The sequence below is a fragment of the Cinclus cinclus genome, unplaced genomic scaffold (assembly GCF_963662255.1).
Source record: "Cinclus cinclus unplaced genomic scaffold, bCinCin1.1 SCAFFOLD_32, whole genome shotgun sequence".
Lineage (NCBI taxonomy): Eukaryota > Metazoa > Chordata > Aves > Passeriformes > Cinclidae > Cinclus > Cinclus cinclus.
Window position 1 is genome coordinate 686,041 of NW_026912098.1, and position 70,655 is coordinate 756,695.

Consider the following 70,655-nt stretch of genomic DNA (forward strand, 5'->3'; position numbering starts at 1 on the left):
CTCTGGGATGTCTCTGTATCCATGGACAGAAAGGTCTGTCTGTACCAGGGGCTCTGGGATGTCTCTGTATCCATGGACAGAAGGGTCTGTCTGTGCCAGGGGCTCTGGGATGTCTCTGTATCCATGGACAGAAAGGTCTGTCTGTGCCAGGGGCTCTGGGATGTCTCTGTATCCCTGGACAGAAGGGTTACTCTGTGCCTGGGGTTCTGGGATGTCTCTGTATCCATGGACAGAAGGGTCTGTCTGTGCCAGGGGCTCTGGGATGTCTCTGTACCCATGGACAGAAGGGTCTGTCTGTGCCAGGGTCTCTGGGATGTCTCTGTATCCATGGACAGAAGGGTCTGTCTGTGCCAGGGGCTCTGGGATGTCTCTGTACCCATGGACAGAAGGGTCTGACTGTTGCAGGGTTTCCATAATGCCTTTTTACCCATGGGTATGGAGTAAACACGGAGAGGGAAAAAGTCAGTCACGTTGCTTGCACACCCCTTCCTTTCTATACCAGACACATCCATGCACACCCCCTTGTATGGATATATTTAAAGGATAGGGATGGGCAGAGATTTCCCACAGAGCTCTTACTTTGGCACAGCTCACCTTGTAAATCAGTGGCCAGGGGATTTTTTTCCCAGCTCTGCTTTGGGGACACAAGGTCCAAGGATCTGCAGTGTCAGAGGGTGACTGTGGATGGTGGCAGGTGAAGCCCCATTTCATGACATCCCAGAGTGGCACAGGACAAAGATAAAAGCACCCACAACCTCACTGATGAAGTCTTTCTGATGCTGCACATCCTATAGGAAAAGCTGCTGTCACCCAATCCATTTGGAGTTATAACTTTAATTTTCAATACTTTAGGGTGAAGTTTCAAACTGCAAGGTTTTTTTACCCTCAAGACACAATCATACACAATCCATTTTTCAATTTCCTCTTTCTTCAACCACAATTTAAGATGTCTTAATATTACAATCAAATCCCAAAATCATTTAAAAAATTATGTGAGGTCAGTAAGATGGATCCATGTCATCAGAACTTTCACAAAGCAAATAATTTAGTTGTCTTTTAAAATGATCAGTTACCAATTAATCCAAAGTTACAGAAGATTTTTTTACTACACATTGTGGTTTTTTCTCCTCTTCTTCACTATTTGTTTGTTCATTTTTTCCCTTTATTCTTTTTTTAAACAGAGAACACATCCTAAGAAAGGAATGTACAGCAAAATGAGATGCATTTCGGATAAACAATGAAAATGTAGGCTCCTCCTCTGTTTACTTTTGTCTGGATACTCTGAAGAAAAAATGTAGCAGAGAGCAGCAGAGGTGTAAAGTGGTTGCTTTGGACTAAACTGGCGTTTAGCACTGGTGACATCCTGATCCAGTCACGAGTTGCAGAATCCTTGTGCAGATCTCAAGCCCTGTGTTTGCAGGCACAGCACCTGCAGCTCTGACACAGCAGTGCATGAGAACAGCTCTGCTATTCCCCCAGAGAATCGGGGCTCTGCCCAAGAACGAGGTGCTGCAGTCCTTTGCTCCTGGTTCCCGTGTGGAGCAGCTCCTTCCCGCTGGCTGAGCTGCTCAGGCAGAGCCCGGCAGCTCCTGGCCCTGCAGGGCTGAGGCTTTTCCCCCTTGCTGGGCACAGACTGATGGAGCAGCACTGCTGAGCACGGGGACACAGCGAGGGACCAGGAGCAGCTGCCTTTGTCCACCTGCAGCTCCAAGGCCCAAGCTCTGAGCAGACAGGGCTGGAAGGGACTCGCAGGCTCCCTGTTTGCTGGGCTGCCCCCCTTGTGCCCGGCCCAGCTCTGTGTGGGGCAGAGGGAGAACAAGGGGCAGCTCCCTCCCAGCTCCCAGCCCCAGCCCAGGGACCCCTCTGGCCCCGGGGCTTGGGGCACTGTCAGCACCCTCTGCTCCAGCCACCGCTTCTGCTGGCACTGACAGCAACACCCAAACTGTGGCTGATCCCGAGGGAGCAGCAGCAGTGCCTGCATCTGATCCCTGACTCTGGGGCACGGCTGGACAAACGACACCCACAGCAGCAGCAGCAGCAGCAGCGCATGGACCTGACTTTGAGCACAGCCCCTGGCACTGTTCCCTCCCGTGTGCAGTGGTGTCACAGCAGCCTGGGGCACCTGGGAGCCCTCAGTGCCAGCAGGGACTGGAGATGGCAGCCCTGGGCTCCTGGAGGTTGTGCAGGGAACAGAGGTGGGGACTCCCTCTCCATGTGGAGCTTCCAGATGGAAAAGGCTGCTGTGACCAGGCAGCTGCAAGGGCAGAGAAAGGAGGGGCTGGAGCCCTTGATTTGTGCCAGTTCCACAGTCCTGGGGAGCAGCCACTGAGCACAGGGGGAACAGAGGGCACAGCAAGAGGGACAAAACCAGTCAAGGTCAGAGACAGGAAAGAGCCAGAGCTGGGAGCAGGAACAGCTGCTTCATTGCACCCTTGGACAAAGCGCTTGGCTGAGCTTCCCAAGTGCTGAAGGGCATGAAGGGCAGAGAGGTGACAGCAAACCATGCTCCTGTTTGCACAGCCTCCCCTCTCAGTGTCCCAGAAGGATTTGGATGAACGGTATTCTTCTCTCTGAGTTGTCACATTCAGCATGAGCAGCTTAGCACCAGGAGCTAAAGCAGCTGAAGCTTTAGGCCACAAGGTCTGACCAAGAGGGAACTTTTGGACTCCCAGGTTTAGGATGGCCAGCAGTTGGGATGTGTCCCAAGGAGGCTGTGCCAGCTTCTCTGGAAGGCCCCGTGCCCTTCCAGCTACGGCTGTGTCAGCAGCCCTGGGGGCTCCTTCTGCTGCCCTGAGCCCGCAGAGCAGGGCAGTGTTTGCTGGTGGTTAGAGCTGCTCATAAACATCCTGTCAGGCTGCCTTAAACACTTGGGGCGAGGGATTTCTTCCAACCTGGGCCACTTTGGGTGGGCTGAGGGTGTCCCCAGGGCAGGTGGCAGTGTGTGCAAGGGCCTTTATGACACAGAGCAGCACGGTCACCATGGCATGGAATGGGACACGGTGTCAAAGGACCCTTTGTGACCTGTGCTGACATAGGAGCTGGCAGTGACACAGCCACACCACAGTGCTCGGAGCAGGCGACGGGACAGGACGCGCCGGAGCGGTGCTGTGAGGAGCCCCCACACAGCGCACTCGTTCGTGTCTGACCCGGAGCTTTTCTGAGGCGTTATTCCTGCAGGTGACCTCGTGGCAAGGCCGTGGGACTTGGTGGCCCGTGGCCTTCCCGAGGCTTCTCTTTTGCAGGTGCACTCGCGGCCGGACCGCGGGACTTGGTGACCAGAATTGCTTACGAGGAGTCTCCTGTCCTTGTGGCAGGAGCCCTCAAGAGCAGAGTGCAGGACTTGCTGTCCTGCAGCCTTCCTGAGGCAACTCTGTCGTGGGTGTCTTCAAGGCACAACTGCACGACTTGTTGCCTCACAGCTTTCCCAAGGCATCTCTCTAGAAGGTGCCCTTGAGGCCAGACTCTGACATGGCGGGCAGATTTCTCAGCCTGTTCAATGTTTGCAGAGGGAAAAAAGAGGAAGGCCCTGGAGTATCCCCAGCACAACCACCTGAGGAGCTGGAGCAGTTCCAGCCAATGCAGGATGGTGAGTGGCACAGCTGGGCCACAGGGCTAATGGCTGCTGCAAGCTGGGCTCCATCCCATCCCATCCCATCCCATCCCATCCCATCCCATCCCATCCCATCCCATCCCATCCCATCCCATCCCATCCCATCCCATCCCACCCACTGTGGACATGGCCAGGGACAGGACAGAAGAGGGGCTGGGCAGACACCCCGCAGCAGCCGTGCTCCATCCCCTGGGGCATCCCGGGGTTGTCCCTGCCTGGGGAGCGCAGGGCTGGGCTGTGTTCTCTGGCCTCTCCCGCCGCCCCTCAGCTCTGGCTGCACTCGCTCTTACCCAGGAGCAGCCACGGACCGGACACAAGAGCAGGAACCCAGCCACGGACCGGACACAAGAGCAGGAACCCACCCACGGCCGCTTCCGCACAACACTGAAGGTACCTGCAGCCATCCCTACCTGGGCTGGGCCTGCTGTCACTGCTCAGCCCAGCACAGCGCTTGGAGCATTGCATGGAACTTGCCTCTCTTCCCTGTCCTTTGTTCTCCTGCAGAGGTTCCAGAAGTTCCTACGCATTCGACGTAGGAAGACCAGAACCACAGCTACAGAGGGCACAGCTGAGCCTGACTCCAGGCTGACCGAGCTCCAGGCAGAGCCAGATGTCAGCCCAAATTCACCTGAGTGCTCAGAGGGCTCTGACACTGCAAGGAATGATGGCAGGGCAAAGGCTGACATGGCAGAGACTGAGGACATGGCCGGCACTGCAGAGACTGAGGGCATCACAAATACTGACACCACTGCCACTCTGAGTCAGGAACTCATTGGGGACTATTTCAAGGAGCCCTGTGTTTCTTCCCAGCCAAATGTAAGCAGCCTGAGACCAGGGCTTGAGGCCTCACAGGAGTGCATGCCCACTCACGCCATGGTCACTGGGCCCCCTCAGTCTTTGAGGCCAGCACAGTGTGGCGGGGAGGGAAGCACTTCTTAGGGGAAGCTGGGGAGTGTCTCCCATGGACAGTGCTCCAAGTCTTCCCCACCCCCTCCAGGTGCCAGCCATGGTGAAAAGCATTCACCAGAATCTCGTGTCCCATGCCACTGTGGGTGTCAGGCTGCGCACTGACATTTGGAGGCTGGCTGGAGAACACCCTGCTGACGTGGTGCTGACCCTCCTGCGCTGTGCCCCAACGTGTGACAGGTACGGGGTCCACGTGCCTTGAGAGCTCAGGGCTCAACAGCCTTTAGGGCCCATGGCCCTGTACAGCCTGTCCAGTGGGGTCTGCCAGACAGGCACAGAGCTCCAGGAGCCTCAGGCCCCTCTGTTTCCTCAGCCTGCTGCCATGCTCCCTCCCTCCCCCTCAGGGCATTGGGGCTCTGTCACCTGGGCCCCACAGCTGTACAGGGCATGGTCCTGTGACTGAGACCCCCTGACACAGAGCTGTGATCCCACAGAGCTGCTGCAAGGATGTGGAGAGCCATAGGCTCGTCAGGACCAACAGTGGAGAAGGTGCTGCCCACACTGCTCTGTGTGATGGAGGATTGGCCTCTGCACAGCATGAGCACCTCTGATGGAGACAACAAAGACGTGTTTGCCCTGGCTGTGAGTTTCTGGAACTGGCCTCTGCTCGCTCTCCAGTCGCCTCTCCAGCAGCTCTCCATCCTCTCCGTGCCTCAGGCACTGGGCTGAAACCTGGGCTAGGGACAGGCTCAGGGGGCACTGGGCCCGCTGCTCCCCCTGCGTCTCCCCTCGGGCCCTGCCCCATGGACAGCTCAGCCCTGAGCGCTGTCTCGGGCTGCTTCTTTTGCAGGCTACTCTGGTGATCTGGCTAATTGTGCCTCAGTGCCAGAAGGCAATGATCCTTTATTCCTCCCGCCTGTTTGTGGCTCTGCTCTTCCACGTTGTCATCACCACACAGCAGATGCCAGAGGAAGTTGATAACTTCTGGACAGCGTGCCAGGAGGAACATCGCCTTCCCAGCCAGCCCAACAGGTCCCAGTCCCCCTGTCCTTCCCATGCCCTTGTGGCCAGCACCAGTGCTCCCAGGGTGACCTGGACTTTGCCCTGCACACAGGTTTGCGGTGCAGGCCATGAAGGCTCTGCTCTTCTGTCTGCACTATGACCCTGAGGTGATGGCCATGGAGCGCAAGCGTGGCTGGAACACGCTGCTCTGCGCTGACACCCAGCACTATGCCGTGGGTCTGCTGGCCAGGTGAGACCCCCATTTCCCCTCTGTCCCCGACATTTGTGCTCTGTGCCCGGGGAGCCCCACACAGTCCCTGTGCTCATGGGCCAGAGGGATTTGTCACCAAGGGACAGCCAAGCAGACTGGAAAAGGCTGGGAGAGGAGGTGCCCAGAAGGAGCAGCCTCCCAAAATGCCCACATCCGCTCCAGGGATGCCTGGGAAAGACAGGACCTCTGTGACTCAGTCCTGAGAGAGGTTTGCCTGCTCACCTCAGTGTCTTGGTGCCTTTTCCCCCATCAGGCAGATGCGCCGTGCCTCCCTCTCCGTGTGTTCTGGGGTTGCACGCCGCCTGCTTGGCTGGCTCAGCAGGGAAGAGCCACGCTGGGATCTGCCTCTCCTTGCATTCCTTGTGGAGGTGAGCCCGATGGCCAGCGCTGCCTCTCTGAGCTGCCTCCCAGCTCTCTGTGGTCATCGCCACAGCTGCCTGGGACGGTGCCCGTGCCCTGTGCTGCTGTCTGGGCCCAGCCCTGTGCGGATCTGGGCTCCTGCTGGCTGGGTCCCCTGTCACTGCCCTGTGCCTTCCAGGTCCTGGACTGCTTGGATTTGACTCACTGTGCTGACAGCATCCTTGAGATCATGTCAAGGCATGTGCAGAGCAAGTGCAGGGAGAGGCGTCGCCTGGCGCTCCGAGGCCTTGTGGTGCTCAGCAAGGATCCCTCGATGGTGAGAAGGGGACAGCGGCTGAAGCAGCGCTGGGGAAAGCACCCCCTTGGGCTGGCTGGGCTTCAGGAGCTGAGGCAGATGCTCCCAGCTCTCCTGCCTCACCTCCCTGAGTTCTTTGGGACAGGCCTTTGGCCTCTGGGCCCTGCAGTTGGGGTTGCAGTGCCAGGGCAGTGTTGGTGGTGCTGTCGTTCGTGGCTTCACAGCACAACCTTGTGTTCCACACAGGCCCTAAAAATGTGTAGCCTGTCTCAAAGCCTTTTGGAGCTGCTGGCTGATGCAGATGGAGAGGTGGTTGGCATGAGCCTCCACGTGTTCACCAATGTGCTCCAGGACAAAGACATCCTGATATCCAGCACCACCGCCCTGAAGCTGGCCCAGGCACTCCTGGCCCTGTTTGACAACGTAAGGCTCAGTGTCCTCAGCCACGGGCACTGGCTGCTGCCCAGAAACTTGGTGCCCTGTGGATTATTTGGGCTGTTGTTCAGGGGCTGCAGTAGTTGGTGCTGAGGTTTTTTCCTTTCCTCCAGGACAACAGCCACGTGCAGCTGCTCTCCCTTGACCTCTTCTGCAAGGTGATGGAATTGGTTGTAGACGAGGGAAAAAAGCCCCTTAAATCAACTGTGTGCCAGAGCCTACTCCCACTTTTATTCCACTGTCATGATGAAAATCGGCGTGTGGCCGAGGTGAGGACTCGTGGGCTTCTGGTGCATCCCTGGGAGGGGGCTCGGCTGCCTCCTGCCCTGGCACCTCCCGGGCTGCAGCCTCCTCCAGGCCTTGGCACAGGGACACGGGTCCTGTGCCCTGAACTGCGCTGCCATCTCCACATCTTTGCTGCTCTCCAGGCCTCTCGGGCAACGCTGCATTGTGCAAACAAATTCCTGAAGAAGAGGAATCTGGAGCAGCTGCTGAAGAAGGAGCAGCTGTGGAAGTTGGCCGAGTGCCTGGTAAGGACGGCCTGGAAGCCCCAGGCTCAGGCTGGAGAAGCCCCCTGAGCGCGGTGCTCGCTGTGTGGGGCTGGCAGCTGTGGCCGTGCCCAGTGCTGCACCCAGGGGCCGCACGGGCTCTGCTCCAGGCTCCCGCGGCCCCGAGCCGGGTGCCGACGGAGCCCCGGCCCAGCGGGGCCGCGGGGCGGGTGGGCACCGCGGCTCCCCGGGCAGCACCCGGCCCTCTGCCCCTGCAGAGCCCGGCGCCAGCGGCTGCCGGCCGCGCCTCAGGGCTGGGCGGGCAGGGGAGGCCGGGGCCGGGCGCCTCAGGGCAGCGCCTGCCAAAGGGGCAGAGCCCGCCCCGACCCTTCCCTGCCTGCCGCCGCTCTCCCCAGCTGGCAGAGGACAGGAGCCGAGCGGCCCAGCACCTGCGCCAGGCCCTGCCGTACCTGCAGAGCCCCCAGGAGCCCCTGCGAGAGGCGGCCATCAGGTTCATCGGTGAGCCCGGGGTCCCTCCCCACCCACCACGGCTCGGCCCCGGCCCCGGCTGCTGCCCCGGCGGCGCCATCTGGGCCCGGCGCCGTGGAGCCCCGGCTGCCCTCGGGGCTGCTGCCGCCCTCTCCCAGCCGTGCCCTTCCTTGGGTGTCAGGAGGTGGCGAGGGCCCGGGCTGAGCCCTGCCGGGCCAGGAGGGCCAGTGGCCACAGGGCTGGCAGCGCCGCTGGCAGGGAGCTGTGCCGCTGGGGCAGTGACAGGCTCTGTGTTCACAGGGCTCGCCGGGCAGAGCTTGAGGGGGCAGAAGGAAGAGCCCCAGGTGCTCAGGGAGGGTGAGTGAGGGCAGCGGGCTCTCAGCGGGGCTGGTGGGGGGAGCTGCAATCCCTGGGCAGGGACCTGCAATCCCTGGCCCGGTTCTGGAGGGTTTCACTCCCTGTGTGGATGAACGGTGGCGTGGATGGAGCACACAGAGATTTCAGGGACATGGGTGGGGGTATTTGTGGCCAACACCTTGCAGCTGATCCCCTTGGCCCCTCCTCTGTATTGGCCATGGAATAAGCTAGGTGGGATGGCCCTAGCAGGAAGGTCACCTTGGATTCCCACAGATCCGGGCTCTGACCATGGCTCCTTTCCTCTCTCTTCCAGTCTTTCAAGCCCTGATGACAGACGACAGCCCTTCCCAGACAAACGTAGGAATTCAAGATACACTCAATTGAAGAGCTGCAGAACCATGCTCATCTGCTGGCTCAGAAGAACCAGCATCCCTTTAAGCTCTCCAGATGCCATGGAAGATGAGGCAACCTTGAGACCAGAAGAGACCACCTGGAGCTCCAGGCACAGCTGAGCCTGTTGAAGTTCATGTGGCTTCAGCCCTCTCCCTGCTTGTACATAGCTCTCTCCCTCCAGCCTTCAGACACTGCCCATCCTCTCATCTTCCCTCCACTATCTCTCCCTTTTCACTGCTCCCTCCCTCCAGCCCTCACACTGTGCCCATCCCTTTTTTCTCTTATGCCTCATTCCACCATTTTCACTGCCCCCTCCCTCCAGCCCTCACACTGTACCCATCCCTTTTGTCCCCTCCATCTCTTCCCTTTGCTTTGACCCCCATCAATAAAGAGTTTGGCTTCTTCACTTTGCCTGCATCTCTGTGGAGCTCAAGCGCCGCAAATCCGGAGCCCTGGGACACATGGGCTCTTCCTGCCGTTCTCTTCCATGCTGTGTTTTGTGCAGAGATGCAGAGGAACAAGGGCAGATGAGGCTGGAAATATCTCTGTGCTAAAGGTCCAGTTCCACAACACTGTGGAGTTAAAGGTCTTGCTGAGCACTCTTGGAGGCCCTGGGTTTCAGAAGAGCCACTCCACCTGAGTATGCTCTGAACCCAACTGGGACGGATTCCATGGCAAGCATCCACAGAGGGCAAAGGAGACTGGAATGCTGCAAGGTTTCAACACCAGCTTCCTGAAAGCACAGCAATGCTCCATCCCTGCCCAGGTCAGGAAGAGGGCAGAACCAGAGACCATCAGGGCTTCACAAGGAGCGTTGGGTGTGCCAAAGGACAAATGAAGCAGCAGCACAGTGCCCGAGACTCGGACGTGTGACCGTGCCAGTGTCCAGAGCGCTGTCAGGCAATGCTGGGATCCTGAGTGCGGTTCTGGTCCCCACAAATGAGGAATCACAGCCCCTGCCCCAGACCCAGTCAGAAAGCCAAGCAAGTGAGACCAGAGGGAGGGCACCCTTCCAGTCTCTCTTGGGCATGGCTGCAAAACAGCCCCTGCTTCTTCTTCCTCCACCTGTGACTGGGGTGTGCTGATGGCAGAGCCAGCCAGGTTGTGCTCTGTGTGCCAAAGCCTGTTGAGAGCGGGAAGGAAAAGTGCTGGGTGCAGAGCAGAATCCTGTAAAGTGCTGGCAAGAGCATCCTGCAGGAGCAGAGCTCTGGTGTATGGCCAGGAACAGCCTGGTTTTGCTGCCATGAACGCAGGCAGGACTCCAGGCAGGTGAAGAGGCAGCGGGCAGCTTGTGTTTGTAGAGGGCCTGGGGCTGCATATCTGAACCTCCACCTGGAAACACACTTGGGAGAATATGACCTAGAGCTGGAGTGCCTGTTCTGCAGCCCTCAGGGCTCTTGGCCAGCCCAGGGCATGTGCCACCTGCCAGGGACAGCTCTCAGCCTGCCTGGCAGCTCCCCATGGACTGTGGGCAGAAGTTGGAGGTGGAAGGAGCCACCCCCATCAGGGCAGATTCCTCCTGCTCTGGAGATGCTGCTGCATGGCCAGGGCTGCTCTCAGCTCTCTCCTCAAGGCAAGGCAAAGGGGCTGTCAGGTGTGTCTGTGCCACTGAGACTCCTGCACTGTCCCACGGTGTGGGAATCAAGCTGGCTGACATCCAAAGCCAGACCAATGTTTTTGGTGAGTTGCCCCTTGGCCCCAGACCTTGGAGGGCATTTGTTTAAGTTTATAACAGTTCCTAAGAAAGTTGTCAAAGGTTTTAAAACTGTTCATGGCAAAGCTTTATAACCCTCATTTCCCATTGGTTGCCTCTATTCCCAGTTATGTCATCCCTTTTCTCCTCCCGGTTCTGGAAAGTTCTTGTATCCTTGTACCCCCATTGGTTTATGTTCACCGCATTGTCCCACCCATCCTACCTTACTGGTTACTGCCCCATATTACTCCTCCCTTGCACCACTTTTCCCTTTACCCATTGGATTCTCACCCTGGACCCACCTCTCATCATCCCTTATAAATACCCGGGATTTTCCCTCAGCCTTGTCTTCTGCCCTTAGCTCTTATAGTGTGTGCACGAGTTTTGGGCCTCGTCCCGCATTTTCTTTTGTGATTATTAAAGTATTTAGTTGCAGAGTTGTGGTGTGGACCCGTTCCTCATTTCGCCACCTTAGCCCTGATATCAGGGGACCTTTAGAGGTTGGTCGGGGAGACTGCCCTCGAGTCTCGCGCCTTAAGTATCGGAAAACAAAAAACCCCGACAGGTGGCACCCGAACAGGGACCCTGATATTCAGGGCACCTTGTTGCGGAGGTAGGACTGTGTCCCCGGGAGTGTGGCCGCGCCGGGGCCCGGCGGAGTTGTCGGCGCAGAGGGACCTCGTCTGGACACCCGGGAAGCCAGCGAGGGACGTCGACAGAAGCACCTGCAGAATACAGGTGTGTTTGGGGACACCCGACATAATATAGCCCACTTCGCTGCCGTGTTTTAAAATACGGATCCTAGTCTAGGCTAGGGGCGTCCCGGCAGCTAGATCCCCTAAGGAGGATTCGAAGGAAGATGGGTGGGCAAATGTCGAGCGTAGAGGGGAACGTATATGGACATTTTAAGTTAATTCTTTTAAGTACCACTAAGGACTTTTCAAAAAAAGAACTGAAAATATTTGTAAAGTGGGTTTGTAAAAACTTCCCCAACACCCCGAGTGAAGAAATGATGAATACTGCCTTTTGGGACTCGGTGGGGACCAAAATTTATCACTTGTCTGTAAAAAGGAACCCTGAGGCACCCTGCATGCTCCCTATTTTCCACCTTATCCTGGAAACCCTGCACCAATCCCAGCGTTGATTACCCGGCTCGTCGGTTCCTCCTAACCCTGCACCTAACCCTGCTCCAAAGCAGCCTGTTCTCTCCCTGTCTCCTGTGAGTGACCCTCCAGCTGAGATCCCCGATGGCAGCACGCGGGCCGTCGTGGATCTCCCCCCTTCCATCCCTCTGGTGTCCTCATGTGTTCGTCCCGCTCACCCTCCTAACGACAGCTCTTGCCCCATCGGCTGCCCTGCCACAAACGGGGGCCATTTTGGAATTACCACTAACACCTTCTGTCAAAGTCTGGGTTCCTCGGCTATTCCCGCCTCTCGCTCCGCCTTCCAGCCCGCCCTGGCTCCCTCACGGCCCGCCCACCACCCTCCGGGGCCGCCCACTCCTGCCCCTGCCGGAACTGGCGCTGAGTGCTCCTCCTCCCGGAAGGAGACCGGAACTGCCCTTCAGGCACTTCCGGAAGAGCCTGCCTCCAAAATGGCTGCGCCCATAGCTGAAGCTTGCAAACCTTACCGGCAGCTTAACGTTGATGTAAATGTTATTGCTCCAGTTTGTTCATGTTCCTCCGGAGAGAACTCGAGCTCTAGTGAGTCTGAGGAGTCTTCACCTTGCCCTCTAACCCCTAAAAACCTTTGGCAGTGGATCCGGAAAGCTGCTATAAAAGAAGGAAACTGGCAGATAGCAGCTAAGTTCAATGCATTCCCAGTGAGGTACCACAGGGGGAGGGGAGGTGCACCAAGATGGGAGCCTATGACATATGGGGAAATAAAAGAACTGTGTCGGGCAGCCAAGGACCATGGGAGGGGATCTCCATATTTTAATAATCTTGTTCGGGCCACCTTCACAGCACATGTACTGACCCCCCATGACTTAAAATATATAATGACTATGTTGTTGTCTCCCACTGAGTATACCTTGTGGGAAGGGGGATGGAAACGCATGCTCCAAGGATTCCTGACTGACTGCGTGAACAATCCAGCCAGAGCAGCATTAACAATGGACCACCTAGCCAGGGAAGGACAATTTACCCAACCTGAGGAGTAAGCTGCAGCAGTCCCCAGGCAAGTACTTGATGAAATTAAAAATTTTGCTAGGAAGGCACTAGTCCAGGTGCCAGATGGCAGCACACCTAACTTGGAGTACACTAATATTAAGCAAGAGCCCAGAGAAACATACATGAAATTTATTGACAGGTTAAAACAAGCATTGGAAAAACAGGTTCCTGATGACAAAACCAGGAATAAATTGTTAGAGACATTGGCGGTAGCTAATGCTGACTCTGAATGTCGGAAGGTACTGCGCGCTCTGCCACGAGAACCCCCACCGATGCTCCTCCAGATGATCGAGGCATGTAACCGTCTCGGGACGGTGGAGCATGTGGCAGCAGTACAAGCCCAGGCCATCGGACAGGGAGTTGCAAGAGCACTGGTTGCTGCACATTTTCCTTTTAAGTCGCCCCAGACGCAGTGCCAGTCTACATGTTTTCAGTGTGGCCAGCAAGGACACTTGCGAAAAGACTGTCCACAAAGGAAAGGGAGGTACCCAGTTGTTAGTAAAAATCAACCTCAGGCTAAACAGTTTTCCTTTAAAAGTAATTTTCCTAGGCAGCCGTCAAAAAACTTCCATCAGAGCGCAAGTTGGCCTTGCACTATGACAGAAATCCACAAGCTGAAGATACTGATGGCTGCGGAGAATCAGAACATTCTAACCACCACTACAGGCCCTGTGGCTCCGAACTCCAGCAGCACATCTCAGGACTACCAGCAACAATTCCACCAGGTGCCCGGCTGGAGTTGGTGAGTGCTAAACCTGTAGTGCTGACTGACTGTTCCACACATTCAATTTCAACAGGACAACTTGGGCTTGAAGATCGGCCCCACCAAGTGTTAATTTTAGGCAATTGTAGATCAAAACGGAGGGATTTTTTGTCCTTCCTTCCGTATTGTCTGTTACATCTTCCCAGGAAATGACTGTTTTAGCCCTAAGCCCTGACCCTCCTTGCTTTATTCCCGAAGGACTGCCTATAGCCCAAGCGATTATGTTGCCAGATGAAACGGAGGAAGAGGATTCAGAATCCTTTGTTATGTGGACCCAGATTATAAGTAAGGACAGGCCTAAAATAACCTGTATCCTAGAGGCTAATGGACAGAGGGTAACTCTTAAGGGAACTGTTGACACTGGATCGGACGTTACTGTAATTTCTACCTCAAGATGGCCCTCAGGGTGGGCACTTACACCAGCTTCTGGAGTCCTTATGGGGATTGGAGGGGAAAGCACTAGTCTGAAAAGCATGAATTTGATCAAGATAGAGGGACCTAAGGGTCGTGTTGCCACCACCAGACCCTTCATAGTGAAAACACGAATGCATGTCGTCCTGTGGGGAAGGGATATTTTAACTCAATGGGGAGTGTGTTTGGAAATGGATTTTTAATTGGGGTCATTGAACAGTGTGGCACCTTGAAAATAACTTGGAAATATAATACCCCTATCTGGGTAGATCATTGGCCCCTAAATGAGAAAAAATTAGCCGCGCTGCAATCCCTGATATCAGAACAACTTCAAAAAGGACACATAACATTCACCACCAGCCCCTGGAACACCCCCATTTTTGTCATCCAAAAACCACGCAGTGACAAATGGCGACTCCTCCATGATCTCCGGAAAATAAATGAGGCCATAGAGGACATGGGTGCACTTCAAACAGGTCTTCCTTCTCCGGCTATGATCCCTAAAGACTGGTACCTAACAATTATTGACCTTAAAGACTGTTTCTTTGACATTGCATTACACCCTGATGATGCTCCACGTTTTGCCTTTTCCATCCCATCAATCAACAGGGAAGCACCCCTTCAGCGATTCCATTGGGTGGTCTTACCTCAAGGAATGAAAAACAGTCCAACAATATGTCAGTGGTTTGTGGCTAAGATACTAACCCCTGTTCGTAAAGTTCATCCACAGGTGTTGATACTTCACTATATGGATGATATCCTGTTAGCTGCCAAAGATACTGTCACACTGGACACTGCAGTGAAGGATACCATCTCAGCAGTCCAAAAAGCTGGATTAAGTGTTTCAGAAGAAAAGGTGCAGCAAATGCAGCCTTGGAGGTATTTGGGTTATAAAATTTCATCACGAACTATAAAGCCACAACTGCTCCAACTGGAAGAGAACCCACAAACGTTACATGACATGCAGATGTTACTTGGTGCTATCACTTGGGTGAGACCCTTATTGGGGATTACAAATCAAGACTTGCAGCCATTATTTGACCTCCTGAAGGGAGATTCGGCCCCAAACTCCACGAGACACTTGACAGAGGAAGCAAGACACGCCTTGAATAAAGTGTCTTTTGCAATACAAACCCGGCAAGCACACCGGATGGACCCTATGTTGCCTTTCCTATTAGTGGTTCTGGGGAGGGGTCCTCAACTTCATGCCTTAATTTTTCAGTGGGATCCTGAGTTACCTGATCCTTTGTTGATTTTAGAATGGATTTTCCTTTCCCACCAACCCAAAAAGACCATCACTACAAAGCCAGAAATAATAGCTCAGTTAATTATTAAGGCTAGAACACGTTTGCTGTCTTTATCTGGGAGAGACTTTTCGATTATATTTCTGCCTTTGACTTCTTCCTATTTAGATTGGCTCCTGCAACAATCTGAACACCTTCAAATCGCTCTAATAAATTTCCCCGGACAACTTTCTATCCATTGCCCTAAGCATAGACTTCTAAGTTCTGATTTCAATTTATCTCCTAAACCCTTAAGGAGTGATAAGCCCCTCAAAGCCCTCACTTTGTTTACAGACGGGTCAGGAAAATCTCATAAATCTGTAATTACATGGGAAAACCCTATGACAGGTGAGTGGCTGTCAGATATTGAAATTGTTGAAGGCTCACCACAGATTGTTGAACTGGCTGCAGCAGTAAGGGCATTTTGCAAATTCACCGGCCCCGTTAATATTGTTACTGACTCAGCATATGTTGCAGGGATCGTGGAAAGGGCGGAAAATTCGTTGCTGAAGGACATTGCAAATGAACGGTTATATTCTTTACTGAAAAATAGAGTTTTTCTTCTTTCCCAAAGGCAGCACCCTTACTTCATTATGCATATCCGTTCCCACACTACCCTTCCTGGACCCTTGACACAAGGTAACAATCGAGCTGACACACTTGCCATGACAGCACAAGTAACATTACCTAACATACCTGAGCAGGCAAAGCTTAGCCATACATTCTTCCATCAAAATGCTCCAGCTTTGCATAGAATGTTTGATATTACCAAGGACCAAGCCAAGGCCATTGTAAACACATGCCCTAGTTGCCAAAAACTTTCCCTACCAGCTATTGGAGCAGGAGTCAACCCTAGGGGACTCCATAGTTTACAATTGTGGCAAGCAGATATAACACACTACCCTTCATTTGGTCGTTTCAAATACATCCATCTTTCTATAGATACCTTTTCAGGTGCTATCTTTGCCTCCGCTCACACCAAAGAAACAGCAGCAGATGCTATTAAACATTTTCTCCAAGCATTTGCAATCCTAGGTATCCCCCAAGAAATAAAAACTGATAATGGTCCAGCTTATATTTCACACAAAATAAAACAATTTTTCAATCAGTGGGGAGTCATCCACACCACTGGCATCCCTCACTCCCCCACGGGTCAGTCAATAGTTGAAAGAGCCCATGGTTCCCTCAAAAATCTTTTAGATAAACAAAAAGGGGGAATAGAGATCTTGTCAAACACAGAAGGTTAAGTACAGCATTATATGTCTTTAATTTTTTGAACAATTCGTTTATGGAACCAAACCCTCCAATTATCCGTCATTTTTCTAATACAACACAGGCTCAACTGAAAGAAAGACCACCAGTCTTGGTAAAAGATCCTGAAACAAATCAAATCTTAGGGGGACCATTCCAACTAATAACTTGGGGGAAGGGATATGGTTGTGTCTCCACAGATAGGGCACCTCGGTGGATGCCAGCCAAGAACATCAAACCTTACCTACAGCCTTTAAAAGAAGACCTACCAGAGAGTCCCAGTAGTCCAACTCCTAACAACAAGCCTGCAACTACTACTCCTTATGACTGACTATTTCACAGCTCCTCATCGCAAGTCATCGTTGGGACCATGACCTCTGAAAGACTCTCAATCATTGCACTTGTTCTCTTTAATGTCCTACCCTTTGCCAGCAGCAGAATTGTTCAACAGCCAAAACAGAACATTTGGATTACCCTGGCCAACATAACGCACCAAGAGACGTTATGTCTATCTGTTGCCACCCCAGATAACCCCTTTTCAACATGCCTGGTAGGTCTACCAGCAGACGAATGGCCAGTAAATAAAAAGACCATCAATGCCATGCGAGGTAACAGTCCCAAAAGTAAGTTAAAATACAACCCTGTAGACTTTTGGGACTCGTGGGCTCTTGATCTTCCACATGCGCCATTAGAGCCTCAAGAACTGGAACTATTTGGCTCAGTTAAAATGGACTACTGCATCACCTTTCGCTATAAAAAGAGAGTTCAGATGATAAGGGCTAACGGAGGTAAGCCCCAAATCGTGAAAACAGATGAACCAGTGTTGTGGGATGTTTCCCCCCACCATCCAGGGTATAAAAATGAGAGCCTATGGTGTAATTATACCTCACGACATCCATCTAAATCAAGTGATACTCCTCTGCAGTTACCTCCAGGTACATTTCTTGTTTGTGGGGACAGAGCATGGCCTGCCATTCCGTCTCATATTAAAGGTGGACCATGTAGCCTTGGTAGGCTTACTTTACTAACTCCCAATGTCACAGCACTAATTGGTAATAGCAAAAACAGGAAAAAGTGTTTTGCACATCAATTCCAATCTGACTGTAACAGTAAATTAGAGTTTTGGAATAGGGGACAAAGGATAATCGCCTCTGCTCTTGTACCTTGGGTAGCTGCTTGCACAAGCAGTCACCCAGTTGGGAAGATTGGGATGTTGGTTAAGTAAACAAACCAACGCTACTTCCGTTGCTCTAAGTGATCTTCTGACAGATGTTGACAGTATAAGGCATGCAACATTGCAAAACAGAGCTGCCATAGATTGTTTGCTGTTGGCACAAGGACATGGATGCCAGGACTTCGAAGGCATGTGCTGCATGAACCTTTCTGATCATAGCGAATCTATACACAAAAGTATTCAATCTCTCAAAGATGGAGTCAAAGAGTTACAAATCAATGATGACACGGACTGCTTTAATGGACTCTTGAAAAGTTGGGGAATCAAAGGGTGGGTGTTATCTATAATGAAAACTGGGTTACTTATCTTCATAATTGTTGTTGTTGTACTGTTAATTGTTCCTTGCTTGTTACAATGTTTTTACAAAGTTCTACAAAATCATTTAGCTCTATTTTTATAGTTAAGCAGAAAGGGGGAGATGTGGGAATCGAGCTGGCTGACATCCAAAGCCAGACCAGTGTTTTTGGTGAGTTGCCCCTTGGCCCCAGACCTTGGAGGGCATTTGTTTAAGTTTATAACAGTTCCTAAGAAAGTTGTCAAAGGTTTTAAAACTGTTCATGGCAAAGCTTTATAACCCTCATTTCCCATTGGTTGCCTCTATTCCCAGTTATGTCATCCCTTTTCTCCTCCCAGTTCTGGAAAGTTCTTGTATCCTTGTACCCCCATTGGTTTATGTTCACCGCATTGTCCCACCCATCCTACCTTACTGGTTACTGCCCCATATTACTCCTCCCTTGCACCACTTTTCCCTTTACCCATTGGATTCTCACCCTGGACCCACCTCTCATCATCCCTTATAAATACCCGGGATTTTCCCTCAGCCTTGTCTTCTGCCCTTAGCTCTTATAGTGTGTGCACGAGTTTTGGGCCTCGTCCCGCATTTTCTTTTATGATTATTAAAGTATTTAGTTGCAGAATTGTGGTGTGGACCCGTTCCTCATTTCGCCACCTTAGCCCTGATATCAGGGGACCTTTAGAGGTTGGTCGGGGAGACTGCCCTCGAGTCTCGCGCCTTAGGTATCGGAAAACAAAAAACCCCGACAGGAGATGGCTTCTAGATAGGAGTGATGAAGTTCAAATCACGAGTGTATAATGAAATAGAAGTGTGTGCTTTCCAATGGTGATGGGTTTTAAATTGGAGGGTTTTATAATACAGCAATAGGTATGAGACAAAATGGAGGATCTTTGGTGTTGTCTCTTCCAGTTTCCATCTTCCTTCTTCCTCCTCCTTCTTCATGGGTTTCAGGTAGCAGTTTCTGGTTGGTCAGGCAGTGTCACCCTAAGGGACATGGGAATTTAGTTATTGGGTTGAAAGCATCAATGATACAGGTGTTAATTCTCTATTGGACTCTTTAGCTCTAAAAGACCTTGTAGCTACATGTGTCTTCCTTTCCTACAGGGAAAAAGCAACTTTCACTTCCAGGCACCCATGGCCAAAATTTGGGAATCCACCTCCAGAATTCCCTATCTCCAAGAACAGCTCCCAGACAAAAGCTGCCATGACTGACAAGTCTGGCTGGCCTTGGCTTCCTGAGGGCTGGCTCTCATCTGCCTTTTGAAACACTGGGCCTCCATTTTTTCTTTCCTAATGAAAAGAACTCTTCTTCCATTCAGGCACAACCAAAATTGAGATTCAATCTCCAAAAATCCCTGTGGCCAAGGATTTCCCCCAGATGAAAGGTTCCAGGAGAGACAGGTCTGGCTGGCTTGGCCTAAGGGTGGCCACCTCTCATCTTCTTCCAAAGCACTTGGGCTTTGCAATTTTCTCTCCTATGGATGAAAACATCCATCTCGACCACACGCCCATGGCCAAAATTGGGATTCCAGCTCCAAAACTTCATACATTCAAGGATTTCTCCCAAGTGAAAGCTGCCAGAACAGAGAGCTCTGGCTGCCCTTGGTCTCTGGTGGCTGCCTTTCATCTGCTCCTGAAACACTGGTGTTCTGTGCTTTCCTTCCTACAGAAAAGAACTGTCCTTGTCCTCCAGATTTCCATGTCTGAAATTGGTATTCCACCTCTAAAATTCCGTATATCTCGGGATTACTCCCAGACAGAATCTGCAAATAGCAACAGGTCTGGCTGTGCTTGGCCTCTGGTGACTGCCCCACATCTGCCCCTGCAACACGGGGGGTCAGCTGTTTCCTTCCTATGGAGATGGTGGTGACACCTTTGGGACCCCGTGGCACCAAGGACATCACTGTGGCACTGCTGGGCTGCATGGTGCCAAGGGGCCGGTGTGCAGCAGCAGGGCTGTGTGGAACCAAGAGGCCATTGTTGCATTACAGGGCCTCGTGCAGCCAAAGGGGCACTGTGATCCTGCAGGGCACCGTGGATCCATGGAGAACATTGTGGCATTGCAAGGCCCCATGGAATCAGGGAGACCATTGTGACACTGTGGGCTCCACTTAACCAAAGGGACATTGTGATCCTGCAGAAGCAAGGAGAACGTTCTGACACTGCGGGGCCTCGTGGAACCAAAGGGACATGGAACATTTCTGGCTGGCTGGGAATCCCACAGACCACCTGGCACGTCCAGCTGAATTTAGCATGTCAAGGGCTGCTTCTCATCTGCCCCTGGAGCACTTGGGCTTTTGCCTTTCCTTCCTATGGAAAAGAACCATCTGTCTTTGCTGTTACCCATCGCTGAAATTGGAGCTCCCCCTAAAATATTCCACATATAAAAGGGTTTCTCCAAGGCAAAAGATACAAGACCAGACAGCTCGAGCTGGCCTTGTCCTCAGGTGGTGACCTCTCATCCACCCAAAAAACACTGGTGCAGTCTTCCTTTCTTTCTATGGGAAAGAATCTTGCTTCTTGTTCAGGGGCCATGGCCAAAACAGGCATGTGGACGCCAAAATTCCATATACCTGAGAATTGCTCCCAGATGGAATTATGCAGAACAGAGGGGTCTGGCAGCCTTGGTCTTCTAGTAATTTTCGTACATTATGAGCAGAATGTTTTCAAGTGCGTACACTTTGGAGAGGGCCCATTTATCACCCAAGGTGTGGTTTGGTGGCTTTGGGCACATGACCACAATACAGAGACAAAGGAGTTCTGTGCTCAGTGGACTTGAAACTCAAGTTGAGAGGAGAGCCTAGACTGGACCCAAGGAGAAAGGAATTTCTCTCCCAGGGCAGGGCTGTGGTGTAACACGTCCCCCAGAAGGAATCTGGAGCAGCCCAAGGCTTTGTGTGTGCAGGCAGAGGCAGGCAGGACGCAGAGCTGTCAGCAAAGGAAGGGGCCAGCCAGGTGGGGCAGCCGGGGGATGAGGACAGCCTGCAGGGACAGAGGGGCAGGGCATGGACACCGTAGGACAGCCTGGGCTGCAGAGGGCACAGGGATGGGCAGCAGCTGAAAGGCCCTGCCAGAGCCAAGTGCTGCAGCACTTTGGCCATGGCTGCTGGCCCTGGGCCCTTGGCCAGCAGGGGACAAGTGAGCCTTGCTGTGCTGGGGCCTCATTGCCTCCTTGTCCCTGCTCAGCAGCCTGGCAGGGGCCGCCCCATGGTGCTGCCCTTGGCATTGCACATCCCCAGAGCCCAGTGCCCCGGGAAGAGCCCTGAGCAAGGAGGGAGGGACAGGATCTGCCTTGCCAGGGGCTGGGGCTCAGCCCTTGGCCCTTGGCATTGCTGAGACACATCCAGGTTTGCTCAGCATCACAGACACCTTTCCCTTGTTTGTCCCCACCTGTCATCAGTGCCTTCATTGTTCTGCTCTAACTGGAATGTGGGGAGACTTTCTCATTCCTGTCCCTCAGTGGGATCTATTAAAAGTTTAAGATATTTTGAAGTTTCAATCTGAGATTGAGTTAATCACAAGTTTTTTGAACACACTCTCTGAGGGACTGAGTCTGATGTAAACAGCACCAAATCCACTAGAGGGTCATTAAAGTCCTTGTGCTGTGTCTGTGCTGCTGAGCTGGGCTGGGATCCTGGCATAGAGGACAATCCTGGCAACCAAGAAGAGATTCAAAAACCCATTTCTCTTGCTGAGCAGCTCTTCTCCCAGCCCAGCAGGGCTGAGGGCACTGCCTGCAGCCACTCCAGGCACAGCACAGAGGCACAGAGAGCTTCAATCAGTCAGGGCTGGGAAGATGCTCACAAGTGCCTGGGGCAGAATCACTCCCAGCCCTGGACACAGGAAGCCTCTGGCTGCAGGACAATGCAGCTGCAGCTCCTGCAGGGATCTCCTAAAGCTGGAACATCCCAATGCCCACAGACTCTGTGAGTACATTCTCTGATTCTCTCTCCTGTAGAGCAGCCAGGGGTGCCCAGGGCTGTCCTGCAGAGCAGGGTCCTGCAGCCCAGGGTGCTGTGCTGGGCAGGGACTCTGCTGCCTGCCAGGGACAGCTCTCAGCCAGCCCTGGGAGCTGCTGACAGCACAGGGGGACAAGGTCTGGGTGGAGGGAGACAGCTGGTGAGACTTGGAAGTGTTCTCCTTGTGTAGTGAGGATGGTGCATTGATCAGGACTGCTCCCAGCATGACATTTAACTGCACAACATTTCCAATAGATTATAAAGGGAGCACAGCAAGTCAGGGGCTGCATAAAAGGGAAAATCCTGATTTTATAATCTACTGCTCAGGGTTGCCTAGATGGAAAATTGAACATTGATATTCATATCTCTATTCAGGTTGAGAACCATAAAAACAATTTCTCTCATTTCTGAATAAACCAGGCAAAGAAAGAAATCAGCAGAGGGCCCCTTACAGGCACCATCAGTGTTGCTTTTCCAGTCTCCTCAGGGTTGCTCTGCCATTGCCATCAGAGCCTGCAGAGGCAGAGCTGGCCCTGGCAGTGCCCTGTGCTGGGAGGGGTCTGCAGGGCAGAGCTGAGCCCCCAGGGCTGGGCTGGGCTCTGGCAGCACTGGCAGGGCCCAGCCCTGGGCACAGGGAAGCAGCAGCTGGCAGGGAGAGCTCCAGGCAGCAGAGCCCTGGGCAGGCAGTGGGGGGAAAGTGACACCAAGCTGGGCTGGGATATTTCAAGTCATCTCCAAACCAAACTATTCCATTATTACTGTTCTTACAGATCCCCATGCCAAGACACAGCCAATGTCCAACAGCAGCTCCATCAGGCACTTCCTCCTGCTGGCATTGGCAGACACGCGGCAGCTGCAGCTCCTGCACTTCTGCCTCTTCCTGGGCATCTCCCTGGCTGCCCTCCTGGCCAACGGCCTCATCATCAGCGCCGTAGCCTGCGGCCACCACCTGCACACCCCCATGTTCTTCTTCCTGCTCAACCTGGCCCTCACTGACCTGGGCTCCATCTGCACCACTGTCCCCAAAGCCATGCACAATTCCCTCTGGCACACCAAAAACATCTCCTACTCTGCATGTGCTGCTCAGGTGTTTTTCTTTTTGTTCTTCATGTCAGCAGAGCTGTCCCTCCTGACCATCATGTGCTACGACCGCTACGTGTCCATCTGCAAACCCCTGCACTACGGGACCCTCCTGGGCAGCAGAGCTTGTGCCCACATGGCAGCAGCTGCCTGGGCCAGTGCCTTTCTCTATTCCCTGCTGCACACAGCCAATACATTTTCCCTGCCCCTGTGCCATGGCAATGCCCTGGGCCACTTCTTCTGTGAAATCCCACAGATCCTCAAACTCTCCTGCTCACACTCCTACCTCAGGGAACTTGGGCTTCTTTCTGTTAGTGCCTGTTTAGGTTCTGGATGTTTTGTGTTCATTGTTTTCTCCTATGTGCAGATCTTCAGGGCTGTGCTGAGGATCCCCTCTGAGCAGGGAAGGCACAAAGCCTTTTCCACCTGCCTCCCTCACCTGGCTGTGATCTCCCTGTTCCTCAGCACTGCCTTTTTTGCCTACCTGAAGCCCCCCTCCATCTCCTCCCCATCCCTGGATCTGTCCCTGTCAGTTCTGTACTCAGTGGTGCCTCCAGCCCTGAACCCCCTCATCTACAGCCTGAGGAACCAGGAGCTCAAGGCTGCACTGTGGACACTGATGATTGCATGGTTTCAGAAACAGTGAACCTTTCCAATTTGTGCAAGTTGCCAATATCTCCTAGTCAGTTGTAATATGAGTAATTTTTTGAGAATTCTTTTTTTTCCCCTTCATTGCTGGAAGATTTTACATTTGTTTTAGTCTAATAATTTGTGCACAAAATCATGCCCATATTTGTGATATTATTTTGTCTCTCCTCCTTTGCTCTGGCCCCTGACTCTGTCCAGGACGGGCTCTGTTCTCTGTAGCTTTAAATGAACTAAAGGATCTCCCAAAACTGTTTTTACTGGAGATGTCCTTTCCTTGGAGCTTCCTTCTGCTCCCTTCTCTAGAGCTGCAGCAGCAATATCTGTGTGCAGAGGTGGGGGCAGGTCAGGGGTGGCACAGCAGCTCGGCTCCTGATGGCCACACCATTCCTCATCCATTAATATTTTTACAGCAAAAAAAACTTTACAATACTCTTAAAAAAAAACCAACTATATATATACAAATCATACCAAAATTACACAAAATACCATATCAAAACTACAAAAAAATAAAAAAATCAAAACACAAAAACCCCCCAACAAAATTAATATAAATCATAGTTTAACCATTCCCCATAACCATACCCCACCCTCTTATCATCTCTTACCAAACTAATAAAATTACTAATTTTAAATTATCATTTAAACCATATATTCTTAACAAAATAATTACTATTATAAAAATCCACCTAAAAATTACCCATTTCATATTCATCCAAACTAAATATAAACCAACAAAAACCCCTCAATCTTAACTAAAACTCGAATTCTAAATCATCAAAAATTACAACAGTTCAATAAAAAAATAAAAATAAAACAAAATGCAATCAATATTTATTCACCAAACCTAATTAACAACAAAAAAACCCCAAAATATATATTTCCCAAAATCTAACTACAAATATAAAACCTAATTACAAACATGAAATCTAACTACAACCATCCAATATAATAAAAAAAAATTAAAAATCCTAAAAATTATATAAGAAATATATAAAAATTCATCAAAACAAACAAACAAAAAAACCTTCATCCTCACAACGACTAGAAAACAAAAAAAACCCCTTACAACACACCACATATACACAAAACACAACAAAAAAGATGCATGACACAAAAAATTAAAAATATATAAATCAAAACTATCAAATAAAAAATCATGAACCATTAATAAAACAAAAGTCCCCAACCACCCAACACTATTTTACTTATTATCACTTATTAAATAAATTATACTAAATCTAATCAAATTTATTTCTATCAATTCCTGTAACTCACTTATAACACAGGCCAGGTGCCATTGCCCACCTGGGCACACTGCTGGCTCATGTCCACCCTGCTGTCCATCACTGCCCCCAGGTCCCTTTCTGCCTGGCCCCTCTCCAGCCACTCTGTCCCCAGCCTGGAGCACTGCAGGGGTTGTTGTGGTCAAGGTGCAGGACCCAGCTCTTGGTCTTGTTAAACCTCACCCTGTTGGATTTGGGCCCTGGATCCAGCCTGTCCAGGTCCCTCTGCAGAGCTCTCCTGCCCTCCAGCACATCCACACTCACACCCAGCTTGGTGCCATCTGCACATTTGCTGATGGTGCACTGTGCTCCCTTCTCCACATCATCAATAAAGATGTTAAACAGGACTGGGCCCACACTGATCCCTGCAGGACACCACTGCACACACGCTGCATGTGGCACCATTCCCCACCACTCTCTGGGCCCCGATGTCCATCCAGTTCTTAGCCCAGGGAGGGGTGAACCGCTCCAAGCCACAGGCTTCAGCTTTTCCAGGGAATGCTGTGGGATATGCTGTCAAAGGCTAAAGTTCAAGTAGACAACATCCCCAGCCCTCCCTGTATCCACCAGGCCCTGTCAGAAAACTCCTGGTGGGCAGGAGCTGGGCAGGAGGCAGCCGTGTGCCCTGGCAGCGAGGCAGGGCAGGAGCACCCAGGGCTGTGGGACCAGGACATCAAGGACGTGGATTATCCAGGGCACTGGGGCCTGGTTTGGGTTGCCCAGGGCAGGAAAGATGTCTGGCAGCTGGAGCAGGGTGAGGGAAGGGCCTCCAAGGTGGGGCTGGAGCCCTTTGGCTGTGAGCAGAGGCTGAGGGAGCTGGGCTTGTCCAGCCCGGAGCAGGGAAGGCTGAGGGGCTCCTCATCCCAGCCTGGCAGTGCCAGCCAGGAGCTGATGGAGAACACAGAGCCAGGATCTTCACCGGGGGGCCTGGGGGGAGACAAAAGACAATGGGTGGAAAGGGGGGAAAGAGGGGAGATCAGACAGGACATGTGGAAAACCTTGGTTCCCATGGGCTCAGACAGGTTCTGGAATGATGCTCTGTCTCGGTCTTTTGGGATTTCCAGTTTCAGACCAGATCCAGACTTGAACCACTAAGGTCTGACCCAGTTTCTGCAGACTTGATAAAATATTTTCCATGTTAATCCCAATTTTGGAATGGGCCACAGCAGATTTTTATGGGACAGGAGCAGTCCTGGTGATGTTGGGGACCTGCATCTTGCGAGGTGCGTGAGCACATGTCATAATTTGGGGCATTTGAGTACTTGAGGAAACGTCAAAATTTTCCCACCAGGAGAGAACAGAAATTTCCTGGATATGTACTGATGGTTGGAAAAGAAATCCTGCTGTTTCCCTCTATGCTACTACTATGCTGTGTATTATTTCATGTCCCTCTCCATTTGGGTGTTTCCAAGACTCCTGTTTAAATGGCCATGTCTAAGGATGTCTCTTCACTAGACCAGATGGTTCTATGGCCCTCCCATTTCTCCCAGATTTCCTTCTCCAGTTGCACTCTGATAATTTCTCATCAGTCTGAGTTGTGTTTTCATTTGTAATAGAATCACCCTTTATAATGTCTTTTTCTAAAACTGTTTCTGAATGGAAATCCTTTATGCATGGTGGACAAATCTGATACTGCTTTGACATTGCACAGAGCTGAGGGAAGAATTCTGATGTTTATTAAATTATAACATTGATACACTTCTTATGTTGGCATATGAAGAGAAGCCTTCCTGTGCCTCTGAGTCTCAGCAGTTCCTGACCCCCAAAGGACACAAACCTGATGAGCTGTGGTGCCCACTGCACTGGTGGCTCTTGCACCTCCCTCCACAGGCACAGCAGAGCTCCCTTGTCCCACAAAGTCCCTGGCAATGCAGGCATGAAGGAAACAGGACAGGCTGTGGGGATCAGGGGCAGGGCACGGCCAGGGATTTGGGGTGGTTGTGAGCCCAGGGCAGGAGCCGGCCCTTGGCCTTGCTGAAGCTCATCCAATTGTCCTGGGCCCATGGCTCCAGCCTGGCCAGATCCCTGTGCAGAGCTTGCTGCCCTGCAGCACAGCCACACTCCCAGCCAGCTTGGGCTCCCCTGGACACTGACTCAGGGTGCCCTCCATGGCCTGGTCCACATCAGCAAGGAACACATTGAACTGCCCTGGCCCCAGTCCTGAGCCCTGGGGACACCCCTGCATGTGGCTCCATTGCCCAGCACTCCTTGGGCTGCACTTGTGTTTGCCATGGAGCTGGGCCTGCCTTGGCTTCTGTTTGCTGACCCCAAATGAACATCCCTCTGTGTCTGGGGCAGCTCCTTCTCCAAGGAAAGCAGCTGGGACTTGGTGCCAAGGAGCTGAAAGCTGCAGGCACAGCCTGGACTGGAGGAAGCTCAGATTTGCACTGGGCTGCTCTGAGTGCCAGGGCTTGGATGAGGGAAATGGTGGGGTGGGGGTAGGGACAGAGTGTGATTGATTGTCAGCCATAAAGGGTCTTGATGTTCATATCTGTTCAGAGTGCGTGAGGTGATGCTGGGGATGAATATAAACTGGAGACTGGTCAGATCAATCTATAAACAGGAAAAGAATAAATGGGAAAAAATTTCTTGTCCATTGTTTTAAATGAAATATGTTAAAACTTTAGTGAAAACTTAGACAACTCCTGCCTTATGCTCAGGTTTCTGGCAGTAGCTCTGTTTCAGGATACCTGAACCCCAAACTCCCTTTGCTCACAAGTTCTTTAGAATGGCAAATTATGTCTAGTATAAAATGAAATATTTATTTTGAATGGACTCAAGAACAACAGACAAGATGCTTTAAGTAACATACGTAGTGCGCAGGATAAACAGAACTACATAGACTGTGCACAATAAAGTTACCTATATTACAGCCAGTGAAGAAATAGCAGAGATCAGGAGTCAATGTAACTTACCACTGAACTGATGAGGGAGTGCACATGGAGCCCTTTCACTCAGCTTCCAGAAAAGGAACCACAAAGATTCATCATTCAGACTTGGGAGTGAAGCCCTACCTGTTTCCAGGGACTATGCAATAGAGTTTTGTATGGTGAAATTTTGTGTATATTTTATAGTTTTTTAAACTGAAGTGTGTGTCACTCAGAAATTCAAGGCTTATCTCCCTCCCTTCATTCTGCTCTCAAGGCAGGATGTTCATGGTCAGCTGGGAATTCCACCTCCCTGGCACCAGAGATAACTCAGCACAGGACAGATGTCCAGCCTGGGTTATCTCAGCAATTGCTGAGAGGGGGAAGATGCCCTGAGTGATGGCCCAGCTGATGGACAGAACAGATGAGCTGTGCTGTGCCACAGGGGAAGTCCTGCTGCAGGAACCTCATGGAACCAGGGGGCCGTTGTGACATTGTGATGGCTCCTGGAACCAAGGAGAGAGACCATGGTGACACCAATGAACCTCCTGGAACCAGGGAGAGAGACCATGGTGACACCAATGAACCTCTTGGAACCAAGGGGCCTTTGTGACACTGCAAGGCCTCAGGGAACCAAGGAGTTCAAAGGTCTCAAACATTCTTTCCTGGGTTCTGCCTTGAGGAAGGGGGAACCTCCTTGGTGGCACCTTGGTCTGGCACACACCTGAGGAGTTACTCTGTTTTTAATGGTGAAAGTTAGGAATTCTAGATTCTTCTAAAAAATTAAAGGAAAATCCTGTCTCTGTCTCAGTGCAGCCAGTTCTGCAAGCAAAGCAGGTCCCAGATGAGGGAGGACAGACAGGATGGAGTTGGGGAATATGGAGCAAGGTTGTCCACATGGGGTCAGACCTCAAGTCACAGCTCCTCTGAGCAGGCCAGAGCTCCTGAGGAGAGACCCTGGATCAATATCAGTCACAGAGTGCTGCAGTCAACTCTGCTCTAAACAGAGCAGTATTAAAAACCATTCATTCAAAATAGGAATGGATATTTCTTAGAAATTCTTTGAAATATTTCTCCCTAAGTGGATTTGAAAACCTTCCTGATGAACTGCACCAGACCAGAGGGAAATCAAGGCAGAGCCGTGGTTTGTCAGGACTTACTTGATCCCAATGATCTCCGTGGTGCTTTTGGTGCTGAGCCCTTGAACCTCAGGGCCTGAGAGGAGATTGCAGTTATCCTTCCAAGAGTGAGAGTCAGAAGAAAAACCCAAAGTGTCTCAAAGCATTAATGGGTTCCACTGAGGTCCATCCCCAACAGGATCCTCTTGGACTCCCTGGAGGAGAGAACTGGAGGCCATGATTGCACAAAAACCTCCCAGACTTAAAGAACAAAGGACAAAGGAAAGTACCTCAAAAATTGAAGTACCTTAAAGATCCCATGAGCCCCACTGAGTGTTGTTACTGACAAAGCCTCTCAAGAGACTAATTAAAGCAGAGAATGGGAGGCCATGATTGCACAAAGCTCTCAGAGACTCCAAGGCAAAAGGAAAACCCCAAGTCCATGGAAAAACCTGCAGTCCCTGGGAGCATGAAGGAGCCCTCAGGGCCATTCCTGACCAAGGCTCCCCAGGGACTGGTCCCAGCAGATCCCTGAGGCCACTGGCATGTGGGGGGATGCTGAGGGCAGGACAAGGGCTGACAGTGCCCAGCCTTGCTGGGGCTGTGCCAGGAGGCCCCAGGGGCTCAGGACAAGGTGTCTGCTCACAGCCCTTGCTGGCACAGAGCCTGCTGTGCCCCAGGCCACCAAGACTTGGCTTCTCTTTGTCCCCTCCTGTCATCTCTGCCTCCAATTTCCTGCTCTGACTGCAACCTGGGCACACTTTCTCAGTTGTGTCCTTCAGTGGGACCCATTAAAACTTTTAAGAAACTTTGGAGTTCGATTCTGACTTGGAGTTCTTGAGAGGTTTCCTAACAAACCACAGCTCTGCCTTGATTTCCCTCTGGTCTGCTGCAGTTCATGAGGAAAGTTTCAACTCCACTTATGGAGAAAGATTTCACAGAGCTTCTAAGAAATGCACATTCCTGTTTTAAGTGCTGTCTTTTTCTACTGTCCTCTAGAGAGCAGAGGTGATTGCAGCATTCAGTGCCCGATACTGATGCAGGGTCACTCCTCAGGAGGTCTGGAAAAGAGGAGTTTTCCCTTTTTTCTTGAAGCAATCTTCTAATTTCCCCCACTGCAATCAGACACACTCCTCAGGTGTGTGCCAGCCCAAGGTGCCACCAAAACCACTGCAGAGCTGCCCTGGGCCAGCTGTGAGGGTGGATCATCATCCCAACCTGCACTGGGCACTGCCAGGGGCTGTGGCCATGGACACTGCACTGACCCCACTGCTGGGTTTGGGTGCCATGGAAACCATGAGAACTTCAATTTTCTTTGGAAACAGTGGGGAGGACTGGGACACACTGGGGAACACTGGGAATGCTGAGGGGGAAACTGGGTGGACTGGGATGGACTGGGGGCTTACACAGAGACACACTGGGACATACTGGGACATACTGGGACTGACACTGGGCAATACTGGTGCAATTTATGAATACTTTGAGTGATAATGGGGTATACTGGGACAAACTGGAGACACTCTGAACAGTGTGGGGATGACGGGGGACACTGGGGTGTACTATGGATGACACTGGGGAGAACTGGAAGAGAGTAGGAATGAACTCAGGTGTATTGGGAGGGCCTGGAGAGGCGCTGGGGTTGTATTGAACTGTACTGGAGATGAACTGGGCTGTACTGGGAGGGACTGGAGGGGTTCAATGGGCTGCTCCTGTCCCCGCCCATCACTGCCCGCAGCCAATCAGCGCCGGGAATCGGGGAGTGGGGGCGGGGCCTGTGAAGGCGCCATCTTTTCCTTTTTGCCTCTAACTCCCATCATGCACCGCGGCCCGATAGAGCCCCATTGGAGCTGGGACCACAACGTCCATCATGCCCCGCGCTCCACAGAACTCCGCTATCTGCCCCCTTCCCCCATGTCCCATAATCGTCCCCCACACTCTCCAGGATCCCCAAGTGCCCCCTCACCATCCTCTCAGAAGTCCCCAAAAGCGGCTCCGGATTCCCTGATTGCTCCCAGCGCCACAGATTCCCGTTACAACCACTTCTGGGAATTAATCTCCTGTCACCTCCCGCGGCCCCATAGCCCCATAAAACGCAGTTGCACGTTTAAAACACTCACCGTGGTCCTGGCCCTAAAGGGCCCCGTTAGACCTCCCCAAGCTCCCCCCAAATGCTCCCGAACCGTACACGTTCCCCCCTGAACACCTCAAGTCACAGCTCGGACTCAAAAGTGTCCCCCAGGAGCCTTCCCGGACCCCAAATGCCCCGTCCGAGACACTTCCGGGACTACAGCTCCCATCATGCACCGCGCCCCAGAGAGAGACATTGCAGCTGCGCCTTCAACTCCCGTGATGCTCCGCGGCTCCATTGAACAGTATTCTACCCGCGCCTACAACTCCCATCATGGCCCGCGCCCCAGAGAGCCCTGTTCGAGCCCCCCAAGTGCCCGCCCGGACCCCGAAGGGCTCCACATTCCCCTCCCTGACCTCCAAGTTTTCCCCCTGGACCCCCAAGAGCTCCCCCGGACGCCGAGGTGTCCGTCAGAATCCCTCAGTGCCCTGCCCAGTGCCCACCCGGCTGCCTGAAGTGTCCTGCAGACCCTCAAGTTCTCTCTGAATTCCCTCCACAGACCCAAATCATCCCCAACTGTGCCCCAGAAAAGTTTCCATAGATCCCAAACTGTCATAAAAAGGATTACAAAAGGACTGATAAATAGACTAGCATAAAGAAGGAGAAATCAACAGCCAATAATTTAAAGGATTTGTGTTGCTTCGCACCAATGACTAGTAACTTCTCTGGTTTCTAAAAAATTGATAGGTTTTAATATAAAAACTAAAATTAGATAATTAAAAATAATGTTTCTTTTTAGAAATAGAAAAATAAATTTCTTTAGTAAATTTAATTATTTTCCATTTATTAAATGAAAAACTGCTAATATTTCCTTTTATAAGGAAAATATATTTATAATTTTATTGTTTACATTAATTGTAATTATAAGAACACATTTATAGGGATTTTTTTTTTTATTTTTCAGGATGTCAGTCTCAGGTGGGCAATGTCAGACATGGTGAGGTTGGGGGTGAGGAGCAGGTTGTCCAAACAGGGTCAGCCCTGAAAGGGATCATTCTTCTCTGTGCCCAGATCTCCTAAGGAGACATTCAGCATCAACATCACCTGGGGAGTGACCTATCATTTTTCTATCTCCTCTGCAATGAGCTGAAAAATAAAAATAATATGCCCTGGATTAAAACCAAAAATCATGAGGTGCACTTTGAAATCTCCCTCCTTAACAGAGCTCCAAAGTGACTGCAAGCAGCTGCACAAGCCCTGGAGACTTGAAGACAATGGAAGGAAGACAAAGAGCTCCCAAGGCCTTTGTGTATTTTAATGATGCCCAGATTTGGGGATTTGGGGCTGATGGCAGGAGCCTGAGGCACTGAGAGAAGGTTGAAGAAGCTGCTGCAGGAGTCAGCAGCAAAACTGCAAGTGCCTTGGAGCATCAGTGGCCGCCATGAGTGAGGGCAGGGAGTGCCCAAGGCTCCCCAGGGCCTGGGGAGAGCAGATCCTTGAGGGCAGGATGGCAGGAGCCAAAGGCTGTGAGCAGGGAACTGCAATGCTGAGCAAGGCCTGGGCTGGCTGGAGGAAGCAGAAAGGCCAAGGCTGAGCCCAGGCCTGGGACAGCAGGGCCTGTCCCTCACGGGTGGCTCGGGGCTGTTGCTGGGGCAGTGGGATGGCAGGGGCAGCAAGGACAAATGGCATCAGCCTGCAAGCCCTGCCAGCCTCCTCAGGGAGGGCCGAGGCAGAAGCAAAGTGCGGCCCCTGCCAGGAAAGTTCCTTCTGTGGGGCCTGCAGAGGCCCTGCCCGAGCCCAGGGGACAAAGGCCTGGGTGCCTCTGGCCCTGCCAGCCCTGCCCAGCCCTCGGCCATCTCTCCTGCACCCTGTGCCCCCTCTGTGTGCTGCATAGCGAGGAGGTTGTGGAGCTGAAGCCTTGGGGCTCCCTGGCAGTGAACAGCACTGGGGTTCCTTTTTCTCCCCAGCTCTGCCTTCAGGCACCGACCCTGTAGCTCCAGAGAAGTCATGGAGGAAAGATGTCACGGCAAACATGGCAATACAGAGCTCTTTATTTTGTGTAACCGCGTATATAATACAGCTCTGGGACTATATAGTCTGAAATTTGCACTACAAATGCAAATACTGAGATGAAAGTGTTAGAGACAAAGGTTTTCCTGTTAACAAATACACAAAAATATATTACATGTGCCAGAAGAAAAAAAATACACAGGACACAGAGTGGGCATTAATGAGTAACATTGTAAGAGCTAGAAAGGAGAATGAGAGTTTCTTGCTTCTGAAAGCATGAACAATGATTTTTCTCAGACCATCCTTGAGCTCCTGTTTCCTCGGGCTGTAGATGAGGGGGTTCAGAGCTGGAGGCACCACCGAGTACAGATCTGACAGGAACAGATCCAGGGATGAGAATGAGATTGAAGGGGTCTTTAGGTGAGCAAATGTCCCAGTGCTGAGGAATAGGGAGAGCACAGGCAGGTGAGGGAGGCAGGTGGAAAAGGCTTTGTGCCGTTCCTGCTCAGAGGGGATCCTCAGCATGAAACCTGAAGATCCGCACATAGGAGAAAACACCACAGAAAACACCCAGATGCTAAACAGACAACAACAGCAAGAAGAACAAGTTCCCTGAGGTAGGAGTGTGAGCAGGAGAGTTTGAGGATCTGTGGGATTTCACAGAAGAACTGGCCCAGGGCATTGCCATGGCACAGGGGCAGGGAAAATGTATTGGCTGTGTGCAGCAGAGCATTGAGAAAGGCACTGGCCCAGGCAGCTGCTGCCATGCGGGCACAAGCTCTGCTGCCCAGGAGGGTCCCGTAGTGCAGGGGTTTGCAGATGGACACGTAGCGGTCGTAGCACATGATGGTCAGGAGGGAAAATTCTGTTCCAAGAAAGAAGAAAAAGAGAAACAGCTGAGCAGCACATGCAGAGTAGGGAGATGTTGTTGGTGTCCCAGAGGGAATTGTGCATGGCTTTGGGGACAGTGGTGCAGATGGAGCCCAGGTCAGTGAGGGCCAGGTTGAGCAGGAAGAAGAACATGGGGGTGTGCAGGTGGTGGCCGCAGGCTACGGCGCTGATGATGAGGCCGTTGGCCAGGAGGGCAGCCAGGGAGATGCCCAGGAAGAGGCAGAAGTGCAGGAGCTGCAGCTGCCGCGTGTCTGCCAATGCCAGCAGGAGGAAGTGCCTGATGGAGCTGCTGTTGGACATTTCTGCACTCTGGGCATTGTGGACTGTTCAAAGAAGTTATTGACAAGCTTGGGGCAATATCTCTCATTCAATCCTCTAGTATAATTTCTGGAATCCAGTCAAAACTACTTATCTTCCTATGGGGAAAACTCACTACACGTTTTTAAGTTTAGGTTTTTGCTGCTGAGTTACTGCATCATCTTCAGCATCACTCTCAGTCTGAACACTAGGGAGCCCAGAGGGAAAACAGAGCTCCCTGTACCCCAGTGCAGTCAGACTTGAATGTCCCACACAGGTGCCATTTCCTGATTATACCTTCCTCTATTTCAGCGTGAACATAAGCATTCTTTAGAAATAAAGTGGACTCTTTGAAGACTCCAGTTCAATAATCATTTTCTCTGAAACATCCTCTCTTTCCTTGTGCATCTGGACATGGAGGGATATCCAGCTTTAGTCTGGCTCTCTGCTGCCTGGAGTTGTTCCTACTGGGAGCTGTTGGTCTCTATCCAAAACTTGTCCCTGCCAGTGCTGCCAGAGCCCAGCCCAGCCCTGGGGGCTCAGCTCTGCCCTGCAGACCCCTCCCAGTACAGGGCACTGCCCAGGGGCATCTCCCTGGCAGCAGGGCCTGAAGGGCAGCTCAGACAAACTGAGATGCTGCAAGCCAAGGTGCTGCTGCTGCTGTCTGTAGGCAGAGCAGGCTGAGGAGGAGGCACTTTGTGAGGCAGATCTGAGGCACATCTGCTGATGCCCCGTGGGACAGTGCAGGAGTCTCAGGGACACAGACACACCTGACAGCCCCTTTGCCTTGCCTTGAGGAGAGAGCTGAGAGCAGCCCTGGCCATGCAGCAGCATCTCCAGAGCAGGAGGAATCTGCCCTGATGGGGGTGGCTCCTTCCACCTCCAACTTCTGCCCACAGTCCATGGGGAGCTGCCAGGCAGGCTGAGAGCTGTCCCTGGCAGGTGGCACATGCCCTGGGCTGGCCAAGAGCCCTGAGGGCTGCAGAACAGGCACTCCAGCTCTAGGTCATATGGTCCCAAGTGTTTTTCCAGGTGGAGGTTCACATATGCAGCCCCAGGCCCTCTACAAACACAAGCTGCCCGCTGCCACTTCACCTGCCTGGAGTACTGCCTGCGTTCATGGCAGCAAAACCAGGCTGTTCCTGGCCACAGACCAGAGCTCTGCTCCTGCAGGATGCTCTTGCCAGCACTTTACAGGATTCTGCTCTGCACGCAGCACTTTTCCTTCCCGCTCTCAACAGGCTTTGGCACACAGAGCACAACCTGGCTGGCTCTGCCATCAGCACACCCCAATCACAGGTGGAGGAAGAAGAAGCAGGGGCTGTTTTGCAGCCATGCCCAAGAGAGACTGGAAGGGTGCCCTCCCTCTGGTCTCACTTGCTTGGCTTTCTGACTGGGTCTGGGGCAGGGGCTGTGATTCCTCATTTGTGGGGACCAGAACCGCACTCAGGTCCCCAGCACTGCCTGACAGCGCTCTGGACACTGGCACGGTCACGCGTCCGAGTCTCGGGCACTGTGCTGCTGCTTCATTTGTCCTTTGGCACACCCAACGCTCCTTGAGAAGCCCTGATGGTCTCTGGTTCTGCCCTCTTCCTGACCTGGGCAGGGATGGAGCATTGCTGTGCTTTCAGGAAGCTGGTGTTGAAACCTTGCAGCATTCCAGTCTCCTTTGCCCTCTGTGGATGCTTGCCATGGAATCCGTCCCAGTTGGGTTCAGAGCATACTCAGGTGGAGTGGCTCTTCTAAAACCCAGGGCCTCCAAGAGTGCTCAGCAAGACCTTTAACTCCACAGTGTTGTGGAACTGGACCTTTAGCACAGAGATATTTCCAGCCTGATCTGTCCTTGTTCCTCTGCATCTCTGCACAAAACACAGCGTGGAAGAGAACGGCAGGAAGAGCCCATGTGTCCCAGGGCTCCGGATTTGCGGCGCTTGAGCTCCACAGAGATGCAGGCAAAGTGAAGAAGCCAAACTCTTTATTGATGGGGGTCAAAGCAAAGGGAAGAGATGGAGGGGACAAAAGGGATGGGTACAGTGTGAGGGCTGGAGGGAGGGAGCAGTGAAAAGGGTGGAATGAGATCTAAGAGATAAAAGGGATAGGAACAGTGTGAGGGCTGGAGGGAGGGAGCAGTGAAAAGGGAGGAATAGTGGAGGGAAGATGAGAGGATGGGCAGTGTCTGAAGGCTGGAGGGAGAGAGCTATGTACAAGCAGGGAGAGGGCTGAAGCCACATGAACTTCAACAGGCTCAGCTGTGCCTGGAGCTCCAGCTGGTCTCTTCTGGTCTCAAGGTTGCCTTATCTTCCATGGCATCTGGAGAGCTTAAAGGGATGCTGGTTCTTCTGAGCCAGCAGATGAGCATGGTTCTGCAGCTCTTCAATTGAGTGTATCTTGAATTCCTACGTTTGTCTGGGACGGGCTGTCGTCTATCATCAGGGCTTGAAAGACTGGAAGACAGAGGAAAGGAGCCATGGTCAGAGCCCGGATCTGTGGGAATCCAAGGAGACCTTCCTGCTAGGGCCATCCCAGCTAGCTTATTCCATGGCCAATACAGAGGAGGGGCCAAGGGGATCAGCTGCAAGGTGATGGCCACAAATACCCCCACCCATGTCCCTGAAATCTCTGTGTGCTCCATCCACGCCACCGTTCATCCACACAGGGAGTGAAACCCTCCACAGCCGGGCCAGGGATTGCAGCTCCCTGCCCAGGGATTGCAGCTCCCCCCACCAGCCCTGCTGACAGCCCGCTGCCCTCACTCACCCTCCCTGAGCGCCTGGGGCTCCTCCTTCTGCCCCCTCAAGCACTGCCCGGCGAGCCCTGGGAACACAGAGCCTGTCACTGCCCCAGCGGCACAGCTCCCTGCCAGCGGCGCTGCCAGCCCTGTGGCCACTGGCCCTCCTGGCCCGGCAGGGCTCAGCCCGGGCCCTCGCCACCTCCTGACACCCAAGGAAGGGCACGGCTGGGAGAGGGCGGCCGCAGCCCCGAGGGCAGCTGGGGCTCCACGGCGCCGGGCCCGGATGGCGCCGCCGGGGCAGCAGCCGGGGCCGGGGCCGAGCCGTGGTGGGTGGGGAGGGACCCCGGGCTCACCGATGAACCTGATGGCCGCCTCTCGCAGGGGCTCCTGGGGGCTCTGCAGGTACGGCAGGGCCTGGCGCAGGTGCTGGGCCGCTCGGCTCCTGTCCTCTGCCAGCTGGGGAGAGCGGCGGCAGGCAGGGAAGGGTCGGGGCGGGCTCTGCCCCTTTGGCAGGCGCTGCCCTGAGGCGCCCAGCCCCAGCCTCCCCTGCCCGCCCAGCCCTGAGGCGCGGCCGGCAGCCGCTGGCGCCGGGCTCTGCAGGGGCAGAGGGCCGGGTGCTGCCCGGGGAGCCGCGGTGCCCACCCGCCCCGCGGCCCCGCTGGGCCGGGGCTCCGTCGGCACCCGGCTCGGGGCCACGGGAGCCTGGAGCAGAGCCCGTGCGGCCCCTGGGTGCAGCACTGGGCACGGCCACAGCTGCCAGCCCCACACAGCGAGCACCGCGCTCAGGGGGCTTCTCCAGCCTGAGCCTGGGGCTTCCAGGCCGTCCTTACCAGGCACTCGGCCAACTTCCACAGCTGCTCCGTCTTCAGCAGCTGCTCCAGATTCCTCTTCTTCAGGAATTTGGTTGCACAATGCAGCTTTGCCCGAGAGGCCTGGAGAGCAGCAGAGATGTGGAGATGGCAGCGCAGTTCAGGGCACAGGACCCGTGTCCCTGTGCCAAGGCCTGGAGGAGGCTGCAGCCCGGGAGGTGCCAGGGCAGGAGGCAGCCGAGCCCCCTCCCAGGGATGCACCAGCAGCCCACGAGTCCTCACCTCTGCCACACGTCGATTTTCATCATGACAGTGGAATAAAAGTGGGAGTAGGCTCTGGCACACAGTTGATTTAAGGGGCTTTTTTCCCTCGTCTACTACCAATTCCATCACCTTGCAGAAGAGGTCAAGGGAGAGCAGGTGCACGTGGCTGTTGTCCTGGAGGAAAGGAAAAAACCTCAGCACCAACTACTGCAGCCCCTGAACAACAGCCCAAATAATCCACAGGGCACCCAGTTTTTGGGCGGCAGCCAGTGCCCGTGGCTGAGGACACTGAGCCTTACGTTGTCAAAGAGGGCCAGGAGTGCCTGGGCCAGCTTCAGGGCGGTGGTGCTGGATATCAGGATGTCTTTGTCCTGGAGCACATTGGTGAACACGTGGAGGCTCATGCCAACCACCTCTCCATCTGCATCACCCAGCAGCTCCAAAAGGCTTTGAGACAGGCTACACATTTTTAGGGCCTGTGTGGAACACAAGGTTGTGCTGTGAAGCCACGAACGACAGCACCACCAACACTGCCCTGGCACTGCAACCCCAACTGCAGGGCGCAGAGGCCAAAGGCCTGTCCCAAAGAACTCAGGGAGGTGAGGCAGGAGAGCTGGGAGCATCTGCCTCAGCTCCTGAAGTCCAGCCAGCCCAAGGGGCTGCTTTCCCCAGCGCAGCTTCAGCCGCTGTCCCCTTCTCACCATCGAGGGATCCTTGCTGAGCACCACAAGGCCTCGGAGCGCCAGGCGACGCCTCTCCCTGCACTTGCTCTGCACATGCCTTGACATGAGCTCAAGGATGCTGTCAGCACAGTGAGTCAAATCCAAGCAGTCCAGGACCTGGAAGGCACAGGGCAGTGACAGGGGACCCAGCCAGCAGGAGCCCAGATCCACACAGGGCTGGGCCCAGACAGCAGCACAGGGCACGGGCACCGTCCCAGGCAGCTGTGGCGATGACCACAGAGAGCTGGGAGGCAGCTCAGAGAGGCAGCGCTGGCCATCGGGCTCACCTCCACAAGGAATACCAGGAAAGGCAGATCCCAGCGTGGCTCTTCCCTGCTGAGCCAGCCAAGCAGGCGGCGTGCAATCCCAGAACACACGGAGAGGGAGGCACGGCGCATCTGCCTGATGGGGGAAAAGGCACCAAGACACTGAGGTGGGCAGGCAAACCTCTCTCAGGACTGAGTCACAGAGATCCAGTCTTTGCCCAGCATCCCTGGAGCTGATGTGGGCATTTTGGGAGGCTGCTCCTTCTGGGCACCTCCTCTCCCAGCCTTTTCCAGTCTGCTTGGCTGTCCCTTGGTGACAAATCCCTCTGGCCCATGAGCACAGGGACTGTGTGGGGCACCATGGGCACAGAGCACAAATGTCAGGGACAGAGGGGAAATGGGGGTCTCACCTGGCCAGCAGACCCACGGCATAGTGCTGGGTGTCAGCACAGAGCAGCGTGTCCCAGCCACGCTTGCGCTCCATGGCCATCACCTCAGGGTCATAGTGCAGACAGAAGAGCAGAGCCTTCATGGCCTGCACCGCAAACCTGTGTGCAGAGCAAAGTCCAGGTCACCCTGGGAGCACTGGTGCTGGCCACAAGGGCATGGGAAGGACAGGGGGACTGGGACCTGTTGGGCTGGCTGGGAAGGCGATGTTCCTCCCGGCACGCTGTCCAGAAGTTATCAACTTCCTCTGGCATCTGCTGTGTGGTGATGACAACGTGGAAGAGCAGAGCCACAAACAGGCGGGAGGAATAAAGGATCATTGCCTTCTGGCACTGAGGCACAATTAGCCAGATCACCAGAGTAGCCTGCAAAAGAAGCAGCCCGAGACAGCGCTCAGGGCTGAGCTGTCCATGGGGCAGGGCCCGAGGGGAGACGCAGGGGGAGCAGCGGGCCCAGTGCCCCCTGAGCCTGTCCCTAGCCCAGGTTTCAGCCCAGTGCCTGAGGCACGGAGAGGATGGAGAGCTGCTGGAGAGGCGAGTGGAGAGCGAGCAGAGGCCAGTTCCAGAAACTCACAGCCAGGGCAAACACGTCTTTGTTGTCTCCATCAGAGGTGCTCATGCTGTGCAGAGGCCAATCCTCCATCACACAGAGCAGTGTGGGCAGCACCTTCTCCACTGTTGGTCCTGACGAGCCTATGGCTCTCCACATCCTTGCAGCAGCTCTGTGGGATCACAGCTCTGTGTCAGGGGGTCTCAGTCACAGGACCATGCCCTGTACAGCTGTGGGGCCCAGGTGACAGAGCCCCAATGCCCTGAGGGGGAGGGAGGGAGCATGGCAGCAGGCTGAGGAAACAGAGGGGCCTGAGGGTCCTGGAGCTCTGTGCCTGTCTGGCAGACCCCACTGGACAGGCTGTACAGGGCCATGGGCCCTAAAGGCTGTTGAGCCCTGAGCTCTCAAGGCACGTGGACCCCGTACCTGTCACACGTTGGGGCACAGCGCAGGAGGGTCAGCACCACGTCAGCAGGGTGTTCTCCAGCCAGCCTCCAAATGTCAGTGCGCAGCCTGACACCCACAGTGGCATGGGACACGAGACGCTGGTGAATGCTTTTCACCATGGCTGGCACCTGGAGGGGGTGGGCAAGACTTGGAGCACTGTCCATGGGAGACACTCCCCAGCTTCCCCTAAGAAGTGCTTCCCTCCCCGCCACACTGTGCTGGCCTCAAAGACTGAGGGGGCCCAGTGACCATGGCGTGAGTGGGCATGCACTCCTGTGAGGCCTCAAGCCCTGGCCTCAGGCTGCTTACGTTTGGCTGGGAAGAAACACAGGGCTCCTTGAAATAGTCCCCAATGAGTTCCTGACTCAGAGTGGCAGTGGTGTCAGTATTTGTGATGCCCTCAGTCTCTGCAGTGCCGGCCATGTCCTCAGTCTCTGCCATGTCAGCCTTTGCCCTGCCATCATTCCTTGCAGTGTCAGAGCCCTCTGAGCACTCAGGTGAATTTGGGCTGACATCTGGCTCTGCCTGGAGCTCGGTCAGCCTGGAGTCAGGCTCAGCTGTGCCCTCTGTAGCTGTGGTTCTGGCCTTCCTACGTCGAATGCGTAGGAACTTCTGGAACCTCTGCAGGAGAACAAAGGACAGGGACGAGAGGCAAGTTCCATGCAATGCTCCAAGCGCTGTGCTGGGCTGAGCAGTGACAGCAGGCCCAGCCCAGGTAGGGATGGCTGCAGGTACCTTCAGTGTTGTGCGGAAGCGGCCACGGGTGGGTTCCTGCTCTTGTGTCCGGTCAGTGGCTGCACCTGGGTAAGAGCGAGTGCAGCCAGAGCTGAGGGGCTGCGGGAGAGGCCAGAGAACACAGCCCTGCCCTGCGCTCCCCAGGCAGGGACAGCCCCGGGATGCCCCAGGGGATGGAGCACGGCTGCTGCGGGGTGTCTGCCCAGCCCCTCTTCTGTCCTGTCCCTGGCCATGTCCACAGTGGGTGGGATGGGATGGGATGGGATGGGATGGGATGGGATGGGATGGGATGGGATGGGATGGGATGGGATGGGATGGGATGGAGCCCAGCTGGCAGCAGCCATTAGCCCTGTGGCCCTGCTGTGCCACTCACCATCGTGCATTGGCTGGAACTGCTCCAGCTCCTCAGGTTGTTGTTCCGGGGATACTCCAGGGCCTTTCTCTTTTTTCCCTCTGCAAACATTGAACAGGCTGAGAAATCTGCCCGCCATGTCAGAGTCTGGCCTCAAGGGCACCTTCTAGAGAGATGCCTTGGGAAAGCTGTGAGGCAACAAGTCGTGCAGTTGTGCCTTGAAGACACCCACGACAGAGATGCCTCAGGAAGGCTGCAGGACAGCAAGTCCTGCACTCTGCTCTTGAGGGCTCCTGCCACAAGGACAGGAGACTCCTCGTAAGCAATTCTGGTCACCAAGTCACGCGGTCCGGCTGCGAGTGCACCTGCAAAAGAGAAGCCTCGGGAAGGCCGCGGGCCACTAAGTCCCACGGCCTTGCCACGAGGTCACCTGCAGGAATAACGCCTCAGAAAAGCTGCGGGTCAGACCCGAACGAGCGCGCTGTGTGGGGGCTCCTCACAGCACCGCTCCGGCGCGTCCTGTCCCGTCGCCTGCTCCGAGCGCTGTGGTGTGGCTCTGTCACTGCCAGCTCCTATGTCAGCACAGGTCACAAAGGGTCCTTTGACACCGTGTCCCCTTCCATGCCATGGTGACCGTGCTGCTCTGTGTCATAAAGGCCCTTGCACACACTGCCACCTGCCCTGGGGACACCCTCAGCCCACCCAAAGTGGCCCAGGTTGGAAGGAATCCCTCGCCCCAAGTGTTTAAGGCAGCCTGACAGGATGTTTATGAGCAGCTCTAACCACCAGCAAACACTGCCCTGCTCTGCGGGCTCAGGGCAGCAGAAGGAGCCCCCAGGGCTGCTGACACAGCCGTAGCTGGAAGGGCACGGGGCCTTCCAGAGAAGCTGGCACAGCCTCCTTGGGACACATCCCAACTGCTGGCCATCCTAAACCTGGGAGTCCAAAAGTTCCCTCTTGGTCAGCCCTTGTGGCCTAAAGCTTCAGCTGCTTTAGCTCCTGGTGCTAAGCTGCTCATGCTGAATGTGACAACTAAGAGAGAAGAATACAGTTCATCCAAATCCTTCTGGGACACTGAGAGGGGAGGCTGTGCAAACAGGAGCATGGTTTGCTGTCACCTCTCTGCCCTTCATGCCCTTCAGCGCTTGGGACGCTCAGCCAAGCGCTTTGTCCAAGGGTGCAATGAAGCAGCTGTTCCTGCTCCCAGCTCTGGCTCTTTCCTGTCTCTGACCTTGACTGGTTTTGTCCCTCTTGCTGTGCCCTCTGTTCCCCCTGTGCTCAGTGGCTGCTCCCCAGGACTGTGGAACTGGCACAAATCAAGGGCTCCAGCCCCTCCTTTCTCTGCCCTTGCAGCTGCCTGGTCACAGCAGCCTTTTCCATCTGGAAGCTCCACATGGAGAGGGAGTCCCCACCTCTGTTCCCTGCACAACCTCCAGGAGCCCAGGGCTGCCATCTCCAGTCCCTGCTGGCACAGAGGGCTCCCAGGTGCCCCAGGCTGCTGTGACACCACTGCACACGGGAGGGAACAGTGCCAGGGGCTGTGCTCAAAGTCAGGTCCATGTGCTGCTGCTGCTGCTGCTGCTGCTGCTGCTGCTGCTGTGGGTGTCGTTTGTCCAGCCGTGCCCCAGAGTCAGGGATCAGATGCAGGCACTGCTGCTGCTCCCTCGGGATCAGCCACAGTTTGGGTGTTGCTGTCAGTGCCAGCAGAAGCGGTGGCTGGAGCAGAGGGTGCTGACAGTGCCCCAAGCCCCGGGGCCAGAGGGGTCCCTGGGCTGGGGCTGGGAGCTGGGAGGGAGCTGCCCCTTGTTCTCCCTCTGCCCCACACAGAGCTGGGCCGGGCACAAGGGGGGCAGCCCAGCAAACAGGGAGCCTGCGAGTCCCTTCCAGCCCTGTCTGCTCAGAGCTTGGGCCTTGGAGCTGCAGGTGGACAAAGGCAGCTGCTCCTGGTCCCTCGCTGTGTCCCCGTGCTCAGCAGTGCTGCTCCATCAGTCTGTGCCCAGCAAGGGGGAAAAGCCTCAGCCCTGCAGGGCCAGGAGCTGCCGGGCTCTGCCTGAGCAGCTCAGCCAGCGGGAAGGAGCTGCTCCACACGGGAACCAGGAGCAAAGGACTGCAGCACCTCGTTCTTGGGCAGAGCCCCGATTCTCTGGGGGAATAGCAGAGCTGTTCTCATGCACTGCTGTGTCAGAGCTGCAGGTGCTGTGCCTGCAAACACAGGGCTTGAGATCTGCACAAGAATTCTGCAACTCGTGACTGGATCAGGATGTCACCAGTGCTAAACTCCAGTTTAGTCCAAAGCAACCACTCTGCATCTGCTGCTGCTCTCTGCTACATTTTTTTCTTCAGAGTATCCAGACAAAAGTAAACAGAGGAGGAGCCTACATTTTCATTGTTTATCAGAAATGCATCTCATTTTGCTGTACATTCCTTTCTTAGGATGTGTTCTCTGTGTTTAAAAAAAAAGAAAAAAAAGAAAAAAAAAAGAACAAAAAGTGAAAGTGAAAGTTTAGAGGAAAAAAACCCCAATGTGCAGTGAAAAATCTTCTGTAACTTTGGATTAATTAGTATCTGATCTTTTTTAAAAAGACAACTAAATTATTTGCTTTGTGAAAGTTCTGATGACATGGATCCATATTACTGACCTCAGCATCCTTTTTTAAAAGATTTTGGGATTTGATTGCAATATTATGTCATTTTTAATTGTGGTTGAAGAAACAGGAAATTGAAATATGGATTGTGCATGATGGTGTTTTGAGGGTAAAAACACTGCAGTTTGAAACTGTAACCTAAAGAATTGAAAATTAATGTGATAACTCCAAATGGATTGGGTGACAGCGGCTTTTCCTATAGGATGTGCAGCATCAGAAAGACTTCATCAGTGAGGTTGCGGGTGCTTTTATCTTTGTCCTGTGCCACTCTGGGATGTCATGAAACGGGACTTCACCTGCCACCAGCCACAATCTCCCTCTGACACTGCAGATCCTTGGACCTTGTGTCCCCAAAGCAGACACAAAGTGTTTCTGCAGCTACCCATTGGCACAGATCCACGACGGCTGGGATTTTTCCAAGTCTCATGTCTCCATTGTGCCATATTCCTCAATTAATAGCAGCCCATCCCAGCAGTGAATCCAGCGATTTACGCAGATGGTTGTCAGCTCCACTTCCTGCCTAGAAATCCTGAAACTGCTCCCAAATGCTGCTGCCTTCAGCTCTTGGACACCTACTCACAAAGCTGGGGAACAAATCCCCTGTCCCCTGCCTTACAAGGTGAGTTATGCCAAAGTTAGAGCTCTGTGGGAAATGTCTGTGCATCAATATCCTTTTAATATATCCATACATGGGGGTGTGCATGGATGTGTATGGAATAGAAAGGAAGGGGTGTGCAAGCAACGTGACTGACACTTTCACTCTCCATGTTGGTCCCACAGGTACAAACACAATATGGATAGCCTGGCACAGTCAGACCTTTCTGTCCATGGATACAGAGACATCCCAGAGCCCATGGCACAGTCAGACCCTTCTGTCCATGGATACAGAGACATCCCAGAGCCCCTGGCACAGACAGACCCTTCTGTCCATGGATACAGAGACATCCCAGAGCCCCTGGCACAGACAGACCCTTCTGTCCATGGATACAGAGACATCCCAGAGCACCTGGCACAGTCAGACCCTTCTGTCCATGGGTACAGAGACATCCCAGAGCCCCTGGCACAGACAGACCCTTCTGTCCATGGGAGCACAATGGGGGTGGGTGGGCAGTGAGTCCTGGACAGGAGCCAGACCTGTGTCCAGCCCTGCCAGGCCCTGCCAAGGCTCAGTGCTGGCTCCTCTGGAATGGGAAAGCCCTTCAGCCTTGTCCCTGCCCAGAGGGGCAGTGCTGGCCTGGCAGCACAGGCTGTTTTCCCCACAGGCTGCAGGAGATGAGAACACAACACTTGCAAACACTGAGTGCAAGCCACAGCTCTGGGTGCTCCCCATGCACCTCAGCCCTGGTTCCACTCTCTGCCCCAGGACTGTGAAGTAAAAGGCAGGTGGGGGAGAGAACTGTTCAGAGAAGGACTGAGCTACAGCTTGAGCAGGCTGAAAAATATCATTTGGGGTCATCCCAGATTGATTTCTTTTCAGAAGGTATTGAACAAATTTACTTTTTGGAGGATGTCATGTTTTCCCTTGGAGGTGTACACTCTGCAAACTTGAGCTGCGTTGCTGAAATGCTCAAGCAAGTCTCTGCTGCAGGTCACTCCATTTCTCCTTTGGCTGATGCCAGCCTGGTGCTGAGCTGCAGCAGAGCCCTGGCAGAGCCCAGAGCAGCCTCAGCATCCACAGGGCCCGGCTGCAAGGAGAGAAACCAGAAATTGCCCGTCAGCTGAAGGCTCCTGTGCCCCTTGTCCCAGCTGCCACGGTGCCCAGGCCATGCTGGCCGTGCCCAGAGCAGTGCCCATCACTGCTGCCTTGGGCAGCAGAGCAGGAGGGCAGGACATGTGCCCAGCCTGCAGCCAGCCATGGCACATCCACCTCCTCAGCAGCTGCCACAGCAGGGTGCTCCTGTGCTCGCTGCCATCTCCCAAAAGCTCTCATCCCACCGTGACAAGAAGATGGGGACCCACCTCATGCCATCGCTGCTGGAAGAAAAGCTGGTCCCAAGGGATGTCCTCAGCCTTCTCCAAGGGCACGGCCCATCCGTGTCACAGCTGGTCCCGAGCACTTCCTGATCCACACTGGAGCCCACCTGGAACACTTCCTTTAGAGAAAGAATCAACAAATTAATGAAAATAGATTACCGTCCAGAAGGGGAGAAAAGAAAAATGGCAAAAAATCTAATCTCTGTCAGGGGCTTGAGGAAGGCCCAACCCTAGATGCCAGGGAAAAAGCCACCCACGGGTGAGAGAAGCCCATGCTTTCTCCCTTTTCCCCTGCACTGGCCCCAAAAGTCATGGTGATCCCAAAGCAAGCAAGGGCAGTGGAGCAGCCCAAGCCCTTCCTTGCCTGCCAAGGAAAGCAGCCATGCCCAGTTCTGGAGTCCCACCTCACTCCCACCATGGGGCTTTGTTTGTGTCGTGCTGGCTGCCCCAGCCCGGGGCACGGTGGGTGCTGGGGGCTGTTGGCAGGGCCAGGAGCTGACTCCCATTTCGTACCCACCCCAGCCCATCCCCCTGGCCCTGCCAAAAAGCAGCTTGGCAGATGACAGAAGAATCAGTTTTATCCTCCCCAGCAAAGGGGGAACCTTTGCTTCCTGGCCAGGCTGTGCAATGCCCAAATCTGGGAGCATCCCCCTGGGTCTGGACTCATCTGTAAATTCGCCGTGGAGCCTGGCTTTGAAGAAGGTGCCAGAATCCAAGTCCATCTTCAGCTTGCCAGTGGCCAGGTGGAGGAAGAGGCTGCCATCCTTGATGTCATCCTCACTGTCTCCAGCAGCAACAGCCCCACCTGCTACAGCTTCTCCAGGGGCTCCTTCTCCTTCCCTGGGGTGAGACCAGGCTCTCAGTGTTCTGCCCAGGGCCCCAGCTGTCAGTGAACCAGGACAAGCCAAAGCAGCTCAGATGGTGGCCACCAGTGCTGGGCAGAGCAGCTCAAGGGCTGTTTGTTCCCACCTGATGACCCCTGTACAGTGACACAGGCAGGACAAAAAAGTCTGGGCTTCTTTGCTTCTGATTGCCAAGGCCTGTGTGCAACTGGAACTTACCAGAGCCCTGCATCCAAGTGTGCCTGTGGCTCTCTCCCTTCTTCTATGGCAGGTGAATTTGCTGCATCCAAGGGTCACAAAACAGGTCTTCTGACGAGGGCCTTTCCATGTGGAGCATGGATAAGCACCATCTGATCAGATCTTGGCACCCTGGACAGAGAAAGCAGAAACCACCGGTCAGTTGGAGGAGGCTCCAGTCTGCTTTGCCCCACTGTTCTCATGCTCAGGCTGCGCTGCATGTGCTCAGAGCTGGGCCTAAACCTTCTGTCCTGCTTTGAAAGACAGGTGTTTGCTAAGGAAAGCAGAAGCTTCCCTTTGGACTGTAAAAAAAATGTGATTCTTCCGATTATTATAATTTTGGAATTAAGAGAGCTCTCAGGCAAAGATATGGGGGTAGGAATAACAGTTCTTTACTTGTATATCTAACACGACAAACAAGAACAACAACAGCTATGAAATAACCCACAAACAGAACAGTAACTCAGTCCCAGTGTTTTTTGGCTGCAGGCACCTTTTCCCTGAGCTGCAGTTCCCGGTGCTGGGGGCGGGCAGGTCCCGCAGAGCTGCAGGAGGGCTGGGGGTGGTGGCAGCGCTGTCCCAGGGAGAGAGAGAGATGGAGAGAGAGCCCTCTGCTCACAGTGTGGGTCCCAGTCCTCAGCAGAATGCTGGATGGTGGTAGTTCACAGCGAGAAGACAGCAGGGCAGTGTCCGATGGTGGTTTCCCGACGCTGGGATGGCAGGGATGGGACACAGGCAGCGATCGTCCTTCTCGTCGGAACTCCATGGGGGAAATGGGCTGAGGCCCAGCCTTCCTCTTCCTCTTCTGGCTGTTTGAATCTCGCGGGGTTTCCCTCTTCTCTCTCCTCCCCTTGTCACCAGGGCCCAGTCAACAGGTACCTTAGCATGACAATGGGGAAAATTCCACAGAGGGAAAAAGGGAGAGAACCAACCCCCAACATTATCCACCCCGAATTTTCCCCTACCATCATGCTAAATCAAATTAAAATCTTCAAATTATAGACATCCATACAATTACAGATACAGGCACAGTATTGTAGGTAGTTCACCCTAAAACAAGGTCTCCTTGGGGTATGCATCGGGTCTCTCCATCCCTTTGCATCACTGACCAGGTACAACCTGGCCCTTGAGCAAAAACCACCCCACGAATTGGATTGGCTTTGCTGGAGGCAGAGTTCACCCAAACAGTTTTTCCTAGCATACCTCTCATATGCGCCACTGGAACCTTGTCCCCATCTGGTGTTCTCAAGGGCTCAGACTGGGCAGGGCCTGCTCGATTAGTGGAACCTCGGGTGTTCACTAACCATGTGGCCTTTGGTAGATTAATCTCCCAGTTCTTGAAAGTCCCCCCACCCAGTGCCTTCAAGGTGGTTTTAAGCAGCCCATTGCACCGTTCCACTTTCCCAGCCGCTGGTGCGTGATAAGGAATGTGGTACACCCACTCGATGCCATGTTCTCTGGCCCAGGTGTTTATGAGGCTGTTCTTGAAATGAGTCCCATTGTCTGACTCAATTCTCTCAGGGGTACCATGTCTCCAAAGGACTTGTTTTTCCAGGCCCAGGATGGTGTTGCGGGCAGTGGCATGAGGCACAGGGTAGGTCTCCAACCATCCAGTGGTGGCTTCCACCATGGTCAGCACGTAGCGCTTGCCTTGGCGTGTCTGAGGCAGGGTGATGTAGTCAATCTGCCAGGCCTCCCCATACTTATGTTTGGACCACCGCCCCCCATACCAGAGGGGCTTCACTCGCTTGGCTTGCTTGATGGCAGCACACGTCTCACAGTCATGGATAACCTGGGAAATACTGTCCATGGTGAGATCCACCCCTCGGTCTCGTGCCCACTTATAGGTAGCATCTCTGCCTTGGTGACCTGAGGCATCGTGGGCCCATCAAGCCAGGAACAACTCTCCCTTGTGTTGCCAGTCTAAGTCTATCTGTGACACCTCTATCCTTGCAGCCTGATCTACTTGCTCATTGTGTTGGTGCTCCTCATTAGCCCGACTCTTGGGGACATGGGCATCTACATGACGGACCTTTACGGGTAGCTTCTCTACCCGACTGGCAATGTCTTTCCACTTATCAGCAGCCCAGATTGGTTTTTCCCTACGTTGCCAGTTAGCTTTTTTCCATCTTTCCAGCCAGCCCCACAGAGCATTGGCTACCATCCATGAATCAGTGTAAAGGTAAAGCTTTGGCCACTTCTCTCTTTCAGCAATGTCCAGGGCCAGCTGAACGGCTTTGAGTTCAGCAAGTTGACTTGATCCACCTTCTCCTTCAGTAGCTTGTGCGACTTGTCGTGTGGGGCTCCATACGGCTGCTTTCTGCTTCCGGTTCATCCCCACGATGCGACAGGAACCGTCAGTGAAAAGAGCGTAGCGAGTTTCATCTGCTGGCAGTTGGTTGTATGGCGGGGCTTCATCAGCCCGGGTCACTTGTTCTTGCTCCTCTTCATCGGCAAGACCAAAATTTTCACCTTCTGGCCAGTTTGTAATTATTTCCAAAATCCCAGGGCGATTTGGGTTTCCGATACGGGCGCGCTGCGTGATGAGGGCGATCCACTTGCTCCATGTGGCATCGGTGGCGTGGTGGGTAGAGGGGACCTTCCCTTTAAACATCCACCCCAGCACTGGTAGTCGGGGTGCCAGGAGGAGCTGTGCTTCTGTGCCAATCACCTCTGAGGCAGCTTGAACTCCTTCAGAAGCAGCCAAGATCTCCTTCTCTGTTGGGGTGGAGTTGGCTTCAGACCCTCTGGAACTTCGGCTCTGGAATCCCAGAGGGCGGCCTCGGGTCTCACCAGGTACCTTCTGCCAAAGGCTCCAGGACAAGCCCTTGTTCCCGGCTGCAGAGTAGAGCACATTCTTCACGTCTGGTCCTGTCCTGACTGGGCCGAGGGCTACAGCATGAGCGATCTCCTGCTTGATCTGGGCAAAGGCTTGCTGCTGCTCAGGGCCCCAGTGGAATTCGTTCTTCTTCCGGGTGACCAGGTAGAGAGGGCTCACAATCTGTCTGTACTCAGGAATGTGCATTCTCCAGAAGCCTATGGCACCTAGGAAAGCTTGTGTTTCCTTCTTGTGGGTTGGTGGAGACATCGTGGTGATCTTATTGATGACCTCAGTGGGGATTTGGCGCCGCCCGTCCTGCCACTTTACTCCCAGGAACTGGATCTCTCGGGCAGGACCTTTGACTTTGCTCCTCTTGATGGCAAAACCGGCTCCCAGCACAATCTGGATGATCTTCTCTCCTTTCTCAAATACTTCCATTGCCGTGTTCCCCCACACAATGATGTCATCGATGTATTGCAGATGTTCTGCAGCTTCACCCTTTTCCAGTGCAGCCTGGATCAGTCCATGGCAGATGGTGGGGCTGTGTTTCCACCCCTGGGGCAGTCGGTTCCAGGTGTACTGCACGCCCCTCCAGGTGAAAGCAAACTGAGGCCTGCACTCTGCTGCCAGAGGAATGGAGAAAAATGCATTGGCAATGTCAATGGTGGCGTACCACTTTGCTGCCTTGGACTCCAGCTCGTACTGGAGTTCCAGCATGTCCGGCACGGCAGCGCTCAGCGGTGGAGTCACTTCATTCAATGCACGATAGTCCACAGTCAATCTCCATTCTCCGTCAGACTTGCGCACAGGCCAGATGGGGCTGTTGAAGGGTGAGTGGGTTTTGCTGACCACCCCTTGGCCCTCCAGCTCACGGATCATCTTGTGGATGGGGATCACGGCATCTCCATTTGTCCTGTACTGCCTGTGGTGCACTGTGGAGGTGGCAATTGGCACTTGCTGCTCCTTCACCTTCAGGAGTCCCACTGCAGATGGGTTCTCTGACAGTCCAAGCAAGGTGTTCAATTGCTTAATGCCTTCTGCCTCTACAGCAGCTATTCCAAAAGCCCACCTGAGTCCCTTTGGCTCTTTGTAATAGCCCTTCCTGAGGAAGTCTATGCCTGGATCACACGGTGCCTCTGGGCCAGTCACAATTGGATGCTTCTGCCACTCCTTCCCAGTCAGGCTCACCTCAGCCTCCAGCAAAGTCAATTCCTGTGATCCCCCTGTCACCCCAGCAATGGAAACAGGCTCTTCCCCCACATGTTCTGATGGTGTTAGGGTGCACTGTGAACCAGTGTCAACTAATGCCCTATGTTTTTGTGGCTGTGATGTGCCAGGCCATCAGATCCACACCGTCCAAAAGACCCGGTTTTCCCGTGCCTCTCCCTGGCTAGAGGCAGGGCCCCTCTAGCACTGGTTATTATTTCCTTCCTGGGCATACATGGTGGAGGTTCCCTCAAGGGGATCTGACAAATCATCCTCCCTTTTGTAATACCCTGCATCTTGGTTATGGGAAGTTGAGGCTACCTTCACTTTAGTGGAGCTCCCTTGGTTAGTGTTTCCCTCCCTGAGTTGACGCACCCGCGCTGCCAGGGCAGAAGTGGGTTTCCCATCCCACCTCCTCATGTCTTCCCCATGGTCACGCAGAAAGAACCACAGGTCAGCTCGTGGGGTGTATCCTCTCTCCCAAGCTGGGGGACGTTGGGCTCTAACTCTGGCATCTGTGACTTGCACTGGTGCTGCATTGACCTTCCTCATCTCCTCCCTCACCCCTCTTATCTCCTCCTTGAACTCCTCTCTGAGTTCCCTAATCACGGCAGAGACCTGAGCCTGCATTGGGCCATTCATTATACTCTCAAAATTTCTGAGCTTATCGGCAACAGAACCCACTGTCTCGTGGTTGGTGTCAGCGTTAATGGCTGCAATGAATGTGGTGTATTGAGATGGCCCCAGGTGTGCCAGATTCCACAACATCTGCCCTGTGCACCTGACCTTGTTGGGGTCATTGTCATGTTGTCCACCCCTCCCAAAGAGTACCTCCAGTATTGCCACTTCTCTCAGCTGTTGGATCCCCTCCTCAGCGGTTTTCCAGCGCATTCTATGGTGGTGCTCCTGCATTGTTTCTCTATGGACAAACCTCTCTCTTACACTCATTAAAAGCTGCTCCCAGAGGGAAAGGGGGCCTCGTTCCCTTCAAATATGTGATCCACACCTGAGTCCTGGGTCAGGGGTCCCAAATTCCTTGCCTCAGTACCATCCAGCTGCACACCTGTACCCATAAGGTCCCAGACCCGCAGTAACCACGTTGTAAAAGCCTCACGGCCCCTTCGTACAACATCTTTACGCAGATTACGGAGACTCTCGTATGACAGGGACTCCGTGATGATCTCAACCTCTGGCTCCCCTGCTGGTTGTGAGGGCCCTGCTTTCTGATCCTTATTATCCAGGTGCTTTGTTTTCACCCTAGACTTTCTAGTTTCCATGGGGGCAACTGCTGCTGGTTGTGAGTGCCCTTGCAGTTCAGCTGGAACCTGGAGAGATGTAACATTTGTGGGTTCCACTGCTGCACCATCAGGTTCTCCCTCTTTAAGGCAGGGGGAGAGTTTCTGAAGAGCTGGGGAAAGGTACTCCTTCAGCATCTGGGCCATCTCCTTCACTAGAAACCCCACCCACTCTGGATGGTTCCTTTCTGAGGTGAGTTCTGGGGCAGAGTCAGGCTCAGGGGCAACATCCTTAACGTCTGGGGCAGTATCCTTAGTCTCTGGGGCAGAATCCTTAGTCTCTGGGGCAGAATCCCTATTCCTTGGGGGAAGTATCAGGGTTGTCATCCAAGTCAATCTCCCCTCATCTCGGAATGTTAACTAGAATAGGTTTACAAGGCCTATTAGCAATGTCAGCCACTGTATGATATCATTACTACTTAGAAGAGATTTGAATCCTTCAAAACCTGGTGGAGCAGACCCAAAAAACTGTGTAAGGGGTTGGGACAAAATTTTTCCTGGTGTCATATCCTCACAGTATGTGCCATTATTAAAGTAACCCCAAAAACATACAGTTAGAGTGTGATAGCTCCGAATCCATGTGCCCACCTTCCAGAGGAAGTTAAAAATCCATGAATTTCTCACGTTATCAGCCCACAAAATGAACTGGATAACAGTTACAGCAGCCTGAGTTATAGGACCCATGTTCAGGTAAGGGATTGCAAATGGGAGAGATACAGCTGTGGCCACATGGAGCCCAAACCATGGTAAGCTGGACAACATGATGCCACCTAACACAAAAATGAGGTAACTCAAGAACTGTTATTCCTTTTTCACCCTTTTCTCTCAATGCCCTCGGGCCCCACATTGCGTGGCCAAAATCTGTCCTGGTTTGAAAGACAGGTGTTTGCTAAGGAAAGCAGAAGCTTCCCTTTGGACTGAAAAAAAAAATGTGATCCTTCCTTCCTTCCCTCCGATTATTATAATTTTGGAATTAAGAGAGCTCTCAGGCAAAGATATGGGGGTAGGAACAACAGTTCTTTACTAGTATATCTAACAAGACAAACACAAACAACAACAGCTATGAAATTACCCACAAACAGAACAGTAACTCAGTCCCAGTGTTTTTTGGCTGCAGGCACCTTTTCCCTGAGCTGCAGTTCCCGGTGCTGGGGGTGGGCAGGTCCCGCAGAGCTGCAGGAGGGCTGGGGGTGATGGCAGAGCTGTCCCAGGGGGAGAGAGAGATGGAGAGAGAGCTCTCCGCTCATGGTGTGGGTCCCAGCGCTCAGCAGAGTGCTGGATGGTGGGAGTTCACAGTGAGAAGGCAGCAGGGCAGGGTCCGACACCAGTGAGGATGGCTCCCAGCAATGGGATGGCAGGGATGGGTCTCAGGCGGCGATCGTCCTTCTCATCCGAACTCCACGGGGGAAATGGGCCGAGCCAGAGCCTTCCATCTGCTCTTCTGGTTGTTTGAATCTCATGGGCTTCCCCTCTTCCCTCCCCTCCCCTCTCCCTCTTGTCACCAGGGCCCAGTCAACAGGTATCTTAGCATGACAATGGGGAAAATTCCACAGAGGGAAAAGGGAAAGAACCAACCCCCAACATGTATCTTTTTTTCAGCATCTTTAAAGCCAAGGAAATACAAACTAACAGGCCTTGTAGGACCACCAGGGCCTCATTGCCATATGTGCACTGACAGCCCTGAGATGGAGACCCCCCATTCCACCTGAAAAGAATCTGTAGGGTGAATAGGGCCCAGGGCTTGATGAGCTGTTACTTCAGATATCAGCAATTGCAGTGCTTCCTCCTGAGAAAGAGCCCAATCCCATTTCACCCCTTCCCTCAGCAAGTCATAAAGACGCCTGGCAGTTATTGAAAAATCTGGAATGGGTTTTCTCCCGAACACTAATAATGTCCAAATTTTATGGCTGCTGGCAGGAAAATGTGACTGTGAACCTGGTGTCTGCTGAGAGGGGGTTGTATAGGGAGGAAAGGGAATGGGCCCAGAGTCAGTGGAACTGTGTTGGTCCCTTGGGTTCTCAAGAACTCTGTCTACTGTGTCTACAGGGGTTATAGCTGCAATGGTGTTTTGAAGGAGAATTGCTGCAGATTAATTGATTCTGGAAGACCACAAATCAAGGGGGTCATAATTTCAGGCATTACAGGTCATTGCATAGGTGATTCATAGACAACAGTTAATTTTCTTTCATGTATCATTTGCAAGCAGGCAGCTTTGTGAATGTCTGCTAAAAGTTGGTTGGGAGTTCCAGTTAAAGGACAGGGTTTCCCCTTTCCAAGGGGTTAAATCCCCCTGCCCAACAGGATGCGTGCTGGGTTAGGGACCATGGGTTACGTCTGTCTCCTGTTGTAAAGAAAACCCCACGTCCCCAGGAGCCACCAGCTTCTTGTTCTGATAATTTAATCTGATCTCCCCCAGTGAGTGATGCTCAGAATACATATTAAGTGTCAGATTGATGGGAGAACATATTCAATCAATCACATTTTCTAAATTCTACCAATTATTTTGTTCCCATTCTTCCTCTCCTTGAGGGGGTCTGGCACTTTATATAGCTAATAAAGAAAAAATGCAGCTATATTTGTTGCACTGGAATTTTCAGTCATTTTTTCAAGGGGCAAGTAAAAACCATTACAGGGAGGTATATCACTTAAGTTACACTCACACACACACAGAGCTTTTCTCTGTGTTCCCCTTCACTTCCCTGTGTGTGCGAGGAGACCAAAGCTGCTTGGGAGGCACTACCTTCAGTACAAATCTCTGGTTGTCTCTTCACTACACCAAGCAGTCAAAAACACAATAAAAACCAACAAAACAGTCCCGTCTTTCCACCAAGAGATCTTTAGTGAAATTCTGCAGACAGAGCCCTCAAACGAGTGTGGGGGTGTTTTTCACCTAGGCGTGTGCAGTTTGTGGGAAATCTGAACTTGCCCCCCTTGCTTTCTAGACAAGCTCACCCCTTTGGAGGTGGCCAGCTAGGTGTGGCTGGAGCAAGACGTCCTTCCCCTATTACAGACTGCACACAACCTGCACCCCTTCTGTCTGTCAGAATCCTGTCCGTGATGCCAATTTAATATCGTGATCTGCCAGTACCGGTGGGGGATCGTGATGGCTCGTTTTGATCTCGAGGTATAAAAGACACAGCAGGGGGACAATAGTATGCTTCAATATAGCATTTTATTTGATGCTAACAATTCAGTTATCTGATAGAGGGGAGAGTTTAAGGAAACAAAGAGATAGAGAAAAGAGGGGAAATGAGAAGAAGGGAAATAGCTACCAACGATGGGACGGAGTCCTCGTGGTTTTCAGCCAATAGATGGGTCTTCCTTCCGTGGGGAGATCTCAAGAGGCTTCTCCAAAGAGTCACCTTTTTATAGTCTTTTCTCAAAGTGAGTGATGTCTGGCCAAGAGGGAGGCAGATTTATGGACCATTGTGTGCTCAGAGAAGCAGGTGCCGACATGTCCGGGCTATTGTCTGCTGGAGAGCGCTGTACCATGATGGATCAGCACAGCATGCACAGCACACCTGCAAACAGATATTTGGTAAACATCTACCTCGGCCGGGCCAGAAGTCCTGTTCAAAGCCAACCAGGCCAGAAAACTCCTGTCTGGAGCGAGTGGGGTTCACCGGGGTCTTCTTGTGATGGTCATGAGGCAAATGAGGGAAACTTCAGACTGTCTCTTCCAGGAGTGGGTCTGTTTCCAGTGGGGAAAGTTAGGAGTTTTAGAGTACTTAAAAAAAAAGGAAAAGCATCTCTTTGCCTGAGTGCAGCCAGTTCTCCAAGCAAAGCAGGTTCCAGATGAGGGAGGACAGATGGGACGGGGTTGGGGAATGTGGAGCAAGGTTGTCCACACTGGGTCAGACCTCAAGGCACAGCTTCTCTGAGCAGGCCAGACCTGCTGAGGAGAGACCCTGGATCAATATCAGTCACTGAGTGCTGCAAACCTCTGCTCTAAAAGGAGCAGTAATAAAATACACCCTTTAAAATCGGAATGGGTATTTCTCCTGAAGTGCAGCAGAAAACCTTCCTGATGAACTGCACCAGACCAGAGGGAAATCAAGGCAGAGCCGTGGTTTGTCAGGAGTTCTTTGATCCCAATGAGCCCCGTGGTGCATTTGGTGCTGAGCCCTTGAACCTCAGGGCCTAGGAGGAGATTGCACAAACCCTTCCAGGAGTCCAAGTCAGAAGAACCTTTCAGCTGCTGCACATGCCTGTGCCTTGGGCTGGCCCAGACACCTTCTGGGGGATGTGGTGCACCTCAGCCCTGCTCTAGGAGAGAAATTCCTTTCTCCTTGTTTCCAGTCTGGGCCTCCACAACTGCCCTTGGCATTAATTGTTTCTTTCTCTGGATATTCTCTGTCAAAAGATCCATCACCTCTGAAACTGCCCGTCAATCCCTCCCAGGGCTCTCCTCTGCTGTCCTCACTCTCCAGCCCACTGAGCACTGAACTCCTTTGTCCACTCCTTTGACCGCTCTCAAATGGTCACGTGCTTGAGGCCATGGGCACCTGGACAAGAAGGACGGCTCCTTTCTATAGGAGAGAAACCTCAGAACCCAAGGTTTTGAAGGAAGATGAGAGACAGTCACCAGAGGCCAAGGCAAGCCAGACCTGTTTGTCTTGGCAGCATTTGTCTGGGAGATATCCTTGGATAGACCAAATCTGGGAGGCCAAATGCCAATTTTGTCCATGGGCATCAGGACAAGAAATTCTTTTCTGGAGGAAGGAAAGTAGGGAGCCCCAGTGTTTCAAAGGCAGATAAGAGCTGGCCCTCAGGAAGCCAAAGTAACCTACATAGTCCTGGCAACTTTTGTCTGGGAGCTACCCTTGCATATATACAGAAATTAGGAGGCAGAATCCCAGTGTTGGCCATGAATGCCTGTGCTTGAAAGATGTTTTTATCATGGGAAGAAAATGTTAAGGGTCAGCCGCCGGGGTACACAGGGCTTGGCATGGGCCGAGAAGGCAACGGAAAAACAGACACGGGGACAAACGGCCCCAGGGCTTCAGTTGCAGCAGCAGCAGCAGCAGCAGTGACAGAAGTGATTTTGTCGACCCTCTGGACCTCCTCTCCCTCTCCTGAAGTCCCACAGCCTCTCTCGGTCACTCTTTCCCTGGGTCCCCCTCCTCTGCCAGTCTCCGTCTCCCAGTTCCGAGCCGGTCCATGCCCTCGCGCTGCCCTGGCCCCAGGTGGGGCTTTCCCATCCCTTTCCCCATCCCCATCCATCCCGCCACGGTCTCACCTCCACCCGGCTCTGGCTGTACTGGCGGTGGTGCTGCTGGATGGACATCAGTGCGTGGAGCGGCATCGCCTCCCTTTGGCTCCGCCTGTCCCGACACCGGCCCCGGACCCGGCCCCGGCCCCAACATGGGCCCCGACCCCAACCCCGGCCCCTGGCCCTGGCCCCAAGGTGTGCCCTGGCCACGGTCCTGGTCTTGGTCCTGGCTCCTCCCGGGCCCGTGGAGCACACACACGGCACGGCTGCTCCTGCTGCCTGTGTTGCGGTTTCCCAGGCCCGAGCTCCACCGCTCGGCAGCGCGGTCGCTGGCCCTGAGCCTCTGCTGTCCCGTTCCAAAGAGCGAACACCTGGGGCTGCCCGGCCCGGGGCGGCTGAGGGGTGCTCAGGGCTCATGTCTGGCCCCGGGCCGAGCGCTGACAGCCGCGTCTCGCTGGCAGGGGAGGCGCAGCACGGCACGAAGGAGCGGTACCAGCTCGGTTTGCTGCTGGGGTGTGGCGGCTTTGTCAGCGCCTGGGCGGTGAATCGGCTCTCGGACGGTGCCCTGGTGAGTGGTGGGATCAGTGGCAGGCAGAGGAGGAGGAGGAGGGAGGAGGACGAGGAGGAGCTCAGCCTGCTGTTGCCCTTGGCTTGCAGGTGGCCATCAAAAGGGTGCCATGGAACCACGTCCAGCACTGGGGCAAGCTGGTGAGTGAGCGGGGGCCAGCGGGAGAAGCTGGGGCGTGCTGGGATGGGATGAGTCGAGGCACGGAAGGGTGGAAGCTGCCAGGAGCCTGGAGGGAGAGTGGGTGTGGGGCCAGCAGATCATCCCATCCTGGGGGAGAGCTTCCCGAGCTCTGGCACAGCATCAGTCCCGGTGACAGCATCGTGGTCCTCCTGCAGCCCGACGGCACCAGCGCAGCACTGGAGATCGTGCTGCTGGACAAGGTGTCCACAGGCTTCCCTGGAGTTCTCCAGCTGCTGGAGTGGCTTGAGCTCCCCAACAACATCCTGATGGTGCTGGAGCACCTGGAGTGGTGTCAGGACCTCCGTCATTTCATTCGGTCACAGGGGTTCCTGTCGGAGGAGGTGGCACAGGAGCTGGTCCGCCAGGTGCTGGAGGCAATGCAGCACTGCACCAGCTGTGGGGTCCTGCACAGGGACATCAAACCGGAGAACATCCTGCTTGACCTGGCCACCGGGCAGGCAAAATTGATTGACTTTGGCTGTGGCACCTACCTGCAGGACACAGCCTACACTCACTTTACAGGTGAGCCCACACAGGGCTGTGTTCCCAGTCCCGGCATCTCCTGGCCCAACATCTCAGGGCCCAGCCTGGCTGTGGTAGCAGGGACTCTCCTTTTTGCTGCCAGTCATGGCACTGAGTCTTCATCTGAGTTGCTTTTGACTGGGGTGGGTGGGGGGCCAGCTTCCAGCCCTGCTGGCAGCTTTTGCCAGCCACTGTGTCCAGGACTGGGGCTGGGGCAGCCAGCCTGACAAAAACACCCGTGGGTGGGGGTAGTGGGTTGTGGGGGGGGGGTCCAAACCTGTGCAGCAGCTGTTTTGGTGGGCAGGTGAGAAAGGGCTTGCACTACTGTGCTCACATTGCTTGCCTTGTCCTCATAATGTCTTTTGGGGCAATGCAGGCAGGGAGGATGAAGACATGGATTTTCCCCACCACGGAGAGGTTTTTTCCTTGTCATGGTCAGGCCTTGCCAGGGCTTCTGCTGCACTCTTCCAGCACCAGTGCCTCTTTTATCAACCCCAAGTTTGTACACAAGTCCCAGGTGCTGGCCAGAGGCAAGGGGTCACACCATGTGCCACTGGTGCAGCCCTAGCATGCCCAAGGATTCTGGGGCCAGGCTCTGGGAGCAGCAGCATCCCCCTGATGAACTCCATCTGTATTCCAGAGGAACACCATCCTACAGCCCCCAGAATGGACCCACTTTGGCTGGTACTATGGCAAGCCAGCTACCCTCTGGTCCCTGGGCATCCTGCTGCACCAGATGGTCTGTGGGGAGCACCCTTTCAGGAGAGGCCAGAACATCAGCTGCAACCATCAGCTCTTGCTGCCACAACAGGTCTCTCAAGGTGAATCCTCATCTCTGGGCACGGGGGGAATACCAGTGCTGGGAGACAGCAGTGGGCTCGTCAGCATCCCGCTCTGGCTGCTGCTGAGGAGGTGGCACATGTCCTGCTCTCCTGCTCTCCTCCAAAACAAAGAACTGATGGGAAGATTTAGGCCCAGCTCTGAGCACATGCAGCACAGCCTGAGCATGAGAACAGTGGGGCAAAGCAGACTGGAGCCTCCTCCAACTGACCGGTGGTTTCTGCTTTCTCTGTCCAGAGGGCCAAGATCTGATCAGATGGTGCTTATCCATGCTCCACATGGAAAGGCCCTCGTCAGAAGACCTGTTTTGTGACCCTTGGATGCAGCAAATTCACCTGCCATAGAAGAAGGGAGAGAGCCACAGGCACACTTGGATGCAGGGCTCTGGTGAGTTCCAGTTGCACACAGGCCTTGGCAATCAGAAGCAAAGAAGCCCAGACTTTTTTGTCCTGCCTGTGTCACTGCACAGGGGTCATCAGGTGGGAACACACAGCCCTTGAGCTGCTCTGCCCAGCACTGGTGGCCACCATCTGAGCTGCTCTGGCTTGTCCTGGTTCACTGACAGCTGAACCCTGGGCAGAACACTGAGAGCCTGGTCTCACCCCAGGGAAGGAGAAGGAGCCCCTGGAGAAGCTGTAGCAGGTGGGGCTGCTGCTGCTGGAGACAGTGAGGATGACATCAAGGATGGCAACCTCTTCCTCCACCGGGCCACTGGCAAGCTGAAGATGGACTTGGATTCTGGCACCTTCTTCAAAGCCAGGCTCCACAGTGAATTTACAGATGAGTCCAGACCCAGGGGGATGCTCCCAGATTTGGGCATTGCACAGCCTGGCCAGGAAGCAAAGGTTCCCCCTTTGCTGGGGAGGATAAAACTGATTCTTCTGTCATCTGCCAAGCTGCTTTTTGGCAGGGCCGGGGGGATGGGCTGGGGTGGGTATGAAATGGGAGTCAGCTCCTGGCCCTGCCAACAGCCCCCAGCACCCACCGTGCCCCGGGCTGGGGCAGCCAGCACGACACAAACAAAGCCCCATGGTGGGAGTGAGGTGGGACTCCAGAACTGTGCATGGCTGCTTTCCTTGGCAGGCAAGGAAGGGCTTGGGCTGCTCCACTGCCCTTGCTTGCTTTGGGATCACCATGACTTGTGGGGCCAGTGCAGGGGAAAAGGGAGAAAGCATGGGCTTCTCTCACCGGTGGGTGGGTTTTTCCCTGGCATCTAGGGTTGGGCCTTCCTCAAGCCCCTGACAGAGATTAGATTTTTTACCATTTTTCTTTTCTCCCCTTCTGGACTGTAATCTATTTTCATTAATTTGTTGATTCTTTCTCTAAAGGAAGTGTTCCAGGTGGGCTCCAGTGTGGATCAGGAAGTGCTCGGGACCAGCTGCGGCGTGGATGGGCCGTGCCCTTGGAGAAGGCTGAGGACATCCCTTGGGACCAGCTTTTCTTCCAGCAGCGATGGCATGAGGTGGGTCCCCATCTTCTTGTCACGGTGGGATGAGAGCTTTTGGGAGATGGCAGCGAGCACAGGAGCATCCTGCTGTGGCAGCTGCTGAGGAGGTGGATGTGCCATGGCTGGCTGCAGGCTGGGCACATGTCCTGCCCTCCTGCTCTGCTGCCCAAGGCAGCAGTGATGGGCACTGCTCTGGGCACGGCCAGCATGGCCTGGGCACCGTGGCAGCTGGGACAAGGGGCACAGGAGCCTTCAGCTGACGGGCAATTTCTGGTTTCTCTCCTTGCAGCCGGGCCCTGTGGATGCTAAGGCTGCTCTGGGCTCTGCCAGGGCTCTGCTGCAGCTCAGCACCAGGCTGGCATCAGCCAAAGGAGAAATGGAGTGACCTGCAGCAGAGACTTGCTTGAGCATTTCAGCAACGCAGCTCAAGTTTGCAGAGTGTACACCTCCAAGGGAAAACATGACACCCCCCAAAAAGTAAATTTGTTCAATACCTTCTGAAATGAAATCAATCTGGGATGACCCCAAATGATATTTTTCAGCCTGCTCAAGCTGTAGCTCAGTCCTTCTCTGAACAGTTCTCTCCCCCACCTGCCTTTTACTTCACAAGTGCTCCCTCCTTTCCCCCAGTGAATTCCCAGCCCATCACAGTCTCCATCACCTTGGTGCCTTCCTTGACGCCCCTCAGCACGAGGAAGACTGAGTTCCAGGATTAGGGACTCATTCTTTCACTGGCTGAAGAGCAGCAATGTCTCAGAGGTCCAGTGAGATTTTCGTGTCCTTCAGAGCTGCTCTCCTGCTCTCAGCTCTCCTCACTGCTGAGTTGCCACTCCCTTCTCCTCGTCCTTCCCGCAGGATGAACTCTGTGCATCCCCTCGAGCCTCCCCACTCTTCCCAGCCCACCCACCCAGCTCAGTTAGGCTGAAGCTGAAGCTTGTGTCCTCTGGCACAGCAGTGCAGTCCCCTGTGCAGGGAGCCCCAGCCCCAGAGCACAGCACAGAGCAGTGCAGTCTGGGCTGGACCAGCTCCCCTCCACCCCTGCCTTGGCTGTCTGTGGCACCTGAATGCTCCCTGTTTGGAGCTGTCACTGCAGGATGGCCCCAGGGCAGAGCCCAGCCGGGCTCCCACTGCATCCCCTGAAACCTGGGGCAGAGAGTGGAACCAGGGCTGAGGTGCATGGGGAGCACCCAGAGCTGTGGCTTGCACTCAGTGTTTGCAAGTGTTGTGTTCTCATCTCGTGCAGCCTGTGGGGAAAACAGCCTGTGCTGCCAGGCCAGCACTGCCCCTCTGGGCAGGGACAAGGCTGAAGGGCTTTCCCATTCCAGAGGAGCCAGCATGGAGCCTTGGCAGGGCCTGGCAGGGCTGGACACAGGTCTGGCTCCTGTCCAGGACTCACTGCCCACCCACCCCCATTGTGCTCCCAGGGACAGAAGGGTCTGTCTGTGCCAGGGGCTCTGGGATGTCTCTGTATCCATGGACAGAAGGGTCTGTCTGTGCCAGGGGCTCTGGGATGTCTCTGTACCCATGGACAGAAGGGTCTGTCTGTGCCAGGGGCTCTGGGATGTCTCTGTACCCATGGACAGAAGGGTCTGTCTGTGCGAGGGACTCTGGGATGTCTCTGTATCCATGGACAGAAAGGTCTGACTGTGCCATGGGCTCTGGGATGTCTCTGTATCCATGGACAGAAGGGTCTGTCTGTGCCATGGGCTCTGGGATGTCTCTGTATCCATGGACAGAAGGGTCTGTCTGTGCCATGGGCTCTGGGATGTCTCTGTATCCATGGACAGAAGGGTCTGTCTGTGCCATGGGCTCTGGGATGTCTCTGTATCCATGGACAGAAAGGTCTGACTGTGCCAGGCTATCCATATTGTCTTTGTACCTGTGGGACCAACATGGAGAGTGAAAGTGTCAGTCACGTTGCTTGCACACCCCTTCCTTTCTATACCATACACATCCATGCACACCCCATGTATGGATATATTAAAAGGATAGGGATGGGCAGAGATTTCCCACAGAGCTCTAACTTTGGCATAACTCACCTTGTAAGGCAGTGGACCGGGGATTTGTTCCCCAGCTTTGTGAGTAGGTGTCCAAGAGCTGAAGGCAGCAGCATTTGGGAGGAGTTTCAGGATTTCTAGGCAGGAAGTGGAGCTGACAAACATCTGTGTAAATTGCTGGAGTCATTGGGATGGGATGCTATTAACTGAGGAATATGGCACAATGGAGACATGAGACTTGGAAAAATCCCGGCCATCGTGGATTTGTGCCAAGGGGGGAGCTGCAGAAACACTTTGTGTCTGCTTTGGGGACACAAGGTCCAAGGATCTGCAGTGTCAGAAGGTGACTGTGGGTGGTGGCAGGTGAAGCCCCATTTCATGACATCCCAGAGTGGCACAGGACTAAGATAAAAGCACCCACAACCTCACTGATGAAGTCTTTCTGATGCTGCACATCCTATAGGAAAAGCTTCTGTCACCCAATCCATTTGGAGTTATCACATTAATTTTCAATACTTGTGGTTACAGTTTCAAACTGCAGTGTTTTTACCCTCAAAACACAATCATGCACAATCCATATTTCAATTTTCTCTTTCTTCAACCACAATTAAAAATGACTTAATATTACAATCAAACCCCAAAATCTTTTAAAAAAGGATGCTGAGCTCAGTAATATGGATCCATGTCATCAGAACTTTCACAAAGCAAATAATTTAGTTGTCTTTTTAAAAAAGATCAGATACAAATTAATCCAAAGTTACACTAGATTTTTCACTACACATTGGGTTTTTTTTCCTCTATACTTTCACTTTTCTTTTTGTTCTTTTTTTTACTTTTTTTTTTAAACACAGCGAACACATCCTAAGAAAGGAATGTACAGCAAAATGAGATGCATTTCTGATAAACAATGAAAATGTAGGCTCCTCCTCTGTTTACTTTTGTCTGGATACTCTGAAGAAAAAATGTAGCAGAGAGCAGCAGAGGTGTAAAGTGGTTGCTTTGGACTAAACTGGAGTTTAGCACTGGTGACATCCTGATCCAGGCACGAGTTGCAGAATCCTTGTGCAGATCTCAAGCCCTGTGTTTGCAGGCACAGCACCTGCAGCTCTGACACAGCAGTGCATGAGAACAGCTCTGCTATTCCCCCAGAGAATCGGGGCTCTGCCCAAGAACGAGGTGCTGCAGTCCTTTGCTCCTGGTTCCCGTGTGGAGCAGCTCCTTCCCGCTGGCTGAGCTGCTCAGGCAGAGCCCGGCAGCTCCTGGCCCTGCAGGGCTGAGGCTTTTCCCCCTTGCTGGGCACAGACTGATGGAGCAGCACTGCTGAGCACGGGGACACAGCGAGGGACCAGGAGCAGCTGCCATTGTCCACCTGCAGCTCCAAGGCCCAAGCTCTGAGCAGACAGGGCTGGAAGGGACTCGCAGGCTCCCTGTTTGCTGGGCTGCCCCCCTTGTGCCCGGCCCAGCTCTGTGTGGGGCAGAGGGAGAACAAGGGGCAGCTCCCTCCCAGCTCCCAGCCCCAGCCCAGGGACCCCTCTGGCCCCGGGGCTTGGGGCACTGTCAGCACCCTCTGCTCCAGCCACCGCTTCTGCTGGCACTGACAGCAACACCCAAACTGTGGCTGATCCCGAGGGAGCAGCAGCAGTGCCTGGATCTGATCCCTGACTCTGGGCAGGGCTGGAAAAAAACGACACCCACAGCAGCAGCAGCAGCAGCAGCAGCACATGGACCTGACTTTGAGCACAGCCCCTGGCACTGTTCCCTCCCGTGTGCAGTGGTGTCACAGCAGCCTGGGGCACCTGGGAGCCCTCAGTGCCAGCAGGGACTGGAGATGGCAGCCCTGGGCTCCTGGAGGTTGTGCAGGGAACAGAGGTGGGGACTGCCTCTCCATGTGGAGCTACCAGATGGAAAAGGCTGCTGTGACCAGGCAGCTGCAAGGGCAGAGAAAGGAGGGGCTGGAGCCCTTGATTTGTGCCAGTTCCACAGTCCTGGGGAGCAGCCACTGAGCACAGGGGGAACAGAGGGCACAGCAAGAGGGACAAAACCAGTCAAGGTCAGAGACAGGAAAGAGCCAGAGCTGGGAGCAGGAACAGCTGCTTCATTGCACCCTTGGACAAAGCTCTTGGCTGAGCTTCCAAAGTGCTGAAGGGCATGAAGGGCAGAGAGGTGGCAGCAAACCATGCTCCTGTTTGCACAGCCTCCCCTCTCAGTGTCCCAGAAGGATTTGGATGAACTGTATTCTTCTCTCTGAGTTGTCACATTCAGCATGAGCAGCTTAGCACCAGGAGCTAAAGCAGCTGAAGCTTTAGGCCACAAGGGCTGACCAAGAGGGAACTTTTGGACCCCCAGGTTTAGGATGGCCAGCATTTGGGATGTGTCCCAAGGAGGCTGTGCCAGCTTCTCTGGAAGGCCCCGTGCCCTTCCAGCTACGGCTGTGTCAGCAGCCCTGGGGGCTCCTTCTGCTGCCCTGAGCCCGCAGAGCAGGGCAGTGTTTGCTGGTGGTTAGAGCTGCTCATAAACATCCTGTCAGGCTGCCTTAAACACTTGGGGCGAGGGATTTCTTCCAACCTGGGCCACTTTGGGTGGGCTGAGGGTGTCCCCAGGGCAGGTGGCAGTGTGTGCAAGGGCCTTTGTGACACAGAACAACACGGTCACCATGGCATGGAATGGGACACGGTGTCAAAGGACCCTTTGTGACCTGTGCTGACATAGGAGCTGGCAGTGACACAGCCACACCACAGTGCTCGGAGCAGGCGACGGGACAGGACGCGCCGGAGCGGTGCTGTGAGGAGCCCCCACACAGCGCACTCGTTCGTGTCTGACCCGGAGCTTTTCTGAGGCGTTATTCCTGCAGGTGACCTCGTGGCAAGGCTGTGGGACTTGGTGGCCCGGGGCCTTCCCGAGGCTTCTCTTTTGCAGGTGCACTCGCGGCCGGACCGCGGGACTTGGTGACCAGAATTGCTTACGAGGAGTCTCCTGTCCTTGTGGCAGGAGCCCTCAAGAGCAGAGTGCAGGACTTGCTGTCCTGCAGCCTTCCTGAGGCAACTCTGTCGTGGGTGTCTTCAAGGCACAACTGCACGACTTGTTGCCTCACAGCTTTCCCAAGGCATCTCTCTAGAAGGTGCCCCTGAGGCCAGACTCTGACATGGCGGGCAGATTTCTCAGCCTGTTCAATGTTTGCAGAGGGAAAAAAGAGAAAGTCCCTGGAGTATCCCCAGAACAACCACCTGAGGATCTGGAGCAGTTCCAGCCAATGCAGGATGGTGAGTGGCACAGCTGGGCCACAGGGCTAATGGCTGCTGCCAGCTGGGCCCCATCCCATCCCATCCCATCCCATCCCATCCCATCCCATCCCATCCCATCCCATCCCATCCCATCCCATCCCATCCCATCCCATCCCATCCCATCCCATCCCATCCCACCCACTGTGGACATGGCCAGGGACAGGACAGAAGAGGGGCTGGGCAGACACCCCGCAGCAGCCGTGCTCCATCCCCTGGGGCATCCCGGGGCTGTCCCTGCCTGGGGAGCGCAGGGCTGGGCTGTGTTCTCTGGCCTCTCCCGCAGCCCCTCAGCTCTGGCTGCACTCGCTCTTACCCAGGTGCAGCCACGGACCGGACACAAGAGCAGGAACCCACCCGCGGCCGCTTCCGCACAACACTGAAGGTACCTGCAGCCATCCCTACCTGGGCTGGGCCTGCTGTCACTGCTCAGCCCAGCACAGCGCTTGGAGCATTGCATGGAACTTGCCTCTCTTCCCTGTCCTTTGTTCTCCTGCAGAGGTTCCAGAAGTTCCTACGCATTCGACGTAGGAAGACCAGAACCACAGCTACAGAGGGCACAGCTGAGCCTGACTCCAGGCTGACCGAGCTCCAGGCAGAGCCAGATGTCAGCCCAAATTCACCTGAGTGCTCAGAGGGCTCTGACACTGCAAGGAATGATGGCAGGGCAAAGGCTGACATGGCAGAGACTGAGGACATGGCCGGCACTGCAGAGACTGAGGGCATCACAAATACTGACACCACTGCCACTCTGAGTCAGGAACTCATTGGGGACTATTTCAAGGAGCCCTGTGTTTCTTCCCAGCCAAACGTAAGCAGCCTGAGGCCAGGGCTTGAGGCCTCACAGGAGTGCATGCCCACTCACGCCATGGTCACTGGGCCCCCTCAGTCTTTGAGGCCAGCACAGTGTGGCGGGGAGGGAAGCACTTCTTAGGGGAAGCTGGGGAGTGTCTCCCATGGACAGTGCTCCAAGTCTTCCCCACCTCCTCCAGGTGCCAGCCATGGTGAAAAGCATCCACCAGAGTCTCGTGTCCCATGCCACTGTGGGTGTCAGGCTGCGCACTGACATTTGGAGGCTGGCTGGAGAACACCCTGCTGACGTGGTGCTGACCCTCCTGCGCTGTGCCCCAACGTGTGACAGGTACAGGGTCCACGTGCCTTGAGAGCTCAGGGCTCAACAGCCTTTAGGGCCCATGGCCCTGTACAGCCTGTCCAGTGGGGTCTGCCAGACAGGCACAGAGCTCCAGGACCCTCAGGCCCCTCTGTTTCCTCAGCCTGCTGCCATGCTCCCTCCCTCCCCCTCAGGGCATTGGGGCTCTGTCACCTGGGCCCCACAGCTGTACAGGGCATGGTCCTGTGACTGAGACCCCCTGACACAGAGCTGTGATCCCACAGAGCTGCTGCAAGGATGTGGAGAGCCATAGGCTCGTCAGGACCAACAGTGGAGAAGGTGCTGCCCACACTGCTCTGTGTGATGGAGGATTGGCCTCTGCACAGCATGAGCACCTCTGATGGAGACAACAAAGACGTGTTTGCCCTGGCTGTGAGTTTCTGGAACTGGCCTCTGCTCGCTCTCCACTCGCCTCTCCAGCAGCTCTCCATCCTCTCCGTGCCTCAGGCACTGGGCTGAAACCTGGGCTAGGGACAGGCTCAGGGGGCACTGGGCCCGCTGCTCCCCCTGCGTCTCCCCTCGGGCCCTGCCCCATGGACAGCTCAGCCCTGAGCGCTGTCTCGGGCTGCTTCTTTTGCAGGCTACTCTGGTGATCTGGCTAATTGTGCCTCAGTGCCAGAAGGCAATGATCCTTTATTCCTCCCGCCTGTTTGTGGCTCTGCTCTTCCACGTTGTCATCACCACACAGCAGATGCCAGAGGAAGTTGATAACTTCTGGACAGCGTGCCGGGAGGAACATCGCCTTCCCAGCCACCCCAACAGGTCCCAGTCCTCCTGTCCTTCCCATGCCCTTGTGACCAGCACCAGTGCTCCCAGTGTGACCTGGACTTTGCTCTGCACACAGGTTTGCGGTGCAGGCCATGAAGGCTCTGCTCTTCTGTCTGCACTATGACCCTGAGGTGATGGCCATGGAGCGCAAGCGTGGCTGGGACACGCTGCTCTGTGCTGACACCCAGCACTATGCCGTGGGTCTGCTGGCCAGGTGAGACCCCCATTTCCCCTCTGTCCCCGACATTTGTGCTCTGTGCCGGGGGTGCCCCACACAGTCCCTGTGCTCATGGGCCAGAGGGATTTGTCACCAAGGGACAGCCAAGCAGACTGGAAAAGGCTGGGAGAGGAGGTGCCCAGAAGGAGCAGCCTCCCAAAATGCCCACATCAGCTCCAGGGATGCTGGGCAAAGACTGGATCTCTGTGACTCAGTCCTGAGAGAGGTTTGCCTGCCCACCTCAGTGTCTTGGTGCCTTTTCCCCCATCAGGCAGATGCGCCGTGCCTCCCTCTCCGTGTGTTCTGGGATTGCACGCCGCCTGCTTGGCTGGCTCAGCAGGGAAGAGCCACGCTGGGATCTGCCTTTCCTGGCATTCCTTGTGGAGGTGAGCCCGATGGCCAGCGCTGCCTCTCTGAGCTGCCTCCCAGCTCTCTGTGGTCATCGCCACAGCTGCCTGGGACGGTGCCCGTGCCCTGTGCTGCTGTCTGGGCCCAGCCCTGTGTGGATCTGGGCTCCTGCTGGCTGGGTCCCCTGTCACTGCCCTGTGCCTTCCAGGTCCTGGACTGCTTGGATTTGACTCACTGTGCTGACAGCATCCTTGAGCTCATGTCAAGGCATGTGCAGAGCAAGTGCAGGGAGAGGCGTCGCCTGGCGCTCCGAGGCCTTGTGGTGCTCAGCAAGGATGCCTCGATGGTGAGAAGGGGACAGCGGCTGAAGCTGCGCTGGGGAAAGCAGCCCCTTGGGCTGGCTGGGCTTCAGGAGCTGAGGCAGATGCTCCCAACTCTCCTGCCTCACCTCCCTGAGTTCTTTGGGACAGGCCTTTGGCCTCTGCGCCCTGCAGTTGGGGTTGCAGTGCCAGGGCAGTGTTGGTGGTGCTGTCGTTCGTGGCTTCACAGCACAACCTTGTGTTCCACACAGGCCCTAAAAATGTGTAGCCTGTCTCAAAGCCTTTTGGAGCTGCTGGGTGATGCAGATGGAGAGGTGGTTGGCATGAGCCTCCACGTGTTCACCAATGTGCTCCAGGACAAAGACATCCTGATATCCAGCACCACCGCCCTGAAGCTGGCCCAGGCACTCCTGGCCCTCTTTGACAACGTAAGGCTCAGTGTCCTCAGCCACGGGCACTGGCTGCTGCCCAAAAATTGGTGCCCTGTGGATTATTTGGGCTGTTGTTCAGGGGCTGCAGTAGTTGGTGCTGAGGTTTTTTCCTTTCCTCCAGAACAACAACCACGTGAAACTGCTCTCCCTTGACCTCTTCTGCAAGGTGATGGAATTGGTAGTAGATGAGGGAAAAAAGCCCCTTAAGTCAACTGTGTGCCAGAGCCTACTCCCACTTTTATTCCACTGTCATGATGAAAATCGGCGTGTGGCCGAGGTGAGGACTCGTGGGCTGCTGGTGCATCCCTGGGAGGGGGCTCGGCTGCCTCCTGCCCTGGCACCTCCCGGGCTGCAGCCTCCTCCAGGCCTTGGCACAGGGACACGGGTCCTGTGCCCTGAACTGCGCTGCCATCTCCACATCTCTGCTGCTCTCCAGGCCTCTCGGGCAACGCTGCATTGTGCGACCAAATTCCTGAAGAAGAGGAATCTGGAGCAGCTGCTGAAGAAGGAGCAGCTGTGGAAGTTGGCCGAGTGCCTGGTAAGGACGGCCTGGAAGCCCCAGGCTCAGGCTGGAGAAGCCCCCTGAGCACGGTGCTCGCTGTGTGGGGCTGGCAGCTGTGGCCGTGCCCAGTGCTGCACCCAGGGGCCGCACGGGCTCTGCTCCAGGCTCCCGTGGCCCCGAGCCGGGTGCCGACGGAGCCCCGGCCCAGCGGGGCCGCGGGGCGGGTGGGCACCGCGGCTCCCCGGGCAGCACCCGGCCCTCTGCCCCTGCAGAGCCCGGCGCCAGCGGCTGCCGGCCGCGCCTCAGGGCTGGGCGGGCAGGGGAGGCCGGGGCCGGGCGCCTCAGGGCAGCGCCTGCCAAAGGGGCAGAGCCCGCCCCGACCCTTCCCTGCCTGCCGCCGCTCTCCCCAGCTGGCAGAGGACAGGAGCCGAGCGGCCCAGCACCTGCGCCAGGCCCTGCCGTACCTGCAGAGCCCCCAGGAGCCCCTGCGAGAGGCGGCCATCAGGTTCATCGGTGAGCCCGGGGTCCATCCCCACCCACCACGGCTCGGCCCCGGCCCCGGCTGCTGCCCCGGCGGCGCCATC

At 54.2% G+C, this 70,655-nt stretch overlaps 1 protein-coding gene and 1 pseudogene across 1 annotated transcript; one reads left to right on the top strand and one right to left on the bottom strand.

Moving 5' to 3' along the window:
* Nucleotides 1-22,660: 22,660 nt before the first annotated feature.
* LOC134057259 (olfactory receptor 14J1-like) lies at nucleotides 22,661-29,700 on the top strand (the record flags this gene model as incomplete). Its single annotated transcript, XM_062514257.1, has 2 exons — nucleotides 22,661-23,302; nucleotides 29,662-29,700. Coding segments are annotated over 2 exons (681 nt in total), but the record flags the coding sequence as incomplete, so codon positions are not given.
* A 765-nt stretch (nucleotides 29,701-30,465) lies between these two features.
* LOC134057260 (olfactory receptor 14C36-like) lies at nucleotides 30,466-33,931 on the bottom strand (annotated as a pseudogene).
* Nucleotides 33,932-70,655: the final 36,724 nt, after the last annotated feature.